The 71,865-nt window shown below is 43.2% G+C and overlaps 5 protein-coding genes across 5 annotated transcripts; 2 read left to right on the forward strand and 3 right to left on the reverse strand.

Moving 5' to 3' along the window:
* Positions 1-22,855: 22,855 nt before the first annotated feature.
* irf8 (interferon regulatory factor 8) lies at positions 22,856-27,629 on the reverse strand (the record flags this gene model as incomplete). Its single annotated transcript, XM_084436798.1, has 8 exons — positions 22,856-23,285; positions 23,661-23,773; positions 24,114-24,509; positions 24,802-24,849; positions 25,528-25,633; positions 25,938-26,029; positions 26,430-26,613; positions 27,456-27,629. The coding sequence occupies 8 exons, from the start codon at positions 27,627-27,629 to the stop codon at positions 23,139-23,141; spliced, it is 1,260 nt and encodes a 419-aa protein (XP_084292924.1). The 3' UTR covers positions 22,856-23,138.
* A 2,745-nt stretch (positions 27,630-30,374) lies between these two features.
* dusp22a (dual specificity phosphatase 22a) lies at positions 30,375-45,353 on the reverse strand. The gene is made up of 7 exons (XM_084436625.1): positions 45,076-45,353; positions 44,029-44,062; positions 43,111-43,193; positions 42,204-42,253; positions 38,875-38,949; positions 37,681-37,852; positions 30,375-31,346 (listed from the first exon to the last, which is right to left on the reverse strand). The coding sequence occupies exons 1-7, from the start codon at positions 45,094-45,096 to the stop codon at positions 31,149-31,151; spliced, it is 633 nt and encodes a 210-aa protein (XP_084292751.1). The 5' UTR covers positions 45,097-45,353; the 3' UTR covers positions 30,375-31,148.
* A 544-nt stretch (positions 45,354-45,897) lies between these two features.
* Positions 45,898-49,584, reverse strand: cox4i1 (cytochrome c oxidase subunit 4I1). The gene is made up of 5 exons (XM_084436532.1): positions 49,559-49,584; positions 48,626-48,702; positions 48,314-48,478; positions 47,958-48,089; positions 45,898-46,200 (listed from the first exon to the last, which is right to left on the reverse strand). Exons 2-5 carry the CDS (start codon positions 48,699-48,701, stop codon positions 46,064-46,066), a joined length of 510 nt encoding a protein of 169 aa, XP_084292658.1. The 5' UTR covers position 48,702; positions 49,559-49,584; the 3' UTR covers positions 45,898-46,063.
* A 547-nt stretch (positions 49,585-50,131) lies between these two features.
* emc8 (ER membrane protein complex subunit 8) lies at positions 50,132-52,665 on the forward strand. The gene is made up of 5 exons (XM_084437220.1): positions 50,132-50,484; positions 50,646-50,722; positions 50,838-50,907; positions 51,050-51,144; positions 51,331-52,665. The coding sequence occupies exons 1-5, from the start codon at positions 50,272-50,274 to the stop codon at positions 51,488-51,490; spliced, it is 615 nt and encodes a 204-aa protein (XP_084293346.1). The 5' UTR covers positions 50,132-50,271; the 3' UTR covers positions 51,491-52,665.
* Positions 52,666-53,088: 423 nt separating this feature from the next.
* On the forward strand, positions 53,089-57,197 carry gins2 (GINS complex subunit 2). Its single transcript, XM_084436626.1, has 5 exons — positions 53,089-53,215; positions 53,437-53,551; positions 53,718-53,817; positions 53,989-54,115; positions 57,033-57,197. The coding sequence occupies exons 1-5, from the start codon at positions 53,126-53,128 to the stop codon at positions 57,159-57,161; spliced, it is 561 nt and encodes a 186-aa protein (XP_084292752.1). The 5' UTR covers positions 53,089-53,125; the 3' UTR covers positions 57,162-57,197.
* Positions 57,198-71,865: the final 14,668 nt, after the last annotated feature.

Consider the following 71,865-nt stretch of genomic DNA (forward strand, 5'->3'; position numbering starts at 1 on the left):
CACTTTGGGGATTTTATTAAGTATAAATATATAAAAACTAGGATTTGAAAAAAAAAAAAAAACAAGTCCCGCTTGAATTAGCTAAATTAGCTTTTTTGGGGGGTGTGACTTCCCCCCAGTGATTTGACATTGATTGGGACAGCTACGTCCAACATGGAGAGGAGAGAGACCAGAACACCATGGGGTGGTAAGGCTGGGGAGGAAGAGTGGAGGGGGAGGAGGGAGGGGAGGAAGAGTGGAAGGGGAGGAGGGAAAGGGGGCCAAGGAAGGATAAGTTTATGAGGGAAAGGAAAGAGGAAAAACAGTAAAATCAGTGAACAGTGTGATGACCATATACATTTGAAAATAACAACAGGAAGTGTATCATCACATAAAGAATAACGCTCTGGTTTGTTAATGATAGTTTTCTGCAGAAAAAGGGTATTTGAAGTTACAATCCAGAGTTGAAGAAGGCCATACTTGGACTGAACATTGCAATCACCATCACAAGTTGGCAGCTTCACCCACTCTGGATTGTAGATTCAATGGAATGCGAGATACTATTTAAAAAAAGTCATTCCCAAAGTGGTGAAATTAACTCCATCTGCCAGAAATAAACCAGGGCAGTTAAACCGTATGCGAGGATGCCCAACACTGTTGCCACCCAAACGCCGAACAAATGTGGTCATCACATTGTTCACCCATTTTCTGGCTCTGTTAATGCCCCACGGATTTGCAGCCCTCCACTGGCGTCTCTCAGTGATGCACGAGAAGATGATCTTCATCATGGTAAAGCGGTGGTGGAGGTGCTGCAGGACCTGCTTCATCGCAGCGACAGGGTCCACTCCTGTGATTTTGCCGAGGTCATTGCCGCCACAGTTGATGAGCAGGACATCCGGGGCTGTTCTTCCTCTCAGGGACTGGTGGAAGAAAGGTTTCTCCATCTCAGGCCGCCCCAGCCAAACCACCAGACCCGCGCATCGAGGCCGGGGTTACCTCTCCGTTCGTGCCTGGCTCTCTCCTCGGCACGTCCGACGTAGCTGTCCCCAATGATCCACACTGTTTTGCCTAAGGATTAAAACAAATACAATACATTCTATGTAATACACAGTGTGAGTAGAACTTTATTTGTGTTGTTCTACAGACCTATTGACTTATACAGGTTCTTATCATTACTTAACCTCACTACAGTCACTATCCTAAAGACAAAAATCTAAAGAAGTGATATTGACATTAATTTCTGCTAGTTTTGATGGCAATCATTTGAAAACTATAGATACATATCACATTGCTACTTCATGAATAGTATGTGTAGGCCTATTCTCTCTGATATGAAGGGGCATATAAACAATACAATACAATTAGTTACTTTGGACATATGGTGATTAATTCAGTTCGACCATGTAGGTATTATATACTGTACACTACACTCACTCTGTCCAGGTTCTGCTGCCAGCCCGGCCATAGTCCTCGATGCCATCTCACTGTAAAATATGATTAAAAAGAAATGAAGACAATGGAGTGGACAATACTGTTTTCCTTTCTACCATATTGTAATCAACAATGCTAGCTACAGCAATAATTATTTGCAGTCTAGAATTAGTCAAATATTCTATTGACTATATGTATTGTTCTCAGATAATTATTCCACATAGGCAGCACGCCTATTCTCAATCTCTGCATACTGCACAGTTTATGGCTTTATAGGCCATAGGCCATTGCTACTTTGAGAATAACTTGTGTAACGTTAAGTTGATCTTATACAGTACAAGTTCGTGAAACTGTGCGGTAGCTAAATGTAATAAGTAAAAGAAAAAGTGTCCTTGAGACATTTTGACTAGCACTGTTATCTACAGTATAATCATAGGACATTAAAAAGTCAAAATCAAGTAAACTAGCTAGCTAACTAACATTAGGATGGTCAGCATCCACCGGCAGACATTAAATCAATAGTACCATCATTTATCACTCAATCAAAAGCTTTTACGTGTGCATGTCTATTAATAAAGAGGAAAATGTTATAGAGTGATTACTTTGAACTTTACCTTTTAAGCGCAAAAACTCTGATCATATAGATATATATATATTGGTCGAGCAGCAGGTGCTGGGGGATGGGCGAAACAGCTATATAAATTCAAGATTGAGCCCAGTCGCCCCTCTCCAGCAACAAGAACACCGATAGTTTTGCAAGTCGTGTGTGATAGAAAACATAGATGAGAAAATGCCTTCTTGTGTTGCCTACAACTGCGTGATCGATCAAGATCAGATGTACTGGTTTGTGAAAGATTATAGCCAAAGTTTAATAAAGTAATATGTCAATTTTAAATTACGTTACCTAGCTACAGTAGTAGTTAGCTAGTTACCTAGCTAGTTAGTTAGCTACCATTTTAACTTAAGGTTAGCTAACTGTAACACAATTATGCTGTTCTTAGGTAATTTACATTTAATGTATCTTAACCAATCTATCATTATAGTCTACAGTCCATATCTATCTAATGTGTGTACAAGTCATCCAAACAAATGAATAATTAACTGGTGTAATTCAAAAATGTCATAGGCCTAATTAACATCAGTCTGTGGTGAGCAAAATGTAGCTTGAGTTGATAAGGATTAATATGCAATGTGGCATTCCATCAAAAAGTTCTATGACGATTAAGTAAATACTTTATGTACTTACTTTGTGGTTTGGTAAGAGCAGATATTGGGGGGGGGGGGGTAGGTTTAAGAAAAGAAGGGAAACAGTACTTTTGGTTGGGAAAAAAGAGTAGCCTACACACACTGTTTGTTCTCTGCATGATAGTGTGTCATTATAACCAGGGTTGGGGAGTAACGGATTACATGTAACGCCGTGACGTAATCAGATTACAAAAAACAGTAACTGTAATCTGTTACAGTACAATTTAAAATATGTAATCTAGATTAGTTACATTTGCATAGTAACAGGGATTACAGGCGTGATTACAATCATCCCTCGCCTCCTCATCAGTTTTACAAAATAGCTTTAAAAAAAAAAGAAGAAGTAGGCTAGTAATACCAATTGCGCGCAGCGCGCCAACAAGATTCCCACTGATATGCTCCACAGCTGCCAGACAGCCAGCGAGCAGCACGGGCATCATGGCAGAAATACCGCAATGTGCATTAAAATCCTGGAAATACCAGCATTTTTTTTTATTTACCTGTCACAGAACCGCAACAATATTACAGCACAGTGTAAACTATGCCTCCCAGCCAACAAAACCCTCTCGACGGCCAAGGACTCAATGTCCAACCTGAAAAAGCATTTGCCGGTAAGTTAACGTTAGCTAATGTCAAACGTTAGGGTAGCTAACGTTAACCTTACTTCCACTGACAGCTAAATTAGCTAGTAGTAGGCTTCTACAGTATAGCACTAATGTTCAACCAGAAAACCAGACCTAAGCGCCCATCCAGATTATTTTCACTCAATAGTGTCTGTCGGTGTTATTCAAGAGCTATAACTAACTGCCTGGGAAAACTGGTCAGTGGGTGCTTTATCCATAATATATAAGGCTGTGTGTCCACTGGGCAGGCGCTGGGCAACTGCTGTTCTATGTTGTCAGCTCTAGAACACAGAAAAATAATAAATAATGTAGGATTTCTGGTGAAATACACAGTACATTTTATTTAAAGTAATCCAAAAGTAACTGAAAGTAATCCCTTACTTTACTTTTAAATTGTGGTAATCGGATTACGTTACTGACTACAATTTTTTCACAAGTAACTTGTAACTGTAAGGGATTACTTTTTAAAAGTAACCTTCCCAACCCTGATTATAACTCAACACAACTTCTCCACAGCTTTCCATCCACTGACCGGGCAAGGCTGCGTCAGTGGGTCCATAATGTAAGACGCAAGAATTGGATGGCAAACAGAAATTCCCGGATGTGCCCAACATTTTGCAGAGGAGTGCTTCGACAACAGCAGTGGGAGAAAAAAAATAATTTCAACAGCTGTCCCCACAATTTGCAACTACTCTGTAGACACCACTGCATCCCCGGAACCTATGGTAAGTGCAGAGGTAAGTGTCACTGTACAAAATGACCACAGTTACTGCACTGTGTTTGTTAGTGCTAACGAGGACGCAAATGTCACAGAAAAATTGGATTGTAGTGACATCCTTGTGATGGAAGAATGCATGATGACACAGATTTAGTGTCAATTGTAGTCCCACAGCACAATGATACAGCTCTGGAATTGAAAGTTGAGGAATTACAGGTACAAGACCGTGTGCGGTACATGATCACGTGTCAAAATCACAAAATCAAACAGTGATGACCACAACTATGCAGTGATGGAATCTCCCAGATCATTGAAGCGTCAGGCGGAGGACATACTGGAAACCTCTAGAAAAAAACTGAAATTGGAGCAGCAGAAGACTAGAAGACTGCAGAAAAGAGCGTCCAGTTTAACTGAGGTCATCAATGAGCTCAAGCAGAAAATGCTGATTTCTACAGGCTGTGCAGAGATGCTGGAGAACTCCTTCAGTGGCGTGTCAAAGGAGCTACTCACCAGAGTGGCGGAAGGAAAAAAGTCAAAAGTGTCAGAGGAATTGCGTTCATTTGCGATGACTCTGCACTTCTATTCCGCCAAGGCTTATGCTTTTGTGCGTGAAAGTTTTGACCTTTTTTTGCCCCATCCCGACAACATCCGGACCTGGTACAGCAACATCTCAGCAGACCCTGGATTCACAAAACATGCTATTTCTGCTATTGCTATTGTGGGAGGAAGACTACAGCACTCGTCCCTCGCTGACTCATTCAAGCGTCCAATCGTCATCCCCAAGGAGCACCATGTGACGAGACTCATAGCTCACAACCACGAAAAGACAAACCATCAGGGAAAAGGCTTCACCACGAACGAAATCAGATCCAGTGGCTATTGGATACCTGGTATGAGTAGAGCAGTTGCCTCATACATCCGTCAGTGTGTGACCTGTCGTAGGCACAGAAGACCTACAGAGAACCAAAGGATGAGTGACTTACCTGCAGACGCGTAGAGCCCTCTCCGCCGTTCACGTACTGTGGCATGTAGTCCAGGCATTTTATGAGACAAAAGGGGTTAATATGGAAAAAATTGCAACAGAAATTATTTCAACTGTTTTAGTCTCATACATATGTCCTTTATAACATATCAAAAGTCCCCCAAAATCCCAGTGGTGGAAAGTAATGAAAAATGCTGATAAAGGTATGTGACAAATATCACTATTTCCAATTTTCGCCTATGAAAAAAAAAAAAAGATTTTGATTGTTTTCTTGTCTTATGTCCACACAAAAGGGTCAACACTGTCCTCAATCAACCAGAAACTATATAGGATGCATCACAGTGCATATACAGAAATATATTATTATTAATGCTATTGGCATTTGGTGAAGAGAAAAGGGGTGAATCTCACACATATTGCAATCTGACAAACTGCTTAGAGCCCTGGAGAGTCTAGAACCCTGGAGAGATCAGAAGAACCCTGGATAGAACAGTCTACAGCCCTGTAGAGAACAGTAGAACCCTGGAGAAAACAGTCTACAACCCTGGAGAACAGTCTACGGCCCTGTAGAGAACAGTAGAACCCTGGAGAGGACAATCTACAACCCTGGAGAACAGTCTACAGCCCTGTAGAGAACAGTAGAACCCTGGAGAGGACAGTCTACAACCCTGGAGAACAGTCTACAGCCCTGTAGAGAACAGTAGAACCCTGATTACATATATAAACACATACATATATAAATATCAGGAAATGTGTGTTTAATTGTAGAAAAACTATTTCAGGGAAATCCCCTACCAAGGTTGAGTCTCCCATCCTCATAATTATCACCTGCTGCCACTGGAATAAAATCGGTGGAAAGTGGCGAAAAAGGGGTCAAACAGGTCTAAAACTGGGCACATAGAAAAGTAAGATTAAATTAGATATGAGATAATGTACTTTAATAATACATTACGTGGGAGGAAATTCTGATGTTTCAGCAGTGGGAGATAACAGCATAGGTTGGAATAAAGAGTAAACATAGTAGCGAATACACTGTACATAAAAGAGAACAAGGAATACATACATACATACTTACATCCAGTTGTGGCTGGTGACTCAAAAAACTGAGGAGGACAGGAGGAAGAGAGGCGAACCAACCATGGGCGCCGGGGTACGGAAGCCCTAAGCGGCCATGCATTCTTTCTTTTTTTCTCACCGTCTTCTCGTGATAACGAGATAATAATCTTCGTTTTCTCGTGATAACAAGATAATTTTCTCGAGATCTCGAGATAACCAAACTTAGTTTTCTCGTGATAACAAGATAATTAGGTGGGCTAGCTTGTAGAAGCTAGCCCAACTTGTGATATTCCCACTATTTCTTTCTTTATTATAGTTCTCCCCAGTCTTTTGCCGCTTAACTACTTCTTCATACTTTGTGCTAGAAACTTAATTCAAACTTTAAAATGTTCATGACGTTTAGCTCTTTAACGGATCCATTCCAATTTTTGATCTTTTTTATAGTTTTTTTGAAATTTAACTTTTCAAACAATTTTTTGTCCCATTGAAACTGCTTGAAACTGCTTTTGGAATGTTCAGAAACTTTGTTTTTAGAGTGGTGGCAGCAGTTGCTTTGAAAATATTCACACATTTTGTACTGCTGGCACCCCTACAGTTTTGACAGCTCACACACATATTATATATCAAAATGTTCACACAACTGTGCTGATTCATACAATGTAAGTATCTAAGCTGTGTGACTCACTGTTTTCACTGTATGACGATTTGTTCAGCAACTGCACTCCCCTTTGAAACGTATGGCACCGCACTCAAACTTTTGAGCTGTTCATTTTACATTTTTACCCTTTTTCTAACTTTTACCCTTTTTCTATGCCTACAGTTTTAACAGCTCATACACATATTACATATATAAATGTTCACACAACTGTGCTGATTCATACAATGTAAGTATCTAAGCTGTGTGACTTACCGTTTTTGAGGTATGACGATTTGTTCGGCGACTGCGCTCCCCATTGAAACATATAGTGCCGCACTAACTTTTGAGCTGCTAATTTTGCATTTTTACCCTTTTTCTAACTTGTCGCCATGGCTACAGTGGTTAAGCTATACAGACATATTATACATAGGAATGTTGCTGCAAGTTCTCAGGATTCCTATAGTGTCAATATATAAGCTGTAACATTTATAGTTTTCACGATAGAGCTGTCTGAAGCGGACCATGTCTAGATGCCTGATGACTAGATGCTGGATGAGTTCAGATGCCACTTTGATCATTTCCTAACTATTACAAGCAATGAGTAGGGAGAACAGGGGAGAGGGATACTACCTTCAGTGTCTGGAGGATGAGCGAAATCCAGACATTAATTTTCTGGAGCAGAGTCATTGCAGTTTCCAGTTTCATACAAATGGGAACACCAAATAGCTTGCGTATTAGTTTCACTTGAGAATCTCTGTTCAGGTTCTTGTCAAACAGTAAGCACTATTCCTAACAAGGAATCAAAAGCAAGTTGGAGAGTTCTTATTTTATTTTTTAATACCAGTATTACAATGGCCTAGTCACAACACTTTCCAACACAATAATGGTAAATACAGTAGACTATATAGCCTACTGTATAGGACATACAGTACAATAACACTCCCAGATGGACAAACTTCAAACAGCTACAAAAGGACATTCAAACCAGAGAGATAAAAGAACAGTGGCTTAAAGGAGAATGCTTGTTTTTGACAACCTGGACCTTATTTACGACATATTATAAGACGTTTGACTCACCGAGATAACTTTGGTGCATGTAGAAGAAATTTAAAATCCATGTAATGGCGGTGGACGGGGCACCGAGAATGCAGTTTCTAAAAATCTATTTTCGGCCGCTAAACGATTGTTTTCATCAATCTGATTTTATGAATCGACAGTTGTGACTCCCCAAAGCGAGGCCTTGTTGTGGTTTTCAAATACGTGGTCTTTAGCCTCCGTAATATGATCTTTAAAGGCCTTTCCCCACTTGCTCCAGCACGCCAAGCTGGCAAGAAGTCACAGTATCAACATATGGTCCCAAACAACCTTGAGATACAGAGCGACAGGGATGGTGATTTAGGCATGTGAGACAGGGAGAGATACAAGGTGAGAGAGGAGCTTCTTATATAGAGAAGGAGGATTGCACTTCATACACCAGATATCTAGTGACCCGCAATCCTGCTGATCTGCATCTCTCAGTCATCATCCGGTAGTGTACCCATGGAGTCGCCCATGTCCCCATAGCTGGTCAGCTAGTTTACGACGATATCAGGCTCACTTTGATTGCGCTGCCGATAAAGCTGAAGCCTTGTTAACAATCTTCTTAGATGACGCACACATTATCTGTAACGCAACGGCAAGGCACACAACTATTTCAGCCTGTGTCCGGCCTTGATTGAATAGAAATGTCACTGCAATTGGGCTATTTATAGGCCCGTGTTTTGTTATCTGGAGATCTCGAGAAAAGTATCCCGTTATCACGAGAAAACAACGATTGGTTATCTCGAGATCTCAAGAAAATTATCCCGTTATTTTGAGAAAACAAAGTTTGGTTATCTCGAGATCTCGAGAAAATTATCCCGTTATCACAAGAAAACAATGTTTGGTTATCTTGAGATCTCGAGTAAATTATCTCGTTATCACGAGAAAACCAAACTTTGTTATCTCGAGATCTCGAGAAAATTATCTCGTTATCACGAGAAAAAAATTATGAATGCATGGCCGCTTAGGGCTTCCGTAGCTTAGGGCTTCCGTTACAAATAGAGGAAGATTGATGTATAATATGTCCCATAATACTTTCGGATGTATTATATTATGGAGCTACGAACACACAAAAAGTCTCCAATGGCACAGGGAAGAGAAACACAGACATCAATGCCGACTCAATCGGCCTTCATTGTGGTAAATCTGGAATCTGGAATGTGATTGGACTAACAAAATGTCAATATCTCAATCCTGTTCAGACAGGGCCGGAGCTCCCTTGCGGTAATTTTTCAGCGTTTTGGCCAATCACAAATTAGCATGAAAAAATTGCATTACATTGATTTAATATAAAAGAACCTGCCCTAAGGGAGGCCAGCCTCCCTTCCATAGATATCTATGGAAGCTCCAGCTGCATGTTATAGATGTCACTGTTGGAGCTTTAGAATTTCAATAATGGGGTTTTATCCATAGGGAAAACCTCATGTATGAACAAAATTGAGATAATATTAAATATTAATTATACATAAATAAATGCATATATTTATATTTTAATCCCTCTCTTCTCTCCAAAAACTGAGGAGGACTGTCCTCCCCTGCCTCAATGGACGAGCCTCCTCTGATACATACATACATACATACATACATACATACATACATACATACATACATACATACATACATACATACATACATACATAGTACATACAAGAAATGCCTTTGTTTGGAATATGTAGTGTAGCTGGCCATGGAATGACCAGAGCAGAGGCCATCTGGCCACCCAGGGCTGTGTTCTGACCAGTGACCGGCCCCCCAGGGCTGTGTTCTGACCAGTGACTGCCCCCCCCCAGGGCTGTGTTCTGACCAGCGACTACTGTTGTGTCTCCTGCTCGGCTCCACCATCTGGTAGGTTCCTCTTTTTAGTCAGGAAGTAGCGCGTGCTGCTATCTCCCTGTCCAAGTGCTCTTCCTGTCCAAGGCCAGATGCAGCGGTCAGGGATCACGCTGGCCAGTGGCACCAACTGGCCTCAAGTCTGAGGCAACACTGAGCTAATACTGGCCAGCAGCCAAGATGACACTCATTTAAGTCTCAGTAAGATTTGACATGTGGAATCTTGAAAATTCCGGTTTCAGAGAATCAGATATTTTATGTTGTTAGGCAGTTACAGTACAATACAAACCAATTTAATCTAGTATTGCTTAAAAGTATCTTTAAGTTGAACACGACTTTAAGCTACTACTACAGAAACCTAGAGATAGGCCTACCTATTATCTATGCACATTACACACCAGCATTGGCATTTTGCTTTTTGACAAGGTGTAATGTAAATAATATTAGTAGTTAAGTTTATTTTCTTTCTTCATGTTTGATTTTCTGGTGTTGTATAGTGCTGTTACTATTATCCATTCTGTATTTCTTATTATGTTGTTTTTCGTATATATTGTATGTTGTAGCTACCTCTACTGTATGTTATCCTTATTGTACCATATCTATGATTTTGTTTATGGTTAAAGGAGTAGTAAAGGGAAAATGCATGTTTAGCCCTGTTTTAAGATTACTTATGATCATATCACTTTAGCACTTTTGAGAAAGTCTGATAATTGCTCTACCACCGTTTTGGTCATACAATGGATGTGGATGGGCACCTTGAAAAATCTTTCAAAAACATGTTAAACTCTCGATTTCAAAGACAAGAAGCTCACCGAGGGGGTAATTGGTGTCCGTTGGTGTTCTGACATCAAATTCGCTGCAAAGTATGAATCCTGTAGGGTTTTATTGATCATTTTATGAAATCCATTGACTTGTATTGACGCGACCGTTGTATATGTGTAGATCAATCCGCAGAGGGGATTCAGTTCAACTACTTACGGTAGCTATTGTTTATGTTGCTAGGCTACCTAGTTTGCGGAAGTTTACACACGTATGTGCTGCGACTAAATAGTTCTATGCTAAATATTTTAAAAAGCCTTTCCAGATGAATTAGAATCTTACTTTATGGCGAATTATATGTCAGAACGCCAACTAACACCTCGGTGAGTTTCTTGTCTTTGAAATCGAGAGTTTAACATGTTTTTGAAAGATTTTTCAAGATGCACACCCACATCCATTGTATGACCAAAACGGTGGTAGAGCAATTATCAGACTTTCTCAAAACGTTTTGATCTGAACCATTGTATATGATCATAAGTAGGCTAACCTTAAACAGAGCTAAACATGCATTTTCCCTTTACTACTCCTTTGAGATTATGGGCCTCATTCACCAACGAAGTAAAGACGTTCTTAAGAAGCATTTCTTCTTAAACTGTACTTACGCCGTTTCTAAGAAAATTCTGGCATTCACCAATGGTTTCTCATCTGGGATTTGTTCTCAGCTAAGAACAGAATATATGAACACTGAATAGCAGTCGCAAGTAGGCCATTTGAGTGCAGAAATGTAGACTAGGCCTATGCCAAATTGGTGATTGCGGTCACCTCAATTCTACAGTTGGATGATATATGATTGAAATACAATTATATTTGCATAATTCCCAATAACATGTCCTAATCATAACCATAATTCCCATTGTAAACGTGTGCGTCAGAATATCTGATATGTCATCGTTTAAATCGTTTCGCTCCGGATTGCTTGTTATTCGTGTTGATCAGTCTTGAAGATGTCGATAAAAGATTTCGATTGTGTGTTAGTAATTTGTGATTTTGGTGTAAATTAACAGCCTGGTCTCACCCGGCAGACGTCAGAATTCAACGTTTGTCCATCGCCTCCAAACGTCATTTCTTGACGGCATCATACAGTTAAACGTCGGCAGACGACATGGGATATGCCTAAGTTTTTGATTGGTTGTTGTCAGAGTTTTGTGGTTGGTTGTTCACATTGGAACACGTGATAGAAGAGGTGTGAGTGCTTTTGAGGTTGGGTTGGCTGGGTCAAATAACTTTGGTGAGACAACACCAAGGGCAAAACTAGCTGGCGAAACTAGCAAACAACAACAACAACGTTATACAAGCAACTAGCAAACAAGACTACTAGCTAGCCAACTAGCTCACATTCTTACTGTCATTATTATTAGCTAGCATTAGCTACTGTTCTTATACTGTAGCTCGTGTTCTAACCAAGGTTATTATAGTTAACGAAAACTAACAAAAAAACGAAGAAAAAACATTTTAGTTAACTGAAATAAAAATAAAATCTAGGCTTTACAAAAAAAACGATAACTAACTAAAACTGTATTGTGTGTTTACAAAACTAACTAAAATAAACAAAAGTTATTGAGAAAATGTCCTTAGTTTCAGTCTTTTTCATTTCATACATAAGCCTATTATTTTGGATGGATATGAAATCTATCCTCCATTTTTCTTTAGCTGTGCCCCTGCGCAGAAGTAACCTGACCCGCGCGCAAGATGGTTTGTTTCACACGGAGTGAAATAATGTGAGCTCACAAGATCAGGATGGTCTCACGAGGCTGGCGCAGAAGAAAATAAAATAAAACTAATACTGAAACTAATAAAAACGAAACTAAAACTAAGAATTTTCAAAAAATAAAAACTAAACTAAACTAGCAAACCTGCTTTAAAACTAATCAAAACTAAACTGAAATTGAAAACAAAAAGTTAAAACGATATAAAAATAAAAACTAATGAAGAAAGCTAAACTATTATAACCTTGGTTCTAACGTGGACACAGGGATCAGGCAAATTTACGAAACTGGACCCAGGAGTGGAGCTACTCGGACGGCGCTTAGTGGGCGCGCTCCGCGTATCGCAATACCCCTGCGCGGGCACGCACGCCTTTGGAATTGTTCAACGCTCGCTGTCCGAGTGCCTCCACGCATATACGTTATTTGCATCATTTGTATGATGCCGCCTGATGCTGTCTAAAAATGACGTTTGATGCATCTAAAAATGACGTTTGGAGGCGATGGACAAACGTAGAATTCTGACATCTGCTGGGTGAGACCAGGTTGAAATTAATGTGTTGTGTTTTGTTTTCATTCTTTGACCGTTCTACAAAAGCACCATGAGATTTCACTGTATAGGCCTACATAATACCAACAAATCCATGACCATTTCATCAATTGGTGATTGCGGTCACCTCAATTCTACAGTTAGTGCATTAGACGGAGAGTCTGCTGCGGAGAGGGGGTGGTAGTCCGAGTCCCTGGTGTCTGTATCCATATCGCCAACGGCGCGCACACCCAACAGTGCTGTTGTCCCTATAATGGCACCAACGTGCTGGTCGAACTCGGACAACGGTGGGCATGCCGGCCCCCCTCAAGTGACCTGCATATCTCTCCTCAAGATTAAACATTCACGATTACTCTATTTGTCACATGCAGCCCAATGTCCAGTCACAGTGAAATGTTGCTGCCGGCTCCAAGGTTATGGTCATTACAGATAAATTCCAATACTCAATTTACAAATGACACAATAAGGACCATTTCTATACAGTATGTAGATAAGATCAGATAAGTAGGGTACCTCTTTGGTCAACTGCTAGCGTTGACAGCTGTGTAGGCTATTTAATATTATAAATTGTAGACTGTAGGCTATTGTATATTGTATTCTATCACGTTGACATTTTGCACTGTTCTGCCTCGCTATGTAACTGGTTATGCACCAAGGCAAATTCCCCGTAGTAGGAAGTCTACTTGGCTGAATTAAAATCAGATTTTGATTGCCCACGCTGGATTCGACATACAGTCCTCTGACTTGTTAATGCACCTGACACAACCCCACCTAAAATGTTTACGAACACGTCGTGAATCAGACGGGAGCTTTCCTTAGAAACGTTCTAAGAAATTTAAGAACAGAACTTAAGAAGATATTGGTGAATGAGGCCCATTATGTTTTGAGGCGCCTTGTGCAATCCATGCTTGAAAAGCACAATATAAATAAAGTTATTATTATTATTATTATTTTCCCCAATGTCGTCTATACTTTACTTTAAAACACTTTAACACATTATACCTGGCAATCTAAACAAGTTCAGTAGATACAATCTGGATATGTTCAAAATGTTTTCCGATCCCAGACTTGTCACTTGCATCACATTCCACCTCCACATGTCTATTATCCCACCCAGCCGACCGTTAACCCTGAAGACCCCATGGGGCACTGTGGTGGCTTTGGGTTGGACGGACATGACTGAACTGATACTAATTAGAGGAAATGATCCATGACTTATTGTACTGTGTGTGCGTGTGTGTGTGTATGTGTGTGTGCGTGCGTGCGTTTGTGTGGCCAGCGGTCAGGTGTTGATCCTCCAGGTCCCAGGATGTGGGTTCTCTGTCCACCTGTCTCTCCACCCCTCTCTTCTCACTGCTCTCCCAGTTCCTCTCTGGGTGCCTATTCTCATCTCACACACACGCTGGTGTCAAACCTCACCTCCCCTGAGACACCACTCCAACCCTCCTGGCCACCAGATTGCATAACACAACCTCTCCTCTTGGTAAATCACAACTAACCCGCAAATCAGTCTGCTGTTTTGGTTGAGTTTTATTTCACAGCTTTGTCCTGGTTTTGGTGAGTGTTTACTCTTTCAGAGTCAACGTAATTCACACCTGGGCCAGGTTCAATGCCATTTCAGTTCAGTAAATTCAGGTGAAATTCAGTTTGTGAATTTAGAAACAGAAAACAGAAAACATAACCTTAAGTGTACCTTCATTACTATGTAACTACACAGCAGGACCAGTACTAACATTGTACTTACATAAAATGTGATATTAAGGTTTTAATAGCACATTTAAGATTTCACTTCCCAGGCCGCCATTGTAAATGCGAATTTGTTCTTAATGACTTCCCTGATGAATTAAAGGTAAATATAATAAAATGAAATACATTTAAAAAGGTTTTAGTGGAGCAAGATTTGGAGGAGGGTGGAGGACTCTACAGGTAAGTATGACAAACTTGCCTTGTTGCACTTAAACTGAACTGTACCACTACTTAACTGTATAGATAAACAAAATACAAAAGAAAAGCTATAGAGTTAAATAGTAATAATACCAAAACTATTGGATTTTTTTTTATTTTATTTCAATTTAAACTCTAAATGGACGGATTTGAGATAGAATGATTCACACAATCTCAGTCTATCTGTTCATATTTAATATAAACCATGACTCCTCAATTTATCATAAGCACATCTTCTTCTTTTAAATCTGAGTTGCATTGTCAAATGTGAAAATTATGCAATAACCTTTGGGGATTCACAGAAACAATACGACAGCGGAGCAGGGCGGGCTGGGCGCGGGGGTAGACACCGGGGGGGAGAGGGGGAAGGGGGCATCATTGCTGAGTCTGCAGACGATTCCAGAGACATCTTGACATTTTCAGTGAAACCAGCGCAGTCAGCAACACTAACGAATCCGGCCACCAAAACCAAACCGGAAAAAATGTTGAATTTGCAAGGAAATCGTCTTCTTGGAACTGTATTCTACTCTGGCATTAGGTTCTCATGGAAGGAATGTGTTTTGGGCTGTCGTCCTGGTGCGGTACCTGTCCTGGGAAGACCTGCGTGCCACTGAGAACCACATCTGGAGCTGAGCACCAGGGCTGTTTTTTTCTATGAGGGCTTATTGTGGGAAGCCTCAGATGCCACAGGGCTGTGTTGTAACCTGAGGTTGACCACACTGTAGACACTGCATGTGCTTGCAGAAAAGCAGAGCACATGTGCACACACCAGACCCCCCCCCCCCCCCAAGAACCCACCTGACTCTGCAGACGCCTCACTCGCCCTCAACACTATTTCAACCACTTTGCAATACAAGAAAACAATGACCGTTGCTTTAATTCCTATTTGGGACTCAAACATGTACTGTACCTTGTGAATACTTTACACTACACTATCTGTTTGAAATCATTATTATTATTATAGTTGTTGTTGTTATTGTTATTATTATTATTATTGTTGTTGTTGTTGTTGGTTGTTATTATTATTATTATGAGAGATGCTGTTGACGTTAGGTTGTGGTTCCCTTCCAGATCCACTCGGTTCGCCTGTGGGCCTGAAGAACAGGAGAGGGTTGCACTAAACTTGTCCCAGACAGATCTATTTGGTGGGTAGACTTGGTTTCCTGTGACAGTTTCTTATAGGTTGCAGTAAGTTCCTGTTCTCTGAGACCATTCTAGGGGGTCCTGAAGACACGCACACACGCAGACACACACACACACACAGATATTCAAGATTCAAGAGATTCCTTTTATTCGTCACATGTAATGTACGATGTACAGTCACAGTGAAATGTTGCTGCTGGCTCCAAGATTATGCTACAGATAACTCAAATATTCAGACACATAAATATTCAGACACAGTCACACATTGTGATACTTTTGATACAGAAATCATAATGCCTATTGGAAGTTCATTGTGTTTGTGAAGATCAGGCTTTGAACATGTGTCAGTCGTCTTGTGATTTCTTGTAGAGTAAGTGCTTTGATCATCACAGAATCCCCCAGATCCCAAGACAACTGAACCCCCTCAGGGTCATAGGGCATGACATTTCAAGAGAAAGGTGCTTCCAGTGATGTGTGTGTGGGTGTTTGTACTAGTAATGCTTTGTGTAAGTGTACTAGTAATGTTTTCATCTAAAAAATGACCTGGGAAGGGGAACTGAGAATGTTGCCATACGTGTCTGTGTGTGTGTGTGTGTGTGTGTGTGTGTGTGTGCGCGCGCGTGTGTTTGCATGCCTGTGTGTGGGCTTTTGTGCTTGCATGTGTGTGTCTGTGTGTGTGGGGGGGGGGGGTTCAAATTGATCAGAATAGAAATCTGTATCTCAACATTTACTATATAGACAAGGATAATTTGATTTGACGACTGTAGAGCCCTTGTACCCAAGCTATCTCATCTTTCTTATGAGCTTAATCATATGTCATACATTCTGAAACTGATTAATTGTGTGTGTGTGTGTGGGGGGGGGGGGGGGGGGGGGGGGGTCAGAATCAGAATTTGTTGCCATGCAGGGACAGGACAGGACAACAGGACAGTGCAAAGACATGACAGTGTAAGGAGTGAGTACAAAATGCTAGTGCAAAAAAGGATAAGCTAAGAAAAAGAACAATATACAAAAGGTCTATACACAGTATGCAGAGTGTAATGTGTGTGTGTGCGGCGTGATATGTGATTGCGGTGCATCCTATACATTTAGGTCATGTGCAAGTGTCTATCGACGGTGTCTTTCAATGGTGGCGGGGTCCGAGGTGGGCGGGGGGGGCGGGGGGACACAAGCCTTGTTGAAGAGGCTGATGGCCGTGGGGAAGAAACTGCCTCTGTGGCGTGCAGACGTGGTCCTGATGGACCGCAGCCTCCTGCCTGAGGGGAGCGGCACGAACAGATTATGGCCGAGGAGGTGGAGGAGTAGAAGAGTACCATCGTTTTCTTTGGTAGTCTGGATTTTTTCAGCTGACTCAGGAAGTACATCCTCTGCTGTGCCTTCTTTGTGAGGGACCTTGGGTTTAGTTCCCATTTGAGGTCCTGGGAGATGGGGGTGCCCAGGAAGCGGACAGAGTCAACAGTGGTCACTGGGGTGTCATTCAGTGTGTTGGGGGGGGAATGGGGACTGGTTTCTTTCTAAAATCTACAATCATCTCCACTGTCTTCAGAGCGTTGAGCTCCAGGGTCGCTATGCAGGCATCTGTATAAGAATGCCTGTGTGCTCTGAATCATTTGGTATCCTTGCTGTATCTCTGCCCAAGTTGGGCTTGCCGGCGTCTGCACATATCCTATTCAAGTCTTAGCTAAAGACAGACATTTTGTTGTGTATTCAAACTTTATTGACTAATCTCACTCTTGGGTACATGATTACGAAATTGAAATGCGTGCAGTGATAAATATCCACAACAAATATCTGTAATGTACAGTAAATGTGTACTCTGTGTAAATGTGTACTTGTGTACTCTGTGTAAATGTGTACTCTGTGTACTCTGTGTAAATGTGTACTCTGTGTACTTGTGTACTCTGTGTACAGTACAGTACAGTATGCACAGGGATATTCCCCAATCAGCAAGGGGTCATCTCCAGTGTTTGTACTAAGATGGGGGAATTGAAAGCCCATTCTCTGGGCTCGTCTGTGGTTTGAGACTCATCAATGAGGCTTCAGCTTGTTGGACGGAGCACCAGCGCATAGAAAGAAGAAGAGGGCCATCACCCGTCTGTGAGTCACCCACAGAGGAGGGCCTCAGTCAGGCAGGACAATACTACAGCCTTTATCCTCTACCTCTGCTCTCTTCCTCCTTTCTCTCCTTTCTCTGTCGGCCCACATTGCCCATGGGGAATGTGTGAGTTTCCCTCTTCGGTCCTGTCCCCTTCAGGGTCCTCCTTTTGCTTTCTGCGCATCACAAGACGTGGGCCCACATGTAGAGGAACTCTGTATGTCACCATGCCAAATAACACTTCATTGTTTCCCTTCTAACCGATTGCTTCTGAAGAGTTTTGAAGCCTTGTTAGTAAGAAAGCCACTGCTGACCAGCACTCCTGTCTACTTTGTCTCTCGTCTGCCCAAGTCTCTGAGCCTGAGACCTGGGACTTGAAAGGCTGCTCATAGTTCTGATGGGTGGGGCAGCGGCCCGTGAGGTCGAGCAGCCGTCTGGGAATAGGAAGGTTCCCGGTTAAATTCCAGCTCCTCCCAGCAGCGTGTCGATTCGAGGTATTCTTGGGCAAGACACTAAACCCCAAATGGCTCATAATGAGCAAGTAAGCATCTTGCATGCTAGCTGCCGTGAATGGGTGAATGAGAGGTTTAGATAAATGCACTCCATTTACTATTTTCTTCCTTTTCAAAAAGGGGGAGCTCACATTGATCTAAATAATTATCTCCAAGCTATCCTGCCGAGACAAGCTATTCAAATATTGACATTTTCAATGTCAGTAAATCACTCGCTGGGTACTTTTTGGGAAAGAGTCTCAAAAGATGTCCCTGTAAAGATAAAAAATAAAATAAAAAATCGTTGGCCATGCCATAGTAAGTAAGTAAGTAAGTAAGTAATAAAAACATGTATATACCCCCTGATATCCTACCCCCCCAATCTAGTTTTTCATTACTAGTATCTAGTGTTTCTCTCCTTTCCAACCTTTCTTTAATTTTCAACTGCTGAAAAGCCAAATTTCCCCCTGGGGGGATCAATAAAGTCTAATCTTATCTATTATCATACATTTTATTTGTATTGCTCTTCTCACAAAGAGGACTCACAGAGTGATTCACACAGGTTTAAGTGCATACAAAGAATCAATACAGTTAAACCACAGGAAACAGGACAACAGTCATAAACATAGTCAAATTGATTCGACAAACGTCTGTCTAAACAGGAGCATCTTTATCTGCTTCTTAAAATTGTCTACAGAGGCCACAGCTCTCGGGTCCTGAGGAAGAGCATTCCACAATCTAGGTGTCACAGACTCAAAGGCTCTGGGAGGCCAAGACAGGAGTAATAAGAGAAGTTCTACTGGACCATGGCCATTGTATTAGTTCAGTAAAAGAAAGAACTGCTGTCATAGTGATACTGCCATTGAAGAGTTCTCAGAAAAATGACTCTTTATGATAGATGACATTCAAGCTATACAAAAAAACAAATCTCCCCCAAATCTTTACCCTGGAATCCAAAATAAGTGTTTATTTAGTTTTTCAGCCAGCATTAGTATAACACATACAGTGCCATGGTTTTAGATTAGTTCATTTTAGTAAAAAGATGATCAGTAAGATGTCTGGGTAACTCCTTACCATACGTGTACATTAACTACAGTGCTATGGCGAAGGGACAGTTTTTGTGCATGGCTGTAAACCAGCACCTAGGATAGCGTTTGTCCGGTTGTCACTCCCTCCCTCCGGTCAATGTTGACCTGCATTTCTCTGTTGGCACAAAAGAGGCAGTAGTCCCAGCACACCAAAACAACCCACCGATCTCCACTGCACAAGTAGAGTAGCGGTGAAAATATTGGACTCCCACCCGGGAGATTGGGGACCCGATGATTTTATGGGACTATACCCCAAACCTCCACACGTTCATCCTTTTACTCCTCCATCGGAATCAGAGTGACAATCCGCTGGAGTGGTTCTACTGGAAGGTGTCTAGAGGGGCACCGTTGTTAAACAGCTGGAGATTTTCTGCTGGTTAGTTGCTAGCAGTCTCCGAGCGGAATTCCACTCGCATTCGCACGTGCTGACGCTCCGCCCTGTCGCTTTTCTGATGGTAAAACTCATGTGGAACTCGGTTGGGATACCGTCAAAATTCCGCTTGCAACCGTCAATGGAGGGTAGTCTTGAACAACCTATAGTCACTGACAACCAGCTCAACATGATGCCCCGGACAGGTCAGGTAAATTCTGGTTCAAAATGTAAAGCTGTATGCAAACATCACATAAAACATGTTTTTAAAAATGTCCAGTGTATTGAGGGAACACTTGCTACTCAAATGTTAATGCCACTTCCTGTTACGGCAGCTAACTTAGCTAGCTGACACATTTAGGTTAGCTAACTAGCGTTAATGTTAGCTAGCTAACGTAACGTTAGCCTAGCCGCCAGCTACTGTGGTTGCCATACCATTGTTCCGACATCTCATTAGTCCGACGTCTCACTAGTCCGAAACATCCCATTGTCGGTCGGACTCTTGAGCCGTTGGAACAATGGCATGTCTGACGATCGGTGAACAAGTTTCGGACTAGTGAGACGTCGGATCAACGGTATGTCGGAACAGTGGGCAGTCCCCCTACTGTGTTGTAGCTCTTTAGTTGTAAGTGTTTTATTAGTAAAGAGATGGATAACAGTGTGAGGGATAATTATATTTGAACAAGGTGATGAAAGTGTACTGGTTCAATCCCTTAATGGTGAGATTCTACCATGATGTTTTATCATTGCTTAGAAATGTCCGGTAGATTAGTGTTAGCCCTATGTTGCTAGATATGGCTTCGGTAGGGATTTTGATAGCTTCTTCATACTATTATCATGTAATCTCTGGTTAAAGGCTATATTGGTAGCTAAGTGTAACTGTACTTTGTTTGATTTTTATGTTCATTAAGTTCTGTTGTCCAAGTATACATCTTTCAATGTGTAGTTAATGGAGTAGACAGTGAAAAATTCACCAAGAGGTGGATCAGGATCTGCTTCAATTAGGTCCTCAGAATTTTAACAATCAGAAGTGAGCCTAACACTATGTCCTAACTGCTTGCGATGAAACAAAACTTACAAAAGGTTTAGAATCCTTGGTGTAATGTAATAGTCTGTTGTAAATAAATCATGTTTAGAATTTAAAGCATGCCCCGAGTTAATGGGTACCTCAGAGCATGAAGGTGTCAATCCCCTCCTCTCCCAACTTTCCTGTCCTTTTCTACTACCGCTGTGCCAATAAAGCATAAATGTGTTTCTGAGCTAATATCTTCATTATCCTTCTTAGGGGCTACGCGGAAAAACCCAGTCACAAGGGGAACCACTGAGGAGGCACTGCAGCAGGAGGCTACCAAGTACCTGAAGGGGGCGTCAGACAGGGAGAATGGCTGGAGGCAGCGCAAGAGGCTAGCAGAATCACTCCTAACCCCACAGCAACTCAAAATACTGAACTGCTTAGGGCCCATTCATAGTCAACGCAAGCTACGCTAGCGCGAGCTACGCAAACTACGCAAAGTGACGTTGATGCATCCTTGCGTAGAAACGTGTGTCATGACAAAAATTGTAACTTTACGCGAGCGCAAGTGCTATTTACACAGGAACCGATAGGGACACTGACGAAAGGCAGCGACCCCCGCAAGCTCCAAAATACTTGCGTAGATCCGCGTTCACAGACGCGTCAGTGTAGCTTGCGTTGACTATGAACCAGGCCTTAGGAGCACCTGGTTACATGGCCCCAGACACTGGGCTGACTGTGAGGTAAAACAAGTCTGCAAGGTTTTTTTTAGTTTTTTTAAAGGAAATTTACAGTCTGTTTTGCAGATGAATTAACTGTCAAACTGATTGCAGAAACTGGGTGACCAATTAAGTGACCAATTACAAGTCCCATTGATATACTGTACTAGACTTGTACTTACTGTTATGTTTCTCTGTGTATGCAACTCTGTGTTTTGTTTTCTGCTCCTCCTGTTCTCAGTCCCACTCCCAGATTCCTTAGTGGATCCAATGAATATAATTCAAAGCATTTTAATAAATATGAGCATTGTGATTTGTCATTTGTGTTTGTCACTGGATGTTATAGAAGTTATGTTAACATGTGGTTACCTGGTGGTGTCATTATTGAATTAATGTGCAGTAATTGAGCATTTTAAATACTCCTGTTTTGAAATAATACCTACAGTATAGGTGTCTCAGGTATTACCCATTATATATTAGGCTATACTTTGCATGTATTTACCAGGTAAATGTTTAGTAATTGGGGGACTATGAAAGGAAGGGTTACCCAAAAAATGTTCAGAGTAAGTTAATTTAGCAATAGAAATCCATAAGCCTAGGGCCAATGGGCCTAGGATATAGACAATAAACTACCAGTGGAATGGTGTTGGAGCAATAGCGGGAGCATTTTGGATTACTAGCGGACTGCTGTCCCTGACGCTAATAATCCACCAGAAGCCCGCTTGCCATTCGATGTGCAAATGTCCAGGAACCCGCCAGCGGATTCGGCCGGAGGTCGATTTACTATGTACCTTGGGAAGAGCTGTTTCCCAGAGCCTCCTTAGCCAAGGTATACCTTAGCCTAAGAAGGCTCTGGGAAACGATGCGCCACCTAGAGGGAAAGCTTATGACGTATCTTACGATGAACGTTGCGCTACGATGGCTCTGGGAAACGGGGCCCAGAACCGTCTCTCTCTATGACGCTGATTAAAACGTACTTAAGTGGCATTAAGTAGTATTAAAAGGCTGTTTCATTGTAATGCGGAGGTGTGAAACAAGCGCATTAATTTGTCAAAACTGTGACGAGGCTTTAGCTGTGCATTTGTCGAGAAATAATGCACACCCCTCCAGCCAATCATAATCGAGTATTCACCCAGGCCATGGTATAATGACAGAGAATGCACTGAATTGAGATTCACAAACACAGCTTGGAGGCAAAGACTTGAAAAGCAGGATATTTATTTTACCCATTAATAAAATTACAAAACGGCAGTGAGAACAATTTACAAAGAGTAAAAACTGATGCACAGATAGTAAAACCTATCTACTTACACCAGAGGAACTACCATCCAAACAGTCATGTTGCCATCATAATCTCTTGTACAAAAATAATTCAGCATTTACAGTACAAAATAGAAAAATATTAAAAGACTGTTCTATCAAAAAAATTGACATCTGATGCACTATAATGAATAATCCATTTATTTTGCTTTGAAGTAATACTAATTATAGTAGTAATACTATAATGGACATTTACATGACTCAAATATTCACAATTGTCTTTTCGTAACTCCCTTTACCATTCCTTACATCAACTAGAATGGTGGTCTTACAGTATACTACTGTATTAGAGCTTACATGCAACTACCTCATTCCTCTGCCCATCTGTCTGTCTGTCTGGGGGCTGCTGAAGCCGCACAGGTCCTGGTAGATGCGGTTCATCTGGTCGCTGGCCAGCTCGTCACATATATCCAGGCTTTGGCTGCTATATTGGCAGCTCAGAGCAGTGATCTGACCAGAGAAAGAGAGGGCTGATTAGCACAGTGTGAGTTTTTGCAGAGATGTGACGTGAGGGGGTTTTACGGTTGGAAAGTCATGACGCTGAAATACAATGTAACAATGTGGTTGTGACGTCATGATGTAGTTACTTAAAATGCAACAGTTTCTTAAATATCGGCGGACAATGTGTGAGACATCTTGCCATTCGTTTGTAGGCTAAAGGTGCAAATGTGCAGTGAATCACACACACCCCTCACACACACACACAAAATGTTCTTTCTGTGCACTGGATGTCTTTCCATTGAACACTGATTGTTTTTGTTTGTTTAGGATTACTGCTTATACTGTAAGTAGAAATGCTTACTGTGATGGAGAAGGCTGTCTCACCTGGACGATGATGAGCTTGTTCTTGGTGTTGAGGTCATGCAGCTCCTCCCCAAAGCAGAGGGTGACTGTGGGATCGGGGGCAGGGAAATGACCCTCCTGGTACATCTGGAGAGCTGGGGGAGCGACAGCAGAGGTGAAAGGTCAACCTCACTGTACCACACTACTGGGGAAATGCATGGTCACATCGCATTGTGTCAAGTTTAAAAGGACAGCTTAACACCAAACGGGCTCACAACACTGAAGGTGTTTCATTACCACAGTACAGTACAGTACATTACATTACAGTCATTTAGCAGACACTTTTATCCAGTACAGTATGTGCAGTGTGAATCATGCGTCAGTTTCCAATGACTTCAACACTTATGAAGCTTTAAGATAAATCAGAACATGATAATTCCCCCCTCAGAGGACACAGCCTCTCAAGGGCCACTGAGACACTGAGCCGTTTCTAACCTTCGTGGAAACTTTTGGTGTCGAAGATCTTCACCACCTCGTCCCTCTCCAGTTTGCAGGGCCCGGCGCCATACTGCTGACCCGGCGCCCCCAGCCCGCTCCAGAACACCCGGCTCTGGCACAGCCGCTTGATGAAGATGCCGTCGCGGTCAGCCCGGACCAGGACCCCCCTCTCCAGGTGGCCCAGGAGCTTGCGCGTCACGAGGCGCAGGCGCTCGTGGTCGATGAGCTCGGCGGAGGGGAAGCGCACGTTCTGCATGCCGGCCGGCCCGTAGAGGGCGCCATGGGCCTGGGGAGGCGGGCCGGGCGTGATGCGACAGCCCTCCGGGTGAGAGGTCACCACGGTGTGCATCAGCCTCCCGGAGTAGTAGAAACTGATCACCATCTGCGAGAAGGCTGGGGACGGGGTGAGAGTCAATTCAATTCAAATCAAACTTTATTTGTATAGCGCATCTCATACGCAGAGGCAACGCAGTGCACTTTACAGAGAGCAATGGGAGGGTGGGCATAGGTCCCACCCCTACATATTCCAGAGGGAAGCAAAAAAAACAGTTTCACCCGGGGGCCAGATAAGTGAGCTGTAAAAATTCTTCCATGACCTCTCTCAACGAGACGATCAAGGAAGAGAGAGGAGCTCTCTCGGGCCGAATGTACGGTTCTGTCGTTCGCTTGATGCGAGTTTAAGTACCTGCATTGAAGGAAGCCATTGGCGAAGGGTCTTGATGCGCAGGGAAAGCTGCGGAAGAGACAGGGGGAGTGGATGAGTGAACACAGCACGCGCCGACACACACACACACACACACACTAAATGCTGTGATCTTGAGTGACCACAGACAAACCTCTGACTCGTCAGGCATGTCAACATTTGTCATCTCATCAAAAAATTAGTCTTCTAACACAATAAGCCTGACCAAGAAGAAATCTACTCAGTCAGCAATGTGCAAGAGGATATTAGCCAATCCTTCCCCCTTCAGAAAAAAAGGTTTGTTTTAGCAGCCGTAGCTGCAGGGTCGTGCCACAGAATTTTGCATTGCTGTGTGCAATTTTAGATTTAAACTCTCGCGAAGCACAAACTTGTCTCATCAGATGATCGACATGCTAAATGAATGCCCACAGTCAGACAGCGTGCAGTAAATTAGGGAAAATAGACGAGGAACGTGTGACACATACTGTACACACACTGACACACACACACACACGCAGGCATACACACAAACATACACACACACACACACGCATGCATACATAAAAACACAAAAATGCACACTTTCTCTCTCACACACATACACACACTCTCTCTCTCTCTCTCACACACACACACACACACATAAACACGCATACATGCGCGCGCGCACACACACTCGGATGACACAAAGAGAGGGGAAATGAGTGTGAGTGGACTAAGCTGTCTTACCATTGAGGCTCCCCTGGGACCAGTACTCTGGACTTGGCTGCATCCTACAGCTCTCCTCCTGAGGAGAGTGGCTCCTCTTGATAATGGTCATGTAATCATCGGAGGACTGCATACACACACATATGGAGAACCAGAGAAGAACGAAATCAGTCTCATAGCATTCCAACAGCGGTGTCCACAAGAGACAACAGACGGAGTTGAAGACGATACACAGAGAGATGATATATGGTCCATATTGACCAGTGGACAAGGACAAAGACGGACGAGCAGAAATTGTGAGGAGAGATATAGAGATATTTAATGGAGGAGGGTTGGGAATGGAGAGAGCTAAAGAGAGAAAAAAAGAGATTCAGGAGAAAAAGAGATTCAGGAGAAAAAGAGATTCAGGAGAAAGAAGGTATAAGCCTCACCTCTTTGATGAGTTCCTCCAGGTCTGTTGGGCTGCAGTCCATGTCCGCAATATCGCCACAGCCAGCTGTCATGGCTGCCCCTGTAATTTTACCTGCTGGGCAAGACACGGCCATCAGAAAACAGCTGGAATACCGGAGCCATTCATAAAGAACAACACTAAGGATATTGATAGGACGTTGGTATGAGCCATCGGTGCTGCAAGACTGCATGGTGTCACCCTTTCTTATGCTTTAATGCCCGTCTGCATCTCACTAGCTTACAGTGGCATCATGTAGTATATTGAAACAGGAGAAAATAATATTATTGAACCATAACTAAATGGAAACACACTAGTCATCTGTTGCAAGAATATCTTCATTGTTGTCCTTCCAAAAACAAGACCAAGTTGCGCGTGAGTTCTCCGACGGTCGTACGTAAAGGATAATAAACAGTGAGTTGGGTGGTGATCTGAAAATAACACACAACTTGGACCCGTGGATGTGTACACTTACTCTTCTGCTCTTCCTCTGGGACGATGCGGTACACCTTGTAGGGCTCGGAGATGTCCAGCTGAGACCGGTCGGCCACCTCCTCAAAGTCTGGACTCTTGTTGAGGGCACAGCGCAGACGGGTCTTCCATGTGGCGGGCTCAGCCTTTTCACCCTCCTTAAACTTGCCTTTAAACACAGCCCAGGCCTAGGAAGAGACAACACACACTCACAATATAACACATACACACTGCCAGACAATGTTGATGACTTCTGAAATTGTGTAATGATATGTAATTGCACTAACATATATAGGAAATGTCACCTCTCAAGAAGTACTAACAGTATTCTCCCTCGCACCTATTGCATTTTTAGTTTGCTACTCTTGCACTTCGCCTTTAGCACAAGATTATGCTCTTAGTCACTTGTGTAGAAAGAACTCTATGTTTATTAACTCTATGTGAGTTTCTATGTTAAATGCAATTATTGTAAGTCGCTTTTGATAAAAGTGTCTGCTAAATGACTAGAATGGAGAATTGTTTACATATAAAATAATAATAAATCAAATCAGAGCTTTGAGCATCTGGAAAGGCACTATGTTACTGCAGTGTAACCTGTAATTAACATATAATTATTATTATTATTATTATTATTATTATAATGACAATAATCATCATTATCATCATCATAAGCATACTAATAATAATATTTGGTATTGTTGTTATTCATATTTTTATTGCTATTATTAGACTACTATTATTATTATTACTAGAATACTATTATTGTCTATTAAATAACACTCCCTAAATGAAATCCTAGGCTATACTATAAACTATAAAATATGTTGTTTTATATTGCATATTTGATATTGTTGTACAAAATATGTTTTTATGTGCTTTTAAAAAGGTTGTGTAAATCTGATGTACGTATATCCATCAACAAAAAATAATTCCCACTGGTTCTATTGGCCTCTTTGCGCTCGCGTACTAGCCGTGCGTAAAGGCCATTTGGCGATCCTATCCATTCATGGCACCGATTGATCTAACCTACCTTGAAAATAGATGCGTCTATCTCCTGGTTGTAATCCTGTTTTCCAGCGTGTTTCCAGGGGATTCGGAACATGATGTGACTCTCATCCTCCCACAAGAGACCGGGGTAATTACCACTGTGGAGCTGTTCAACCAGCCACTGCTTCAGCCTCCGGCCGCCCAGGCTCATCGACATCTGCACACATAAAAGTAATTCAGGCTCCACTGTATTATGTCTATCAAGTTAAAAACATGGCTGTAGATAAAGCAAAATGTTATTACAAAATGTAGGCATCAAATCTCTTTCTAGCAGTTTGTGCTAGTCTGCGCAAAAAACAAATAATCAAAATAAAGAGAGAGAGCACCCATGCTGTATACCTTTGATGATTGAATTTTTAGGTCCGTCAGGTCTTCACCTGTAGAAGCTTAATATCGACACCAAATATGATGCCTGCGTGTCTCGTCTGTAAAACAATCTCAACTCATGAACAGTCCATCATCCACCAGATAATGAATGGAGCGCTGGAATCTAACTGTAAGACGATTGGTTGACTCACATCCAATCGGTGTACATAGATTTTTTCCAACCCGGAAATTGTTTTCTTCTAAGCTTTGGCATTTACAAGAAATCGTCTGACAGTAGTAGTCTATAGGCGGGTCTAGTTTATGCAATTTACGTCGACTCGTGTTGAATAATCCCGGACAGCAAACGGGGACTTCTTACAACGTCATGGAATCACATTTCCACCTGAGGAGCCCAACAGCGGCTATCAAGAAAAGTGCCAGACCGAATGCACTCAATAAGATTAAAGGAGTAGTAAAGGGAAAATGCATGTTTAGCCCTGTTTTAAGGTTACTTATGATCATATACAATGGTTCAAATCAAAACGTTGACAAAACTAGCACTTTTGAGAAAGTCTGATAATTGCTCTACCACCGTTTTGGTCTAGACCTGGTCCAGGGCGATATCCTACGTATAACGCCCTGTTACTCTCAATGCAATTTGCCTATGAAAGCGCTTCATCTGCCCAGTCGTCCGACTCTACAGACAAAACCGTTTCGTTACTCACCAAAGTAAACACATCGTTGGAAAGATGAAAGCCTTTTCTCCTAAAGCGCTACAGTTTGTAGTCCCCCACCTTTCAAATAAAGGGCAAATTTGTACACTTAAATGTTTTATATCCACAGCGCATCGACTGTCTTCTTCTACCGGCGAATCGGCGCTCTCCGCTTTGTTTAGGCTACTCACTGCTGCCGCCCATGTCGGGGATGATGCATTACATCTTAAATGGTGTTGAGAGACTTTAAGATCCTACGTATCTTACGATGTGTTTACTTTGGTGAGTAACGAAACGGTTTTGTCTGTAGAGTCGGACGACCGGGCAGATGAAGCGCTTTCATAGGCAAATTGCATTGAGAGTAACAGGGCGTTATACGTAGGATATCGCCCTGGACCAGGTCTACGTTTTGGTCATACAATGGATGTGGGTGGGCACTGTGAAATATAATTAAAAAACATGGTCAACTCTCAATTTCAATTTAGTAGAGGAGGTAAGGGACAAAAAATGGGTGTTTACTGCAAGTCATGACACAAATGTGTGCTTTGCTGTGGAAGTACCTTAGGGTCATAGGAATAAATGTATCCAAAGAGACAAGTCAGATCACCCTTTGTATCTGAGATATACATGTTTTTTCAAAATGTCCGCCGACAATACACCAACGCCCATATCTTTCTTTCTAGCTATAATGACAAAGTTGGTGTGTAACTGTACATTATTAAGGTCAAGGAATCCAACTAAACAGGTATCAAGTCTAAAAATTCAACATTTCTCTACATGCCATGATGATAGGTAGTACATTTAGCAATTTTACATGATCATAAGTAACCTTAAAACAGGGCTAAACATGCATTTTCCCTTTACTACTCCTTTAACAGTTCATCAATTTCAAGTAGGATAGACTACAGCTCTTGACTGGAACACAATTAGTATATTGCTGTATTTTGGTATAGTGGGCTACTAGCCTACAGCCTTCCCTTATCATTCCCAAATATGTCTATTGTATGGTATCCTAGTCAGTTTCTGGTGAAAGTCATCGTTTTTACTACTTTCTCTGCTGCAGTTCCTGTTCGAGTACAGGGCAGGTCGCCTAGCCGTCCACTTCCTCTGTCTGACTGAAGCCATTCAGACTTTCATCTGGACACCCAGTCTGGTTTACTGACCTTTGCTCTCTGTTGTCATTTATCTTAGGGATACACACTTGGCTGTAATAGCCTACATCAGTCTGTCTCAGTCAGAATTATAGCCTACACAGCCTACTTGACTCGTAGACCGGTCAGAATGAATAACACCATCCTGTGAAGAAGGGCTGAGATTTATAGTTTGAAGGACATGTGAGATAGGCTACTATGGAGTGATGAATATGCATACTCTCCCATACATATACTGCATTTGAAATGGGGGTAATCGCTTCTTTGTTTTGATGACAGGGCAAGGTAGAGAGGGTTTTTCCACAGTTTGATGAGGGTGATTGTTTATGAAGAAGGGCAGATTACACATCATGGCTGCTCTTCTTCAGTGTTGTGCGATGAGATGGACCAAAATGGAACCTTTAGAAACTCTGAAAAGTGGATGTGGTGGACGTGAAGTCACATGTCCGGGTTGGCTTTGAGGATTTGAGCCAGTGTTGTGGTTTTGTGCTCACCTGGGAGTGTTAGGGTGAGCACGGCCACGGAAAGGAGTCTGTTTAGGCGAAACTGGTTTCTGTTACTCTATCTTCAGATCACAGAACTTACTGCAAACATGTCCGTGCCAGCCTGGAATCTCTCTCTTTCCCTCTCTCTGTCTCTCTCTCTCTCTCTCTCATAGCCTACATTGGGCCTATACACATACAGATCTTTAGCTTCATAAATAGTTTTTATTAGCAGATATATTTTGGGCGATGAAATTATAAATTTCTGTATTAAAAAGGTAGATCAATACACCATGATACAACATTGCTTTTCCAATGGCATAAAATTGAAGCTTATACAATTATTGGTTAAAGAATAAGGATTCAACTCAAAACATCACAGAATTTGCCGGTACATTAAGTAAGACCCTATTTGTCTTTGGACAGGTACAAATCATTCATTTGACTAAGCTGAAAACCTTTAAATTTAAAGCTTTTATGCCATGTAGATACATTTGGTTCAGCTTTGCTTAGAAAAACAGAGCTACATTTGCTCATGCCAATATGATATGATATAACTTGAATAAACAATGTTGTTAATAACAATCATCTTTCTGTTGTGTCTGTTGGATAAACAGGTTGAGTAGGGGGTACAGGTACATACACCGGTAGAGCCTCATCTTTGATCTTGTTGGGGTATGGCTGTGTTAAGATGGTCTGAGTAAGGCTTTGGTGAGTATCAGTGCTCAAGGTGCTGTGTTCAGGTGTGTTCAGTGGTGTTGTTGGACAACACGAGAGGTAGTGCAGTAGTGAGTCTTTTACCCAATTCCAAAACAGCCCCCTAACCCCTACACCTATGCACTTGACTAGAATCAAGGGAACAGGATTATTTTGACCCCCTGAGTCCAGTTTGTAACTCCTGACCAGAAAGCCCACAAATCTCTTCCTCTAAGATCTATGAAAGCGCCTCATTGGTGGGGGCTAGGGGGGTCACACTGTCCCCTGGCCCCTGAGCTGGAGAGTGGTTGGATCAGGGACCCCAGGCTCAGCTGTTGCCCCCGGAGCCGTATGCGTTGTAGGGCAGGGGGTAGACGCTGGTGGCCTGGTTCATCCACTCCGGGCCCTGGCCTCTCCGCTGGTGCTCCTGCTGCTGCTGCTCGGTGTACTGTCTCAGCAGGGCCGCCACCTGCTCCTGGTCCTGGAACGAGCTGCGGGGGAAACTGGACCGCAACCACACCCGGTACTGGGGCGGACACACAGAGAGAGAGAGAGGGTCACATACTTCAGTTCATCCTCTGTTGTGCACCATTGTCATAGAAGCCGTAAGGATGGACAGTGTGTGTGTGTGTGTGTGTGTGTATGAGAGAGAGAGAGTGTGTGAGTGAGTGATCAGCATACTCTTTCTATGTCTCTTAGTCTTTCTTATAGGGTTAGTTACGGGCTTCCTGTGAGACCATCCTGATCTTGCGAGCTCACATCCTGTTTCTCACACAGATCGGTCCAGCCAGGCTCAACATACATCTGTTTGTGCCAATCAGAGTCCTGTGAGGCAGCCACAGGCTTGGTTTAGGTGCAGCAAGAAGCGATATATAGTTTGTTGATCTGATTAGTTGAAGTTAGCCCATGGAAGATGATAGACAGATGGTTCATCCAAGCCACCTGCCAAGTTTCTTGGAAAGGGCCTGCCCTTTTCCAAACAGTTTCCAAAGGAGAGTTCCCAGACAGTTCTGTGTAACAAACCATCCGGTGCGTCAGGTTAGGGGCATAGGGGTACAATTATTACTGGAATTTGTCCTTGCTGGAGGGGGCTAGGAACTACCTGGCAGGGAGCCCAGTCTGGGGGCCCACACAGAGACAGGGGGGCGGGGCAGGAAGAGAGGAGGGAGGGGCCGGCCAGGAATGACGGCCCTACAAGGAAACTGCCCCCGGTCTGGTTACGCACCAGACATTCCTTCTCACACAGTGCAGTAGCTAGTAGTTCAGGGATTCCCCTAGCACATGATTGGCTACAGGACAAGCTAAAGCATGTGCGTGAAAAGAACCAATCGGGGGTCAGGTTGTCACCAGTCCTTATTATATATATAGACAAATATTATGATCCATATCCTACTCCTTATGACTCTGTTCATGGCCTTCCTCCAGAATAAAGCTTTCATACACCGATGGCAAATAGCAATATCTTCAACAGTAAAGTTTCCAGCAATACTCTTTTGGATTGGATTTGGAAATACAACATTGATATAATATTAAAAATATGAAAACAGTATTTACTTATTTTGAAGGTGTAATAATCACTAAAGTAATGTTTGTAAAATAGAAATTGGCATGGCATCACTGAAATTTCTAATGTTATTTGAGTTGCTTTCCACTCTATTCTAGTATTTTTTGCATTTCTTGGACAGTATTTTTTGTTTTCTTTTTTAATGGAACACATTTTAATCAAGCATATTCAACCCTACATGTATCAAATCTATTCATTCTTTCAGTCTTTTCCTTGACTATGTATCTCAGATCTGGTTATTGTGTAATTATAAGCATAGTTGTAACATGACCCTGCTGCCTCTTACTCCACCTCAACTTCTGTCTTCCAGTAAAGCTCCATCAAAAGAAAAGAAAACATTTAAAAAAAGAAATTCCTTTTTTTTTTTTTGCAATACTGCGAAATAGGATGAACTGAAAATATCTCAAAGTAAACCCAATGCATGTTCCTGAAAATTATCTCTAGCATTAGGTGTTTCAGTAATGGCACGTACACTAATACAAGGTCATTAACAGTAGGCTAATACAATCATTACCATACAAAACAACTGACTGGGTCCAGTATAAAACACCAATAAATCATTCATGTCTGTCAAATTAAAGATACGCATATTGCAAACATTAACAATAATGTTGAAACGGACGACAGTTTGTTACAAGCAACTGTTGTCCACCCAATGCATGTTTGCCTGACCAGTAGATTCCTGCCCAACACATGAAACATGAAGTCAGAATATACTAGTAGTCATAGAAGGAGAGTTTCAGTGCTTTTGCGTCAGATTCACACACCAGGCTGAGAGAGCGGTCTGTGTGTTTCTCATCAGATTCACACACCAGGCTGAGAGAGCGGTCTGTGTGTTTCTCATCAGATTCACACACCAGGCAGAGAGAGCGGTCTGTGTGTTTCTCATCAGATTCACACACCAGGCAGAGAGAGCGGTCTGTGTGTTTCTCATCAGATTCACACACCAGGCTGAGAGAGCGGTCTGTGTGTTTCTCATCAGATTCACACACCAGGCAAAGAGAGCGGTCTGTGTGTTTCTCATCAGATTCACACACCAGGCAGAGAGAGCGGTCTGTGTGTTTCTCATCAGATTCACACACCAGGCAGAGAGAACCGTCTGTGTGTTTCTCATCAGATTCACACACCAGGCAGAGAGAGCGGTCTGTGTGTTTCTCATCAGATTCACACACCAGGCAGAGAGAGCGGTCTGTGTGTTTCTCATCAGATTCACACACCAGGCAGAGAGAACCGTCTGTGTGTTTCTCATCAGATTCACACACACCAGGCAGAGAGAGCGGTCTGTGTGTTTTTCATCAGATTCACACACCAGGCAGAGAGAACCGTCTGTGTGTTTCTCATGCTGACAGCAGGTTGGCAAGTGACCTTGGCTGACCAGTACATACATGCAGCATTACAGCAGACCACATGCCTGGGGATGGGTGGTGGGCATTACCATGACTGGTGGGCTCATTCCACCTATTCAGTATTTGACCAAACATTCATACTTAGATGCTATAATACATTGTTGAATTTCCATAGACCGGGTGTTTCACAGAACATTCAGACATGGAACTGAGATGGAGTTGAAGTCAGGTAGAGCACTGACTAAGGACTTGGACCTGGAACCAGAAGGTCACTGGTTACAGTCCCAAGCTGGATAATTAATTGATGCTACTGGTGGGACTACTGGCTTCAGATGTCAGCTTCAGTCCTACCCGTGTGCCCTTGAGCAAGGCACCAAATTCCTAACCAACTCATCTGTCTAGGGGCACAGATGAACAGAAGAGCAGGATCCCACATAACAAATGACAAAGTTGCACGGTATTGGAGCAGGGAGGAAGGTAATTTGTGTTCGGTGATCTAACCCCAGGTGACAAACTCAAATCCTAGCATTTCATCTAAATGTTAAACTGTAGTTCTCCTCAACACAGCGGCTGCTGGGTAGACTGGCTCTCTCAGGGGATGCAGTTATCTAGTAATTCATGCCTGTTGCGGCTGTGAGAAAATCAAGACACAATAAATCACATTTCCTCTTTGGTCCTGGAAATCAGAGCCTAGCAGCCAAACAAAGAGAGTATAACAATCTTTATTCCTTCTTTGTTTCTGTGCCAAGACGTGTTGCAATGTAACTGCTGACAGTAATGATGAGCATGTGATGAGCAGTACCAGGCTAATGCAATGCAATTACAGCAACCCCCTCCAGTTCCCCTTCTGTGGACTGAGGAGTTACCCCCCCCCCCCCCCCCAACACCCCCCCCCCCATCCCCCCCACCCCACCCCCGCTCTGGATGCTGCCACCATACCACCACACACCTGACCGTCAAATGTACTGCACACTACACACCGCACTCACATATCACGCCACACACACTACATACCTGTTCACACATTCATATACACATTACACATTGCACTCACTGTGTATATACACTGACCGCGCTACATTTGTATATATATATTTTTTTTTTATTGTTATTTTTTAAATCTTATTAGCACTCAAATTTAGTACTGGTCTTTGTACTGTCCTGTCTTTGCACTGTCCCACACCCTGTCCAATGTTGTCTCCATGTTATGCACCATGCCTGGAACAAATTCCTAGTATGTTGAAAAACTACAATGGCAATAAAATGAAGTGTGATTCTGATCTCTGTAAAGGCTAACTTCTCCTCCTCCTTCTCAGCTACTCCTTCGATCCACAAAATGTGTGTGTGTGTGTGTGCGTGCATGTGTGTGTGCACGCGTGTGTGTGTATCACACGTCTTGAGAAATAGCCGGAGCCAATGACAGGCTTATCCTAAACCTCCATCCTGTGAGTCAGACTAGGTGGTATGTATATGAAGAACAACAGGAAAGCCATTTTCTCACTTTCTCTAACATCAAATGTGTGAATATGCAAAGGGATATTCACTATTATATGAATAGAGTGCAAATACACATTTCAATAAATGCTCGTTGACTCACACACACACACAAACACACACACACACACAATCAGCATGAAGCAAAAGTGGTACTGTAGGTATACAACAACACCACACACACAAACACAAACACACACATACAATCAGCATGAAGCAAAAGTGATAGGTACTGTACACACAGTGGCGATTTTACATTAGGGGCAGGTGGGGCAGTGCCCCACCAGGTGGCGCTGTTGTGCAAGATGCATCTTAGCCTACAACTGTGTTTCGGAAAAATCTATTTTATAATTAATACAAAATAGTGATTCAGTGGTGAAAATGAAAATAGCATGTATAAATATAATAAACCTGACTGACACTATGTATAGTGCTGTTTTGCAGTAATTCCCTTTGTATGAGTGTGTCACAGACTGCTCTGACTCGGCAGAGGGGCACCGAAGCGTTCTCCCCTACTGTTGCTATAGCGACAATGTGAGCGTGGTCGGGAGTAATGTGAAAAAATATCACGCAGATTTTATTGGGTGGAGGGGCAGAAAAGTCTCTTCCCCTACGAAATCTACCTGGCAACAGGTTTAGCCAGGGAATAATAAAACAACGTTGATCAAAGTTGAACTACTGGGTCATTGTCGATGTCGATCTACGTTAGCTAATGCTGCTAGCTAAAGTTTTGTAGAAATTAAAAGTGTTTTCAGGTGCAACAATGAATAGTGTAGATTATTTGTTGAATGTGCGGTTTAGTACATTGAAACTTGAAGAGAAACTGGAAATAAAATGTTTAGGGCCACACGACCAGAAGAATTGGTGCTGCTCCAGGCTGGAGATAAGGTAACCCGTACCTTCAAACAGGAATGGTTTGAGAAAAAGAAGTGGCTAACTGCTAGCACCTCGAAAAGTGCGCTGTTCTGTTTCCCTTTTATTCTTTTTGGTGGAGACTCTGTTTGGGCATCGTCTGGATTCAAAGACATTAAACATCTGTCAGAAAGAACAGCGAAGCATGAAAGCTCTGCGTCCCATCTGAACTGTGCCATGAAGCTGGGTTTACTGGGGCAGCTCAACGTCCAGGCACAACTAGATGATGCGTTTCGCCGTTTCATCGCGGAGCACAACAAACAGACCGAGGAGAATCGGTATGTTCTGGGGAGGCTGATCACTTGTATTAAACTCTGTGGGAAGTGCGAAATGGGTTTGCGTGGTCACGACGAGTCAGCGAACTCACTGAACCCAGGCATTTTTCAGTGCATTTTTGAGACGATGTGTGAGGGGGACTAATGTGGACAGTGCGCCTTCACTGTAGTAGACTATTTGGCTGTGATATAAGTGGAGTACTAATAGGTTATGCGTAGTGCCCAGGTCTGATGGGTGCACACTTGTCACTTGTTGCTTTCAGAACCCTGGACCGGGCATGCGCTCTCTTATGGGTCTGCTTAGCCTACTCTGCGTGTGTTAATGTGCCGTTAACTTTGTGTGTTGTAGCCTCTGCTCTGATGTAGGCTACCTACCGTAGACTAATTGGCTACCTTTAGTTCTTGTGATGGTGACATAATATAAAACTGCCCCTCCAGAAATGCCATGCTAAAATCGCCACTGTGTACACAACACAAATGTTCAAGACCACAGTATCTATGGTACTAGAACTTCTCCCATCAACAGCAGTGTGAAGGCTGATAACCAGCCAGTCAGGAAAAAGGCCTAGATCTCAGACAGCATGAATATGGCTGGGAAAGATGCCAAATATCAGATAACGTATCCAGGAAATACTAATTGTTTATTGTTGTTACTTCTACTTACAATAAATTATGACGACAGGTTAAAAACCTAACTGCTAAAGTGAAACTAACCAAATCAAAACATTTGTTTGGCAGGATACCAGGGTGTTACAGTAAATACATCTGGATCTGCAAGTCAATACACGAGTAGGCGTTCGCTCTCTAGAGGGCGCTAAGATCAGTGGGTGTTTTTCCTGTGAACGGACATTATACTTGGCAAGGCCAATTATTCTATTATATTGCGAAATAATCTTGTGTTGGAGAGAAATATCGTGTGTTTTTCAAACTCTCTCAATCATTTTAAACACAGACTGAGAATCTATCTAATGAACCAAACGTAATTTAATTAAACCAACCTGATGATTGTGTCCCTCTGCTAAACTTGCTCACACACAGCACACACACCTTTTAATCTCTTTTTCTTTATTCGGTTTTATTATTTATTATTTATTTTAGTCATTTAGTGTACAAATGACTATGTACCAATGATTTATTGAGGTTGATCAATTTTATAAGCCCTTTGGGGTTTTCTAGATGTTCACCTGCACAATCTATTTATTTTCTGTTGTCGTTGTACTCTGTTATACAAAAGTGCAAATAAATACACATGTGTGTGTGTGTGTGTACCTCTGAGACCTGGGTCATCTGGTATTCTTGCAGCTGATTCTGGAAGCCGTAGTTTGGGCCCACGAAGGAGCGGACCGCCTTGACGGCGGATAGACAGTCCTCCCAGCCGTGGTCAGTGACAGTCATCAGGTAGGCCACCACCATGGTGGTGCTGCGAGACACACCTGCCAGACTACAGCAGAGGACAGGGTCAACACCACCTCAACACCACCTAACCCCTAACCCTAACCCTTACATGCCTGCCAGACTACAGCAGAGGACAGGGTCAACACCACCTAACCCCTAACCCTAACCCTTACATGCCTGCCAGGCTACAGCAGAGGACAGGGTCAACACCACCTCAACACCACCTAACCCCTAACCCTAACCCTTACATGCCTGCCAGGCTACAGCAGAGGACAGGGTCAACACCACCTCAACCTTACACACCCAGAAGTGTTACTACTTTAGTTCGATTCACTGATGTCAGGGGCTGTGGATGTGTGTGTGTGTGAGAGAGAGAATGTGTGTGTGTGTGTGTGTGTGTGTGTGTGTGTGTGTGTGTCACAATGAGCTACCATGTGCGGTCAGCATAGTGGTCAGGTATGGTTTATTTATATACAGCATGTAAGGGATAATACACACTTATCCCGCTTATACCATGGCCACTTGCCAAAGACAAAAATAATGTGCCGTTTACTTACATTTTCTACATTAAAATATAAAGAAATGTGTTATTTATGCTCTGCTTACTGCTGACTTTCATTATAGTCCCTCAGTGCTAACTCACATTGCTATAGAATTACAAATTGAATATCATATTTCCAGGAGAAACAGTGATGACATCCAATAGTTAAAATGGGGTTTGAACCATAAGTGAAATGGAAAGGGTCCGTTACCTTTTCTTTCAGCAATGTCTTCCACCCCTGGATATGACCTAGCAACCCAAACAATGAGCCTAGCAACCCAAACTAGCTAATCCCATAGACTACAGTACCTTTACCAGTTACTTTTACCAGTACAGTACTACAGAGTCTGGTAATGATGAGTTTGTAATCCCGATTCATTTGTGATTTGTGAAAACTGTGATGAGGCTCTAGCCGTGCATTTGTCAAGAAATAATACACACCCCTCCAGCCAATCAGAATCGAGTATTCACCCACGCCACGGTATAAAACACGGTATATAAGGCGGAGTTACAGGTGCTGCACCCACCAGTGCACCAGACAAGCCCCTCCACTCAGGCGACACTCGTGGATGAAGCTGATGCACTCTTTGAAATGCTGTGACCTGCAGACACAAAACAGCCACAATGACACATAAACAACAGATAGATAGATGATAGATAGATAGATAGATAGATAGATAGATAGATAGATAGATAGATGGATAGATGGATAGATGGATAGATGGATAGATGGATAGATAGATAGATAGATAGATAGATAGATAGATAGATAAATAGAATTTAATGGTATAAAGAAATATGGTACAAAGAAATCCCCAGGTTAGGGTAAATGTACAGGAACTGCTGTTCTGCTGGGTGCAGATTTCCTTGTCATAGGTGAGCCGAGAGGTAAAAAATAGATTTGGAGCTCGACTAGACGGGATCTGAGAAAGAACGGTAGGAAGTGAAACTCCCAGCCTGAAGCCCTCTGGCTCCTGGTCACTTTCATCTGTAGCGTGTCTGGATTCTGGATGAGCGGTCTGTCTGCAACCTCAGACTCAGATACGGACTACGTAGGTGTCAGTGCCCAGACGCTGAGAAGTCCCAGGTCGGCAAGGGGAGGAGGAGAGGAGGAGAGAGGAGGAGTGACCAGCTTGTTCTTAGGAAGAGAGAGAGGGGGTGCTGGCTGGGGTGTCTACAGTAGCTTCTCTCTGCCATGACTGACTGACTGACAGACAGACAGAGAGACAGACAGATTGACAGACAGAGATACACACAGACACAGAAAGACGGACACGGATACACACACACAGACACAAACAGACAGCCAGATATATACATAGACATACACTCAGACAGACAGATACACACACACAGATACAGACAGACAGAGATACACACAGACAGACAGACAGCCAGAGATACAGACAGACAGAGACACACACAGACACAGGCAGACAGACAGACAGACAGACAGACAGACAGACAGACAGACAGACAGACATACACACAGACACACAGACAGACAGACAGACAGAGATACACACAGACAGACAGACAGACAGACAGACAGACAGACAGACAGACAGACACAGACAGACAGACAGACAGACAGACAGACAGACAGACAGACAGACAGACAGACAGACAGACAGACAGACCGGCAGGCATACCACTTTCTCCCGAGACAGAAACTGAAGCAGTCTACCAGGCTGTGACTCAGCCAGTCAGACAGTGTAAAGTCGACCTGCTGCACGTATCACTACCACCAATACACACAGGCAATCACTTTGATGTTACTGTACCATGGCAGAGGTACTGTATCTTGGCACAACACTGGATGCTGGTGTGTGACTCTATCAAGCCAATCCAAACAGCATTAGGAAACACTGCTGGTGGGTTGCTCAACACAGCGGCCATATGGTTGGTTATCTTTGAAAGCTGGTTACTCAATCAGCCCAACAGACTGTGGCAAAAATAGACGGATTTCTTTTCTTCCTGGGATCCAAACTCTGACAGAAAGATGCACTCAGCACTTCTGTCTGTCTCTCTGGCCCAGAGGTTTCCGGTTATCTTAAATGTGCAAAAAGTCATGTGGTTATTTGCAGATTGAACAGGCTGATGGTAAGAAAAAACAACATCGAAATAAAAAACACAATAGCTAAATAAATATAGTTTAATATAACATATATTCTTATCTATTAATTTTTCTCTGCAACGAACTAAAATAGTTTTGTTCCAGTTCCAGTAATGTCCAGTTAGATAAGGGTCAGGTGATTAACATAGGCCCCAGTCTTGGCCCCGAAGGGCCCTAGCCGTGACAATCTCTGGTCTGGTCTGGGGACGTGATGAAACCTACAACCTACAGCCTACCGACAGTTAGCCTGAACTCCTCAGCCCTGGGATTGTGACAGAGTAGAGTGGGTTCAGAACAGGACTGAGGAGGCTGAGGCCAACAGCCGGATGTCACAGCGCTGCTTCCTTCCTGCGCTGCCTGGAGGGAAGGCCGCTTGATTGCGACAGGGAGGCTGGAGCCCCGAGAACCAGCCTCATAGCAACGCCATCCTCCATCAGAGAGGGCGGTGCCCTCCTTAACCTCTGTGTGACACCCGCTCTCTACATCCCTAAGTTATTCCCGCATGGGTGCCTTCTCCTAATCTATCATCGACATTATGACTGACCTGTATGCAGAGAACGCTATAATGCGATTAATGAAAAAACATGTTATGACCATGGCTAGTGCGGTTTGTGAATGGTTTAAGTAAATGACCAAACGGTTTAAATAAATGACTCAAGGGTCAGGCTGCAAAGGGGCATGTGAAGGATAGGTGACTCATGGGTGTTTCCACAAACAGTATGTTTCCCAAATAACACTGACATACACACATGCACACACGCACGCACGCACACATACACACACACACATGCACACGCACGCACACACAAATACATACATACACACACACACACACACAGACACACGCACACATACACACACACACACACACACACACACACACATACATAGTAAATGGCCAAGGATATGCTAGACACCGAACACTGGGTCTGCTTAACTAATGATAGGCAGTAACATTTCACTGTGACTGTACACCGTACATTACATGTGACAAATAAAAGGACTCTTGGATCTTGAAACTTGATATCTATGATAATTAATGATACTATGATAACTAACCTTTTATGACCAGCAAAATTGTCTTCTGTTAGAGGCGGTATAGACAACAGGGAGCAACAAGCTTTCCAAAGTCACAGTCCAAGGACACATCAGGTATTGGTATCATGGCCTGCATAATAAACTATTTACAAGCCATGTGTCAATAGTTTTCCAATTGTGTTACTGATATGTTATAATTAACGTATTTTGTAGTATCAGAGAGTGATTTAAGAAAAGCATCATTGTGTGTCAGAGCTCAAATTCAAACTATCTATGTGTGACAGTCTCTCTGCACACTGTTGACCCAACAGAGCCAGGCCAGGCAAAACACGGTTGACCCAACAGAGCCAGGCCAGGCAAAACACTGTTGACCCAACAGAGCCAGGCCAGACAAAACACTGTAAATCTGCATCTCTCCAGTAACAAAACTGGACTAAAGAGACTTCAAAGTTTACCAACAATGTATGTGTGTGTGTCCAGGTTCTATGTTCACTGTGAAAGACTGTTTGAACGACACACACACACACACACACACACACACAATGACTAATATGCTTTTCCTGCTTTCATGTCACACCCTGGAACCTGAAGATTAACGTTTGGACACCAGTATGTGAGTCATGACCAGTCCCCAAGGAGAGCGCTGGTGTGTGTGTGTATGTGTGTGTGTGTGTGTGTGTGTGTGTGTGTGTTTGTACTCACAGGTTCTGGCTGGATGCGTCAGCTGCATGGATACACAGGTAGGTCATGTTCTGTGGGGGGTGAGCAGAGATAAGTGCATAACTAATAAAGTAGTGCAGAAATATACTGTACAAGTGTCTGACCTGGACTCACAGCACAAGCCCAAGTCACATTACCTGCATATGCACGTAGAATTTACCATCACAGCGAATTCACACAACTAAGTGCAGTACATCAAATGGTAAAAACAAATATAATAATAATAATTATTATTATTATTATTATTATTATTATTATCAATCATCATATATTTGGTAAACGTATTACTACATTGATGAATAAGGCAAGCTACTTTCTATACTTGCTTTAAAGATATACTGCTATAAAGATATACTGATTCATTAGATGTGTTAGTGCTATCATGGTGGATCTAGTGTTCAATTTACTTTGAGGAACACTTCTCAGCCAGTGTAAGTATGCCTCTTCAACTGTGGGACATCACTACCTCCTGGTGGCTCCAAGGCTACATTACACACTCAATTGTTACCCTGCAATGAGCACAATCAAGAACATGACTGACAAGTCTTTCTTTGGAATTTGGGAAATAAACACATCTTCACTTTCTTGGCCTGTGCATATTTAGTCTGGCTCTGTCATATGATGTCGCACACACCATATACAAACACTCACATACACTGACTGCACTACACTTTGTATAGTTTAAAAAAATAAAATAATAATCTTATCTTATTTTGCACTAGCGTTTTGTACTGTTGCACTTTGCACTGTCCTGTCTCGTCCCTGCAACCTGTCCAATGTTGTCTCCATGTTATGCACCATGCCCGAAAGCAAATACCTAGTATGTTGAAAAACTACAATGGCAATCAAACAAATTCTGATTCTCTATGGCTGCATGTCTGACACTCACCTCCAGGACGGGCTTAGCATTGTTGTAGACGGACAGGATGTGGGTGATGCCATTCTGGGACAGACTCTCTCTGTTTTCTGAGTCTGGGGAGAGAGGGGGATTGAGGTTCAATGACACCCACAGCAGTGACCAAATAATAGCCTACAGTAAACACGTAAAGCATGTCAAGGGACATGAATGATGACGTTGATAGAGAAGACAGATGTCATGTCATATCTGTGTGAATGTTTAGCCAAGGCATGCATCATTTAGCCCTGTGTGATACGTCTCCCTCTCAACCACGTGTTCCTCTGCTGGCTTGACGTCTGACACACTCTAATTTTAGCCACTCTGATGATGACCTCACAAGATGGTCCAAGCAGCGCTCGGAGACTGGAAATAGGTCAACATGACGGGGGGCATTGCTCGTAGACTAAACTGATGTTTCCAGGCATGGCCTGGACATCCTGCATCTTATAAGCCTTAATAATGTAGTTATTTTCTTTATGTGACAGTTCATTCAAAACATCAATTATTCTATCCTCATTTCCTCAGACAATGTATGGGTAAACTGTAGAATTGGATGTGTTATTTTAAGGAAGGAGAAACAAATAAACTGCCATTACAAGATATCGCTTCTACTGACAAAATAACTGAACATGACGAGAGGCAGTGCTGAGCCATATAGGTCATTGGTAATCAATATCAAAATATCTGCCTCAGACATGTAGAAAGCCTTGGTCCCCCTCCCACACCTTATGAACTGCTATGGTACTCCTTGGGAGGAAATCTTGGCTTTGCTGGAAATAATTAAAATGACTCAACACATTCACAAAAATGAAACTACTATACTTAATTAAGTACTTCCTGGAAGGAAGGCTCAGCTGCAAATAAAACAATTCAACACATTCACAAAGCGAAAGATGATGTTCCTCACACCTCGTATGTTCCCCAGGTAGAGCCCGTCAACCACCTGTGAGGAGACAGATAGAGACATGTCTCAGTCAGATACGTCCATCACAAACACCGCTCCTCCAACACTGGCTATAGGACCTCAGTGCTGTACATACTTAAGAAGCAAGGGATTAAAGTGGCCATTGGGTCCAGACAGAACAGGAACCCATCCAATTACTGCTAATTAAAGCCATATAAGGTCTGCCGTAGGCCTTTCAGGATCTGGGTGATAGGTACTGACCCAACTCTGATGTTGGCATAAGTCATAAACAAGAAAGATTGACAGTACAGGAATGACTGATTCATTATTCATCAACATTTATCTGTATGCATTTCAATTAGGAATTTTGGAATCATGACCTGTGGCAAAATAAATAAGTAAAATAATAAATACAGTCCAATCACCTCACAGTGTTGGACTCTGTGTCGGTGCTTCAGTAATGTACCGTGTTCAGTAAGATATAGGCTAAACAGTAGACTCCTACCTTAACAGGAAGTAAGGGGCCTGGCTACTTCATGTAGCCTAGTTCAAATGCATTTGGGGCCTGGGGTCGAGATCCTGCAATTTATTTATTTTTTGCTAATAAAAAATTTAAAATAACTATTGCAAAATCATGTTTATGAACCAGCTATAATCTAATCATTTGTTGTCCTTCAGTGTATCCAAGCCTCTTTGGATTGGCTATCATCATACCAGCTGGGCTGTCCCCCTTCTTTTTTTTTTTTTGATTCCCAACAAAACAGCACAAAACCGCTAAACATTACACTAAGTAAACATTGGACTAGATATACAAGTTGACACAGCAAAGACAGCTTCGATGGTCAGAACGTTGCATATAATATATTAAAACCATTAAAATTCCCATGAGCAGACGTTGTCCTCCATACGTCCAGGCTACAGTCACCTACCTCTTCCCGGTTTTGCCCGCCCCACTTCCATGGGGAGACGCTCCTTCGCTACAAGACAACACAAAAAACAATACATGGTCTAAACTAAAGAGATACACATTATATTATTGGCTGCACACTTACCTTGTTCATTCCATTTCCCATGACTTTAGAAGACAACGATTATTAATGTATCAGAATGCTAGATGTAGTTGTATTTCCCAATTCTAAAAACTAATCAGAGCAGGAACGAACGGAGTTAAAGAGGAACCAAACAATTGACCTTTCGCAAAAACCCCCAAACTCTGAAAAGTTAGGCTATACGAGCCACGACGGCACTAAACTTTGGACTGTTGTTATCCAGCCATAGCCTATCTTATGCTTTGTGTTGTCCTAGCTCCTGCTTCAGTCACCCCCTTCCGGATTCCATTTCTGAGAAGGATTGCAGACCACTCAACGCAGCTGGATTCGTGACATCAGAACTAGGATTAATTCGCGAGATGAATATTCCACACTGGAATATGCAGCATCGTAGCCTACCTACATAATCCCAGGATGGGCCACGTTTATTGTTTAATGCATACGTCTACGGCCTCTGAACTCTCCCAAATCAGGGTTTCCCATGCGATTATATTTCCTCTTTATGGACCATACATAATCCTCTCAAATTGAACTACGTGGACCAATTCCCAGGCAGTAAAAAATATAAAGTAGTTGGTTTGCTGCTCGAAAGTAATCTTACTTCGTATTAAATTCACTTTCATTATCAAGGTCATCTTTGGGTTCTGGAGTAGGCTACACTTACTTTCCTCTCCAATAAATGTATTCTCCGTTTATATTATTGGCAAATTAATTTTACATTCTCATTTACTCCCTCAAACGGATGGACGGACTGACAATTCAAACCAGATCCGTTTACACTGCTCTTTGCAGTAAGGTCAATAACAAGAACGAGTGACACATACCACAGGGAACATAGGAACTTTTATTCTTCTCTATAATACACGCTAACCTTAAGAGGAAGTGGCCTTCCAAAACGCAACGACTGAGGTAATGTGAACAGTTGATAAATACAGACTTAATGATTTTGTTTCGAGGTTTGTCGTCATGTGGTCCCTCTGGATGGGTGGGTTTACTTCTTCCACTGTTTTTTCTCGTAGTCCCAGTGGGCGGAGAAACCCTCCACTGGGTTGATCCTCATGTCCAGCATCCTCTGCAGCTCCTTGGCCTTGAACTCCTCGTCGAAGGTGGAGGGTACGGGGCCATACACTGCAGGAGAGGGGCACAGCTGGCTCAGAAATGACATCTGGGATGGCTTAGGTGACAATGCTCAATATTTAGAGACCAGTAGCTAATGCTATATTCATAAGCATATATATATATATTCAGTGTATATGGCCAGCGCCTAAGGCTTACGAATCTCCTATAAAACACACGTCACAGTGACTGTGTGCACAATGGACAAGTACAAATGGTGCTGTCGCTGTATGATGTCATTCAGCTTCTCACATCCTTCCTCCCGCAGAAGGGTGTCAAGCTCCGGAGACATGAGCAGCAATGCTAGCATAGTTCGCTAGGGAAGTCGTTTGCCACTTTTCAGTATGGCCCTTCGACATTGTAGCCACTTTTTCAGTCCTCGGGGACGGACAGCTTAGCGATCTGTTCTTCTGCATGTTTTTCATATTGGGTGATTTTATGGGGGAAACCCTCGCGAACACAGGAAGAACATGCAAACTCCACAGAGGAAGGCCCAGAGACCTTCTTGCTGTGAGTCGACATTACTAGGTACTGCACCACCATGCCGCACTCAAGCAATTTTGGGGTCCAGTGTCTTGCTCAAGGACACTTCGGCACACTCTGGATGGGATCGAACCGGGGATCTTGCCATCCCCAGATGGCCACTCTACCTCCTGAGCTACATGCCACCCCATATACACAATGCATTCTGGCTCAAGCACAGGTGTAGAGGACTCTGAGCAATTGAATTACATCATATAGTGCCATATTTATGCACCTTCGCCATTGTTCACACCAGGGTAGGAATTTTGTCATTTTAGGGGCAAGGCCATTTGGCCTTCGGTGGCACTCAATTTATTAGGGCACAAAGGCCACATGCAAAGGCACAAAGGCCATTGAGTGAAATAAGAGGATTTGAAATTTACAAATAAATGACTTTAAAGCAGTAATTCAGTGATCCCCTTCACTAGAAATGCTATGTAGCACTATAGTATAGCCAAGCCACCACCTGACAATCATCCATGCACTTAGCAGCACAATCTGTTTCAGTTGATGTAGTCTCTTTAGTCACAGCATTATTCTAGAAAGGTAGCTGGTAGCTAGCTAACTAGCAAGCTAGTGGGGCTGTCAACTTACATAGGTATTAAAAACAGATGGGTTGACTCAGTTAAGCACTCAATAAGTCAGCTATCTACTTAGCACTAACGATGCTGGCTATCAGTAATGTAAGATTAGCTAACGTTAGCTAGCCAACTGAAGCTGTGCCTGTGGTCTCAGTCAGCCAGGCACAAAGAGAGACTTTCTCTGCTCTGGAAATTATTTTGTTGAAAAAGAAGAATAGTTGTGCAATGGCTAGATATCTAAGGCATTTTGAACCATGTCATAATTTATTAGCTATCGATACAGTCAATTCAGACCTTGTTTGCTTGCTTGCGCTCAACGAACCACAGCGCAGCACCAGCCTTGCAGCTGGTTGTACGTGCCAGTTTCACGATGCATCAAAGCCACTAGTAGGCTACAGTTGTATACTACCAGTGTAATGTTTTATTGATATCAATGTAGCCTCAACTGAATCATTTCAGAATATCAAGAAAACGACAGGAGACAACTGATGCTTTTAAAGCAACCTCGAGATTTAGATGGTAGCAGGGGCACAAAAGCCACGGTGGCCACAGGAGGTAGAATTATTTTCGGGGCATCACGGCCAGAGAGAGGGGCATCGACGGCCATGGCCGTCGTGTAATTCCCACCCTGGTTCACACCATCAGTTTCCATATTGGAGAACCTACCATACTTCCTCTGCCATAACACAACGAAGCCTGTGACACCAATGAAGAAGAGTATGCCAGCGACGACAGATTTCCACTCCTGGGTTCCCTGGTTCATTTCAGCAAAGCTCTGTTTGAAGCTGATGCGGTACACTGCCAACATACAAACACAAACAACCTCATATCAGAGGATGCACTACACAACACAACTGAAGAGAGCAGTCTAAAACGTATAACACAAAACAATGCAAAAATTAAAACAAAGTTTGAATCTTTAATATACAATAATAAATAAATAAATAAGACATGCAGGCTAGGTTTGTGCAAACCTATGATGAAGACAGACTGAATGAAAAGAGTTATGACATGGTACTCACGTGCAATCTTCTCATCATTGGAGAGTGTTGCCCAGGACCCCTTCTCCTTCTCCTTCAGGAACTTCTGCTCGGAACTCAGGTCCTGAACAAACTGGATGTCTGGAAGGGGGTTCTCTGGTCTGTCAAAGTAGGCTGGAAGAGTATAGCCCTCCACCTTGGCAACTCCTTCAGGAAACAAAGCTCACGACATCAGACTCGCACATGTCCACATGTAATGCACTTGCATTCCCCACCGGCACAATTTAATGTGTTGTTGACATACATGTAACTGGTGATGTTCATATTTATTTACGTGTTAATGTTATTACTCACCATGTCCGCCACGTAAACATACAGATGTGGAAATGGCACGCTTGCCAACAAGGCGAAGGGCTCTGGTGGCCAGCATTCTGGAAGACAATTTAGTAAATAATGATAATTAAACATTAATTACAACAGATGCTCTCAATCTAGAAGGTCACCATATTATAGCTACATGTTGTCAGTGTCTGGTGAAAACTGCATAGAGATATGCCAATGTGTCCCTTTTTGGGTTATGTTAGACAAGAGGCCAAAACTGGCTAGCTTTTTTGTTTGTTTATAAGCTCACTAATGTGAGCCTTTATAAAATACCTATGTTTATTAGCTCATTTAAACCACACATTCCCATAATTCCAACACAACAGCGCATCAGTACTTACTGATGTTAACGTTAGTATCAAGCTAACGAACAATTCATCTGCATCTAGCAACTAACGTCAGATTAGCTAACGTTAGCTTAGCTGTCTACTAGCTACTAACGTTAGCTACTACAACATGGATGAGCTGGCGCGGTGGCTAGCATACAAGGTCATACCGGCCGGGACAGATAGAACTATGCTTTTACAGCTTCATTCGCATTGCCACCACCATTGCCAGCCAATGAAAGCTGGCTATACAACTAGATGGAAATATCGCTCGTTTGTGATATACTCAGCCTAAACACGACGGGTATGATCCTTGGTTATTTAGCATAGCCTCCCAACAGGCTGGCTAGCTAGCAACCAATCTGTAGCTAGCCTACCTGTACTGCTAAACTGTTGCTAGCCCCTTCAATGTCACATCTATTAAATTGGCTGTATCAAGTGCAGATATATTCCAGATTACTCTAGCTAACTATATCGAGCATATTCGCCCATATAAGATCGCAAATATATATCAACTGGGATACTTTCATGTGAAATGTATATAACGTTAGTTCGAGAAATGTAACTCCTCGTCACTTACATGTCCTCTTTTCGCCGAAGCTCAGAAAATCGTAAAGGAAGTGAGCGGAAACACCTCACCAGGGGGTTGACGGGAAACCACATAAAAGGTCAAAAGTAATGTCTTTAACATGTGAATATGTGTATTAATACATCCATGACTATTTCTTAGAACGAACGTTGAACCAGAAATGTAACTTGAACTGACTAACAATTAATATATTGCATATGCGGGTAAGAAAAAATAACGCGGAAAACAGAATTAACCTTTACGACAGCGGCATGTATCGAAACTGACCTTCTATTGCTGCCATTTTGGCGCAAATCTGTACGTCTTCAAAACCCCTGACGCATTCGGGAGAGAGCCCGAATGGTGTGCATTGTATACCACATGCTTGGGAACTCCGTCCCTTCAGTGCACTTTACGGTACCGGCGCAAATCATGATCAGATGAGAGATTCTTGCTTGGCAGCGTGAATTGCTCTTGAGCTAGACCAATTTAAGCAGCTACCCAGTGCTCACGAAAAGTGAGTTGTATTTTTTTCCTACTATTTAGTGTACATTCTAGACCTCATAGCACAGAGTCCACTGGGATCTGCAGTAGCTATCGGTAATGATATCATTGAGCTAGCACACAGAAAAATCTCCGAACCACGAACCACTGTAGGCTAGCTAGCTAGCTAACGTTAGCAGACACAACGAGCTAGCAGGATCTCTGCTAATTTGACCATCAGCATGCCTATTAAACTGACAAGCCAAGCTTACTGCAAGATGCTTCTGCACGCTGCCAAATATCCCCACTCTGCTGTAAATGGGTTGCTGGTTGCCGAGAAACAAAAAGAAAAGAAGAAGGACACCCACTCCATTCCAATATTCTGTGTGGATTGTGTACCACTCTTCCATGGCACACTGGCTTTGGCACCGATGCTGGAGGTCGCTCTTACACTGGTAAGTGGACGGATCACCTGCATTCTGAGTGTTGTGCGCGGTGCGCCAATTATTTTTCATCAACTGTTATCGTTTATGCATGCTGCTTCAGCTTGCATTTGCTGCCCTCTTTTACTCAGGTTCGTCACGTTACTCTGATTTTGTTTGCTTGTCCCCTCCAGATCGACACATGGTGTAAGGAAAACAAATATGTAATTGCTGGGTATTACCAAGCGAACGAGCGTACAAAGGATTTCAGGTAACATTGTTTTGACACTGAATTATCTCTCTCTCTCTCTCTCTCTCTCTCTCCCCCCGGCTCTGTGATGAGTTATGCCGTTGACTCCTCACATGGTCTCTCTTTGTGTCTCCAGACCCAACCAGGTCGCAGAAAAAGTTGCTGCCAGGATTTCAGAGAACTTTAGTGAAGCGGCAATTGTAATGGTAATGTTCATTTCTCAGTTGCTACGCTCAGATCACCCAAGAAAGAACGACGATTCTGCGTATTCACCTTTTCATCTGTGCATTCACCAAAGTTATTAACGTTTTGACCACTGGACCTCGTGTCATAATGCGTGTTCCTTAGGTGGACAGCAGCAGGCTAACCATGAGCTGCTTTGAACCCATCGTATCCATCTATGACCATCATGAAAACAAATGGAAAAGCAGGGAGGTGAATGAGTAAGTATCTCTGCCTAGCCCTCACCTCTCACATTGTGCATTGAAGCTGTCTTTACAGGGACCATACTGTGCACTATCGCCTGGGAGCCCCATTTGGATCCCAATATGCAGCCTAAACCTGTATTTCTATGGTTGTGATTGTGGAAGCCATGATCTCAGGTACTGACATGTGAATTCATGTTCCAGGGACTGTTTTGAGGATTGGAATGAAGCCCAGAAGATCACGTCCTCTCTGCTGGAGGGCAGGTCCTATGAGAGCCTGGTTGACTTTGACAATCACCTTGATGACCTCAGGAATGACTGGACCAATCCGGAGATCAACAAGTCTGTCCTGCACCTGTGCTAAGACCCCCCTCGTGAGCGAACTGCACTAAGACAAAGACATTGCTGCCAATACAGCATGCATAGTGCTACCACCACTGTAGCACAGGAGTGCTGAAATGCTTAGTCTTTGTTCCCTGTGAAATGCTCTCACGGCCGAGAGCTTGTGGAGCACTGACCATAAGCCTACATCCCCAAGGGCCAGCAGGATACAGGCACCTCCAGCGTCTTTGTACTCTCAATAGGGAGACTTGAGGCCATCAAGACCTTTGTTTTATGGAATGCAGCTTCTCGTGTTCTGTTTTTTTCTTCGGTTTGTGTGCTTGTAGTTGCTCAAAGTCTGTGTGATTTTTTTTTATTTTAGAGAAACTTGTATTTGATTTGAATGGAATACTACACATTTCAGGATGACTAGCCTTACAGAGATGATAGTCTTTATTAAATTATTCTTCAGAGATTAGATTTATTTAGATCATGGGTTCCCAAACTGTGAGGCGGGCCTCCCCTGGGGGGCCCCAAAGAAATTCAGGGGAGGCGCGGAGGGATGGTTAAAAAAAAGAAAGAAGGAAAAACATGTTTTTTGTTTTGTTTTGTTTTTTAAAAATTATGGTTTTTATGAATGAAATGTGATTTTAAAGATCAGAAGATCGAAATAAATAATGGGAGAGATATATACTAAATGTGTGGATAGTGCAGAGAGAGTCTCCCCCCGCAGGCATGAATATATTGTGCGAAAACGTCATAACGTTAACTAGCAACATGTGCCACCGAGCTAACTTAGCTGTGTAACGTTATGGGCTAGCTAATGCTGCCTTGCAAAATGGACAAATTTGGGGGGGCGCGGGTGTGTCAGTGTTTTCAGAAGGGAGGCCCACATTGATGGAGTTTGGGAACCCATGATTTAGATAATACGCTACTGAAATATAGCCTATTGAAGATACAGATAAGATTGTTCTCTTTATTTCATTTAGTCTTAATGTTTGTATTCTCAGAGAAAATGCTTTACTTTTTTTCTCGAATTATGTAGATTTAGTATTTATTTCTTAGATTTCATTATTCTTTTCTTTAATTGCTTAATTAAATCTTGCCATATGATGAGTAATAAACTAAGAAGCTTTGGATAAAGCATATCCTTGATTACCATATTATTATTCAGGAATCAAGTTTGTATTTGAGATTAGACAAACTAAAAGAGCTAAATAAAATAATTTTGAGGTCTTGATTTATTAAATGTTTTGTACAAACTTGTAAGAACTGAATGTACAAATATAACATAACTTTTGAGATAAAGATCAACATCTTTGATTTTGTCCATTTATTGTTGGCATAATAGTTCGTATATCAGCCCTATCTGGCGGGTGTGACAAGTCCTGGGGATGAGTTAGTTGATACTGTAATATTTCAGATGTTCTCTGCATCCTTACAAACCTGCACCCATCATCGGCATGAGCATAATCATCCTCAACCACCTAGATAAGAAAGTAGGCTCCATTATGCCCAAAATATTAGGAGACAGTGCCCCCAAGTGGCCTTCGAGTGTCTTGCAGTGTGGAGGGACTTCCGCTTGGCTTAGCTTCCGCTTTCACAGCTGTGGCGCGGGAACTTCATCTTCTGACTCCCACCGTCAAATTTGTCTGAACGTGTCCGAAATAAGGCGATCATGGACCCCTCTGAGGTTGAATTCCTTGCCGAGAAGGAAATTGTGAAGATAATCCCGAATTTTAGCCTTGACAAAATCTATTTGATTGGGGTGAGTTGTCTACGACAGATGTAACGTTAGCACTAGAAACGTAAGATAGTAGCACTAGTTACATTCCAAAGTCATTTTCAAGCTGTATTGTTAGCCGTCTGGCTGTGTATATCGTGGGCTACGTTATTAGGTTTGTCGACATGGGGATTTAACTAACGGTTCACTAGTTACAATCGAATACATGTTTATACATGTACAACTTAATCTCTGTCTGGCATCAGGGGGATCTTGGTCCCTTCAACCCCGGGCTGCCTGTCGACGTGCCGGTGTGGTTAGCCCTCAACCTGAAGCAGAGGCAGAAATGTAGAATCGTGCCTCCAGACTGGATGGATGTGGGTAAGGAGAAAGGCTTTCCTGTGGGAATTACTCTTGAGCCGAGAGGAAGGAAACGTAGGGTGTGCTATCGTACAACTATACCCTCGCACCGTACACGATCTGGCGCTCGATCCCAGGCAGTTTAGTAACGTGACCTGTTTGCTCGTGACGTTGACTGTGTGTGCAGAGAAGCTGGAGGAGGTCAGAGAGATGGAGAGAAGGGAGGACGCCTTCACCCCTGTCCCCAGCCCGTACTACATGGAGCTGACTAAGCTCCTGCTCAACCAGTGAGTATGAGCGCCCCGCAATCACGTCAGCCCGCCCACCTTGCCCCCACGGCGGTGCGGTGATCCTAACGTTCTCCTCGTAGCCGGTTCTGCGTTCTAAACAAATGTTCGTCCGGAGCGGCGGTCTGTCCCTGTCGGCTCACCGAGGTGAGAGATGTTTTCTGTCCGCAGCGCTTCTGACAACATCCCCAAAGCGGATGAGATCCGGACGCTGGTGAAAGACATCTGGGACACGCGCATCGCCAAGCTCCGCCTCTCCGCAGACAGCTTCATCAGCCAGCAGGAGGCCCACGCCAAGGTACCGGCCAATCACACGAGGACACACGTCACTTCACATTCCCATGAACACACACAAGGATGCACGTCACTCCACATTCCCATGAACACACACACTGCACATGCATGCATACATAAGACTAGGGTGATTGTGTGAGTGAAACAATTTATATTCAATACACAGAGGAAAAAATTAACTCTATTTATTAGCCAGTGGCTGGTAAAAAAATCTGTCGGGCTGCTAAGTTGGCTGGTAAGCCAAAAAGTTAGTTTTACTTTTTACATACTGAAACACTTTTTTTGTCTGGTTCCGTGTCCGAAATGGTGGAGCTCAAGCAGAGAGGGAGAGCCAATACTGGGTTTCCATACTTACAGATTTATTAGACTAACCCCTACATCAACCATATGAGAGTCTGGTCTCATAGCTTCTTTTCTACGTATACACACTCCAAAGAACAGTCCACACACTCCAAAGAACAGTCCACACACTCTTACATTACATTACATTACATTACATTACAGTCATTTAGCAGACGCTTTTATCCAAAGCGACTAACAATAATTGCATTTAACGTAGGAAGAGCCAATGTACTACTACTTGCCAGAACTCACAAGTGCATTTTCTTTCTAAAACAAACAAGTGACTAAGAGCATAATCTAGTGCTGAAGGCAAAGTGCAAGAATCACAATCTAAAGTACAGTGCAATATAATATAATAAGTCTTAAGAAGTCCACACACTCCAAAGAACAGTCCACACACTCCAAAGAACAGTCCACACACTCCAAAGCGTCACTGTATCGATAAAAGGAAAGAAGAAGGAGGCTCCAATATACTGTAGCTCAATGGCCCACATTTATCAAAGGAACGTTGAAACCAGCGCACATCCGCCACAGAAACGACGGTACGACAGCGTTCACCTGTGATCCATCAAACATTTGTCTGCCGCCATTCACGGCGTACGAATGATCAGCTGTAAATAAATGTGGTGACTGAAATCAGTCGTAATTTGAATATCACGCCCCTTCACGTTCTGGCCCCGCCCTTGCAGCTCATGACATCCAATAGCCACTCGTCACTCTCCATGGAAAGATCCCCGCGGTCCCGGAAAAACCTCATGTTTTACAACTTGATCCTCTCAGTGGTGAACTTACCTGGATGAGGAGCTTGCTCAGCCACAGACCCCCGTCCCCCGTCAGGACAAACAGGGATGAGGAGCACGCCCTCCCCTCCCCGTCAGACCACAAGGCTCTCTGGACAGTCCTTTGTGCCGGTAGCCGACAGGCTCTACAACCAGGCGGGGTGGGCAAACCCTGGCAGATCTGGTGAGCTGATTGGCCGAGTCCCAGGGACTCTATGGACTCACATGGACTCTGCACTAATAGATTGATTATTTATTCCTGTTTTTTGCTCTTAATTATTGCCTATCCTTTTCTATGCTTTTCTGTTGCTGTTCTGAATGCTGAATTTCCCCACGGGGACAAATAGGTTTTCAGTTAGTCAAATTCACCCAATCAGATATAGGACAGCGCACAGGCAGCCTTCATGTTTTTAATTGTGTAGCCTTTACAAAAACCATTGCACACAAATAGCAGTCAATTTCAGAATTTATTGTGACAATAAATTAGAGCTGAGACCTGTGTGGATTTCAACCCGTAATGCATCCTCTTTCAACCAGTAGGCCTATAAGCTGTTCAGGTTGTGTGGTTGCAGGGAGAGAGAAGTGCTGAGCAAGTCCCGTTAGGGTTCCAGGATGTAGCTCCTCTCTCCTCGGCCAGCTGAGCTGAGATAGGTCACGCATAGCCTGTTTGATTTGATTTGAATGTCAAAGCTCTTATTTTTTTAAGTAAGTGACTGAATAAGCCTACCTATTGCTATTCATTTGTTAATTTTGATTGATTGCAATTAGGCCACCAGTCACCATGGCATTGATTGATTGGTGTAAGATTAAAGGCCCTACGAGGAGTTTCGCGAAGCGGAAGTGTTTTCTGCCCAAAAAGACCACATTTCCCATGAGCCTCCCCGCGCACTTAAACCTTAGCTACCTGAGCCGGGTGTTTTGAAGACAGAACAATGGCCACCGACGAGGTAATTACATAGGTCTTACTAGTTACGTTACTTTTGACAATATATAACGGTCATATTTAACTTACCTGCTGCTCGCGCTGTCTCTTGTCGGCACCGTAGGCTACTGCAGTAAATCGTTTCGTTATTCCAAGGAAGTTCTGGACGACCCGACCTCTAAAAATAAACTACATAGAAGAAACAACATTTGTAGAAAATGGATAGATAAACAAGTGCGGGTAATGTTGATTCACCCACATTAAAATGAGACTGTTTCGTAACCCAAAATAAATTCCTCGGGGTACCTTTAATTTCTTTCATTTTAAGACTTATAAGGCGGCATAGTCTAAAAAATAGGCTATTTCAAAATGAAAGCGAAATTACTCTTACACCAAACAGCTGTTTACCCCGTTAATTGCAAAAAATTGTACAATACCCATTTATGTTGGGGATGTATGGCACAGTCAGCCATTACAAAATAGAATACTTTGCCACGGGGTAGCCTACATATTTTTAAGTGATGAATATGTGGCTGTGAGATACCAGTCAGAATTTGTCTCATAACAATTTTCAAACTTGCGTCCACGAGCTGACATGACATGAGATTTGGTCGCAGCCTCTGCTCACGTCCAAATTGATCAATGACGACCTTGGCTCACTTTTCTGTTGTACGATTGCTTAGTAAATGAGGTCTGTTGTCCTTGTAGGCAAATCGCTCAACCAACGTAGACGTTGGCGCGTGGCGTTGCTTGTCTGGCGTGGCGTCGCTTCCCACGTACAACCCCCACGCCAACTCTTAAAGGGACATGCCACGTTTCTTGATCGCTACAATATGCTTTAATCCTCTCTTTCTGTCTCTCTCTCACTCGTTCTCCAGCTGGACAACTTGACCCTGCTGGAGATCAACACCACGCGCTCCTTCCTGCTGGACTCTCTCAACTGCATGTTCAAGCTGCGTTCCAACCTCCATCCAGGCTCAACCACGGGCAAAGCCCAGGACTACTGACCACCGTGTGGCCGGAACCTTGGGCTACTGACCAGACTATGGCCAAAACCCTGGACTGCTAATCAGACTATGGTCAAAACCTCACCAGAATATGGTCAGGGCCCAGGACTACTGACCAGACTGTTGTCACTCACAGCTCGGAACTACTGACCAGACCGGGGTCGAGGGCCAAAAAAACTTCAAACCCAGACCCTGCCACATATATGGGTGGTCTTTTGTGTGAAACAGTGTGTGGGTTTATAACAAACACTTAAGTAGCACCCCAGTGACCTCTGACCTGGCCTGTCTTGTCTGCAGCTAGAACATGGAAGCACTCTAGAACCTTGACACATTCTATTCTGTCGGACAGGGAGGGTAGGGTGATTTGCTATCCATTGCATAGCAAAACAGGAACACACACTGAGGCACAGTGTCATTGTTCTGGTGACAGGATTCTGTCCTTTGTAGATGTGTTTTTGGTATGTTATAATTTTGTATTGAAAATTCACTGGAATTGCCCAAGTCCTACAGAATATCACGTTACATACTGCAGAGAGGCTGTGACGGCTCCAACACAATCTTTATCAATGACTGACAGTCTTATGGACTGTGGTTCTGTAGTACCCTCTGTCTTTTTGGATGACTGTCCTCTTGGTTCAAAAATAATAATAAATATCACTTGAGATCCTGCAAACTGATGCATTTTGTCCTGCATCTAGTGTGAGAGGGAGATTTACATTATTTGTGTGGCTAAAAGGATTACAATGTGGATCCTTGTAACAACTAATGTTTTCATGATGTGTATTAATAAACAATAATTGTGTACCTCGGAGGTGTCTTTCATCCTTATTAGAGTGTCAGTATTTGATGAAGGCTGTGTCAAAGCAACATTCCTTCATGTCATATCCTGTTTTGCTTCCTAAGAAGAAGGAGCCTTCTAGAAACTTCTAGAAACCACAGGCAGGTGGTGCCAAATAGCTATATTGTTATTCTGCTATTCAAAGCCCAGGACTACTGACCAGACTGTTCAAAGCCCAGGACTACTGACCAGACTGTGTTCAAAGCCCAGGACTACTGACCAGACTGTGTTCAAAGCCCAGAACTACTGACCAGATTGTGTTCAAAGCCCAGGACTACTGACCAGATTGTGTTCAAAGCTCAGGACTACTGACCAGACTGTTCAAAGCGCAGGACTACTGACCAGACTGTGTTCAAAGCCCAGGACTACTGACCAGACTGTGGTCAAGACCTTGGACCACTGATCTGACTGTTCAAAGCTCAGGACTACTGACCAGACTGTGTTCAAAGCGCAGGACTACTGACCAGACTGTGGTCAAAGCCCAGGACTACTGACCCGGCCTCTCCCCGATGGCCTTTTGTTTGAAACAGTGTAGGTTTGTGCTGTTTGCAGCTACTGTAGAACACGTAAGCACTCTGGTACTGTAGCTTGGCCATTTCCTTTGATGTTGGACAGGGATGGTAGTTTGATTCCAGCATAGCATAGCAAAACAGGAACAGACACTGGCACAGTGTGACTGTTTTGGTTTGACGTATTATCTGTCACTTGTAGATACAGTGTAATGTGTTTTTGGTGTTGTATTATAGTTTTGTATTGAAAATTCACAAAAGATGGAGTCCTACAGAATATCAGGTAAGACTATTGGAAGGGGTGTGCACAAGACTATGAAGCTGTCATGACACTGTAATAACAATAATAACAATGACATGACACATGAAACAATCTTCAGAAATTTGACTGTACAATGTGTGTCGGGGTGGCCGCACAGTCAAATTATTTTCTAATTCAATTTTTCCTTGTAAATACATAATATGTAAACATAACAGATGTTTATGTCCACGCAATAGATAGGCTATTTCCAGTGTTTGTTGTGTCAGCAAATATCAGCATATAGCCTACATGGAATGACTCACAACAATAGTCTACCATAAAATGCAACAAATCAGGGGCTTTCACGGATATCAAATATCTATTATCTAATAATAGGCTATTTAAATTGACAAGCAAACGTTTGCATAACACTATAAACAATTAATAATAAAGCCGAAGTAAAATGGAATGATAATTAGTTGTTTGTTTTTTTAACCTCTGGCAAGGGAAGTCTATTTCGAGCGTCTGTTTATGAAAACACAAATGTCTGTTGTGTTCAGAACCCCATAACTTCTAAAGTAGAAGGAGAATTCAACTTTTACAATGGGACATGGAAATAGGCCTGAAGGAAAGAACTGTGATCATAATTTAGTGAGCACAAACCTCTGTGACTCAGCAGCAAACTGTCAAAGTGTTGGAGAGACAGAAGTAGTGTAATAACTGTGGGTGTGAAGTGTATTGCAGAAATGACCACCAAGCGGAACAGTTTGTTCTCATACATTTAGAGACGTGTCTTAAAGTGCACAGATCATCAAAATGTAGCCTACATGCTTCAGAATATTCATTCTCTCTATTCCTTCAAATATTCTAGACTCTTACAATAGAAAACAAAGTGGCACATATTATAAAAAGACACAGTGTTACAGTCAATGTAGTTTTTCAGCATGAGGTAGGCTACTCAATGCTGCAGGTTGAAGGAATAAGCTATGTATAGGAATAGCCATTAAACAGTTTAATTCTCCTACTTAAGGACACATTATGGGGTTCTGAGTCAGAACAGACTATTTTGTTTTCATAAACAGAGGCTGGAATTAGACGTAAATACATTGTGCGTTATTTTAACTGGTAAACACTGTATCAACAAATGTGCCAAATCCTGCCACCTCATCCTTAACAGAATAAATTTTTTATGAGATGAGTTTTGCACCTGTACTTGTAACAATTTTTCTTGATAATAAGCTGTTTGTATACAGTATTTTGACCCTTTGTGATATTTTGATGTCTGTCAAATTTATTTTAAATTGTTTTGTGTCTCACAACTCCATGTAAGTTGTCCTCAACTCCTTTATGCTGTGGTTCCTGTGCGGCGGAGGCCAGCGGGCTGGATGCTAACAAGGATGGGAAGGTTGTCCACAGGGGTGGGACACAGGCATCCTGTCATGATGCACAAGGCTTTGTTGATAGGCGGATCGATGAGGAGAGTGTGAGCGCCCACACCGATGTGCAATATTCACTGGTGGAGTAGACCGGGGCTAGGGCTGCCGTACGCAGTGTTTTTGCGCCGGCGCCCCAGCCTGATCGGACCAGTCGCCTCATCAACGCCACATGAACTGTAAACTTCTTGAGCAGTCACTCGAGGTGTGGGCGGAACGTGAGCGATCTGTCCAGTGTCGCGCTGAGATAGGTTGGTTCGGCGCTGCATGGCAGGAGTGTTCCATCGATGTGCACTCGGAGCTCATGTTTGGTTTCCTTGTTGTTAAGGTGGAAGGCCGCCGACACCGTCTTTGCCTCGCTGAGCTTCAATGTCCATTTCCGGAGGTATGCTGCCACTGTAGTATCTGCATGTACTGGCTCAAGGTCTCCTCCACGGCCTGCCAGTCTCCAGCTGAGTACACCAGCGCAAGGTCGTCTGCGTAGGCATACTTCCTGGAGACTGTGTTCGGCAGGTCGTAGGTGTAGATGTTATAAAGGAGGGAGGCCAGGACAGATCCCTGGGGGACGCCGTTCTTAAGGCGTCACAACCTGCTTCGCTGTCCGCTACCGGTGGTGAAGGTAAAGCTGTGATTTCGGACAAGCTCCATGATCATGCTGACCATGTGCCTGTCCGGCAGCAGGCAGAGCAGTTTGCTTGTGAGGCCGCAGTGTCGTAGGCAGCCGTCCAGCCTTCTTTTTGGCTGAAAAGCTGTCCTCGATGTCTTGAGTCATCAGAGTGACTTGATCTACGGTCAATCTCCCACGTCGGAACCCGGCCTGCTCCTGTGGGAGCAGCGGGTCGATGATTGGTTTGACGCGGGTGTAGATGAGACGCTCGAGGATCCTGAAGGAGATACATAACACCCCTGCCTCTACCTGGACCCAGGCACATTCACACTCACACACACACAGACATACCCTACCTTACACAGACATACCTACATACACACACCCTACCCCAACCCCTGCCTCTATCTGGGCCCAGGCACACTCACGCACACACAGACACACACCAGTGTTTGCCATACCTCTCCCATGATCTTAGCCTTTCTTGCTCTGAAAATGTAATTTAATGTAATTTATTGCTCTATAAATGTTCTTAGCCGTTAGACAAATATATTCCAGGAGCCTGCTCCAGGTTGCCTGTTTTAATATCTGTGTTGCTTTTATGGCTCTATGTGCTACTAACCCTGTTCTTCCTTCCCTCTCCCTAGTGCCTCTCTCTCTCCCTCCTATCTTCTAACCAGGTCCAGTGGATGCCCCACAGTCACCAGCAGACCACCCTGAGTCCGATAGATACCCCGGTGTCTGCTGTGGATGTCGTAGCATTTAGTTAACACACACACACACGTACACACAGACATACACCAGTCCACTTCCGGCTTTAGGCCTGGACCTGGGCTCAGCCCCCCTCCACCTCACCCTAACCCGGGTCCGTATCCTTTTCCTACCCCCACCCTACACCTAACCCCTGCCTCTACCTGGACCCAGGCACACTCACACACACACAGACATACACCAGTCCTGGGCTCAGATCCCCCTCCCCCCACCCTAACCCGGGTCCGTTCCCCATTCCTACCCCCTCCCTACCCCGACCCCTGCCTCTATCTGGGCCCAGGCACATTCACGCACACACAGACATACACCAGTGTTTGCCATGTCTCTATGATGTTTTTAGCCTCTCTTACTCTGAAAATGTAATTTAATGTAATTCATTGCTTTATAAATGTTCTTAGCCGGTAGACAAACATGAGCTTCCTCGATCGCCTTGTTGAGAGGGGTCAGGGAAGAATTTTTACATCTCACTTATCTGGCTCCCGGGTGATACTGTTTTTTTTCTTCCCTCTGGAATATGTAGAGGTGTGTTTTGTGCCCACCTCCCTTGTTCTCTGTAAAGCACATTGTGTTGCCTCTGGGTATGAAATGCGCTATACAAATAAAGCTTGTTTGATGGGGGAGATGGGGTGGTAACTCTTGGGGTCCCCTTCAGGCTTGTTCAGTTTAGGGATCGCGACAACTAGGGCTCTTCTCCAGATTTCGGGGATCTTGAGTTGGCACCAGCAGGAGGAGAGGAACGCTCTTAACCAGGACTTCAAGGCAGGCGCAGCATGCAGTATAAGCTCCGGGCAGATGGAATCAGGCCCCGGAGCTTTCCCTGGCTTCACATGCTGGAGGGCAGCAGCGAGCTTCTCCGGTGTGAATTCACCAGAGATGTTATCGCCGCTAGGAGTTGTGTCCTTCCAGAGATCAGACACTTCTTTTGCCACGAGATGTGACGATTCGCGGTCTTTGCCCTCGTATGTCCCACTTTTCAATGTCATTTTGTGTGCAGAGATGGGGCTGTGATGGGGCAGTGACGGGGGGAGTGTCTAGTCCTACCAGTGAGGTTGTTAAGGTTGCTCCATGCCTTGCGGCTGGAGTGTGAGAAGTGGATGGAGTTAATGGCCTCTTCCCAGCGCTCTTGCCTCCTTCGGCTGAGTCTAGACAGCAGGGCTGAAGCAAACATGTCTGACTCAGCTCCTGGGGGGGCCCGGAGGAAGGCCCAGTAGAGACTCTCGCACTCCGCATCTCAGCATCCTGTTGAGAAAGTATATTGTTTACTATTGTTGTGCAAGTGCAATAAAGAAATCTATTGACTTGTTTGCTTTTGTTAAGGTATTTAAAAGCATTTGACAGTGTAATAACATTTAATGACATCTTAATGAAAAGTCCTAATTGTAGGCCTACAACTGTAGTTGAGGTCAAAATCATTTGACAGTTTAATACAACACAATGACACCATTCATGTCATGATAACAGACAATGTTAAACCCAACCACATATGAAAGTTTAATGTAGCTAGTAATGTTGAAGCAAAATAGTTTGATAATTAGGCAGACCCATTGCGAAGGCTCAGTCTTAAGGGGGGCATATGAACTGCATGAAGGGGCACAATTATTAGTAAATATTTTTAATTATAGCCTATGGCATGCTATTGTATTTGTGGGGCACTGATACATAAGTCTACTAATTAGCCTATACTGAGTTATTTTGTTCTCCATCTGACTCAGTAAAGTTGAAGACGACGAGTGTTGAATCTTCTCATCAAAATGTCAGAATGTTCCATTCTTCATGGAACTTGTGAACTTGTGAAAGCTAAATAAGCTGAGCCTTGTGTTTGTTCAACATAATACGCTAATGCTCAGAGAAAACATTTAGAAGTGTTGAAAAGGAGTTTTCACACATTGCGGTAGATTTCCTCACATGTGTGATTACAGTCAGCATGGCGTTGGGTGCACAGCTCAGCTCGACTCCAAACTGACATTGCCGGTGTGGTAATCGCTACATAGGTGTAACTTCCTTTTGTGTGTGACTGTAAGCCAGCGCACCATAGATAGCGTTTGTCGGGTCTCCCTCTGTTCCGTTGTTGACCTGCATTTCTATGTTGCCACCACAAGAGGCAGTGGCTCCAGCACACCAAAATAAATACTCTATGACATCCCGCACTTCCTTGGTAGTGTAGTGGGTAAAGCGTCCCACTCCTATGTGGGAGATCAGGGGTTCTAGAACCTGGTGGGGCCGATTTTGGGAAACCATACCCACACCCTCTGCTAGCCTGTGGGTTTATTCCTACGTTTGCTTTCGGCCTTTCCATCCCTCTCCCTCCCTCCTTTCACTCTCCTTTCCCCTTTTTTTGGAAGTACGGGAGAGATTCCATAGGAACAAACATACAATTGTTGGCTTTTGGCGTTCTTCTTCTTCTGTTGCTCTGCGTTGTGTAACTTTGTATAAGCCTTAATAAAAGTTGCAGCACCATCTAATTATGAACCACGATGTTGATAGCCTTCTTTGTTGTGATAGTATTGATAAAATCACCCCAACACGGGATTGGAAGCGGCAAACAATGATTTATTGGACAGAACTTAAAACTCACATGGAACAGTCCCTGTCTCTCCCTGTCTCTGCTGTTGGAGCTGTGGGTCGAAGATGAGGCCTCTTGTCTTCAAGCCTACTCCCCCGCTTGGTGGAATCCAACGGGCACAGCAGGTCTACCGCGTTCACAATCGAAGTCTCAAGGTTAACCCAAGACATTAAATAGGCATCCTTGCTCCACCCCTCCTCCTATCTTAAGGCCTAGTGAAGCAGATTGGCTCCTTGAAGGGGCACTTGTTCACAACTGGCCTGTCAGTCACAATCTGAAGTCTTAATTTTACCAGCATGTCGCATAACTTATATATCATCTCCTGGGGAGACGCCTTGGACGTCCCGGAGAGGGGCCCTGCTGTGGCACCCTGGCGCCCCGAGGTGACCTTCTGACCCACGGCCCCAACCCAGCTGTCTCCTATCCTTCCACTGCACATTCCAGACTGTTTACATGAGCTCAAAACACACAAACAAGCATTACATTGACTTTAAGACTCTGTGGACTTTTACCTATATTCTTCACTATGACATCAGACACTTTCAAGTCCTTTGGTAGTGTAGTGGTTAAAGCCTCTGACTCCCATGTGGGAGTCCCCCAGGTTGAGGACGAACCTGTTTGATTCCTAACTTTAGCCATGACCTTTATTCCTCTCCTCTCTGCCCCCCTTTTTTCAGACGGACGGGAGAGATTCCATCGGAACAAAAAGTTTTTTTTTGCTTTTTTAAGGAAATGTACAGTACAGTCTGTTTTGCAGATGAATGCCCCACTGTCAAAAGCAGACCACCCTGAGTCCGATAGATTACTTTACTTAATACTTAGATTATTACTTTAGGGCAGGGGTGCCCACACAGCTCAACAAGATCTACCACCACACCCTGCCCCCCCGGCGGGCCCCCACCTCACCTCCCCCACCCCCACCTTCTGTCACTTGTCACTTAACATTGGCTAGGTTTTAATTCAAGTGTCATTAAAGTCATATCTTGAAAAAAATCCCATTGCTGAAAACCCATAAAGAAAATAACAACATACAACTGAAATAACAACATACGACTACTGTTTCAAAAATCAATTATTATTGATTATTAATCAAGCTACTAATTACTTCACACTTTGTTGTATACTTGCCTTGCACAATCTTTACAGGTAACAGTCAGCTTAATGGTCAGAACAGCACAATACACTGATGACTTGCACTGATTGGATCAGCCAGGGCTGCATAATCCTGACTTTTTTGAGTTTCTGATTGATTTTGCTAGGCTACTATCAGCTATCAGCTACACATACAAGCCGAAACAATGACGAAATCAGCCCACACATGATTCAATCATTAAAACACTCAGCTAAACTGGAGGGCACACTTGTAATCTACAAAGTATCAGGAGGAAAAAGTTGCTCATTTGGACAACAAGAGCGGTGACATGCCTGCTTGCCTCGGCACACACAACTTCAACGTGCGTCATCAAGTCACCTTTGTATGTCTTTTCTTTTGAATGGCTCGAAATGTACCAGCATAGAGATCTACCAGCATAGCTTCTGTGACCTACTGGTTGATTGCGATGGACATATTGGGCAGCTGTAGGGAGATGACCACAACCCTTAACCCCAGTTCCCAATCCCCTTCCAGAGGCGCATTATCAGACATCCTCGATACACATACCTAGTAATTACCCATTATATATAGGGCTATACTTTGCATGTATTTAACAGGTAAATGTTTAGTAATTGGGGGACTATGAAAGGAAGGGCTACCCAAAAATGTTCAGAGTAAATTAATTTAGCAATAGAGATCCATAATCTTAGGGCCAATGGGCCTAGGATATAGACAATAAACTACCGGTGGAATGGTGGTGGAGCAATAGCGGGAGCATTTCGGATTACTAGCGGACCGCCCTAGCCCTAGCACCTGGGGCTAGGGCTAGGGCTAAGGTTAGGGTTAGGGCTAGGCTACAATGTCCAGCTGGTCTGAACATTCTTATATATGGTGCCTCCTAAATGTTGATGATGTTTTCTTGTTCCTTGTCTTTTTTAGTTAGCCTTTATTGTACTATCTGTGTGAATGCATGTATGTATGATGCCTTGTGTGATGTGTTCTCGCAACACACCAGTTTCCCTAAGGGGACAATAAAACCTCTAACTAACTAACTAACTAACTAACGCTAATAATCCGCCAGAGGTCCGCTTGCAATTCGATGTGCAAATGGCCAGGAACCCGCCAGCGGATTCGGCTGGAGGTCCGCCAGCTCGTCCATCGGGGACCCGCTGTAGGTCCGCTAGCCTTGTGTTATCTGGGTTTATCCCTTACCTTTGTCCAAAAACAGAAGTTGAACCAATTGCAGCAAAATATCTAACGTTACAGGAATCATCAGTGTTGCTGCTTTAGCCACTGACCGCTACCATTAATGTTATGGAAGCTGCTGCTAGTTGTTGTGAGCTCATGAGCTAACTGGCTATCTCGCTCTTATTGTGCAGGATTAGCATTGGAACTGATGTGTCCAGGCGACAAGACCTATCTTAATTTATCAGACATTATTTCATGTCATTTAAATTCACAGCTATTTCAGTGGCATGACTAGATTCCGTCCTACGAGTCCTGAACGGAAACAAGCCAGCCACGCACATAAGCCAGGTTGGACCTGGCCTGGTTACATCAACTGTCCATGTCTCATGTCACCATCAAGCAAATCACCATCAAGAATACACCAATTTTAAACCCTTTCCGCTCTCCTCACCGCGCAGATATTGGCAAACATGATTTAGGATAGATAGGCCTACAAAGGGTGTCTGTTTTTGCAAAAGAACCCCTCAAATATGTTACATTTTAATCAGAAATAATATTCTGAAATCTGATCTGTAATCATTAAACAATAGCCTAGGGTTTGTTCGTGTGTGAGTCAATGATCAAAAATCAAAATAGGAATTGGATATGGAGTTTGGATTACCGGAAAAAAAATAAAAAGAGGATCCCCGAGGAAAAATTGTTGCATAGGCTATGCATGACACTCCCAATCTTGTTCAACAACTCTCCCTCTCTGTAGGCTGCAGTTAGAGAAACGAACTAGAAACTATTTCATGAATGCAGAAGTGCAGTTGTTTTTGTTGACACTCCCTGTAGTAGAATCCAGTAGGAAGCGAATTACATGGAAACTAACTTCCAGAAACAGAGCCGTTCCAAATGCCATGCCACCAGGGGCGGACTGGCCATCGGGAGTTCTCCCGGTAACCTGGCGCGCTAACTGGCCTGGCGCGGTGAATGACTGAGCACCCCCCCCCCTCCCCGCCACCAAGGCACCCCCCCCCTCCCCTCCCCGCCACCAAACACGACAATCAGAACGAAACTGAAAGTGTTCCCACCGCGTCATTTCCCAGCCTGAATTATTTCCCCCAGTCCGCCCCTGCATGCCACCCACACGATAAACATAGTCACTTCCTCATGGGCTAGGCTACTGTATATAAGGAGCATCACTGTCTGGACTTCACTAGCCCACAAGCCCAGATTCACCTGGGAAAGAAGCAGCATCAAGCAAGTAGGTAAATATGTATAAGCAGGAGATTGTATATGGGACTAATAATAATAGTAATATTAATAACATTATTAACAACATTATCATACCTTTCACAATTCATTGTTTTAAATATAACATTGTTTTGCTATACATTACCATTATATATTGTCATTTATTTTAGTCATACTTTTTATAATTAATATAATGTAATAATATAATTAATTAATAAATGCTGTTTCTGCTTAAGCCATCTAGCAATGAGACCTCCTGAAAGTCTTTGAAGGAATAGGTATTTGTTTGGTATTTAGCATTAAAGCTCTGTCATATGATTATTTACAATCATATACAAAGGTCCATATCAATATTTTGATGAATTGTGCACTCTTGAGATATTAGTGCTCATTGCTCATGTTACAGCAAAGTCAAATTAATTTATATACAGTAGCACATGTTCATACAAGCAAATGTAGCACACAGTGTTTTACAGAATAAGAAAAGAGAAAGTCACAGCTAACCATATAATGGATCTCTATGGGCTTATACTGTATATACCCATAGAGATCCATTGTGTACTTAGCTGTGACATTAGGGCTAACAGAGCTTATAATGCTTAACACCAAACTACTCATTTAAGGCCTTATGGCCAGAGCTACTGTCACATTCAAGTTAGACCTTTTTTTTAACATTGCAAAATGCATCTCATACAGATCTGACATGGATAAAAGGAATATAACCAAAGCAAGAGGGAAAGACGACAGTGACATTTCTAGCTTGTCCAGTTCCTTGAGCTCCATCAGCTTAGATGATGGGGCGCCCCCTGGTGAGACAACAGCAGAACATGCTTTAAATATACAACACTAAATAGTGCAACCATATATTATTTAGGCTTATTTCTAACAATTCCAACCCAATATTGTCTGGCTAGTAACAGTTGCCTATTCTTCAGAGTCCATTTGGCCCAGCACATCATCACGTGTGGACCCCACACCCAGGTGAGAGACCGATAGGGCCAAGTGGGCATAACGTGAATCAGAATGCAATATTCATTATATTTTAGGAGTGAAAAGTACAATGTCCATGGTTGTCATACTTTAATTAACATGGAACGGAGAACATCTTTACTGGGCTGTGGCGATGCCAACATAACTTTTGTGGAAATGTACAATTCTACTTTATTTTAATCTATTTTGTGAGCTAACTACTTCTGCTAGGGATAAGACACAACAACAACAACAACAACAACAACAGATAGTGAGAACTAGATCTAACCAACCAATCCCCACATAAGTTCCCTCACAGGAAGTCCTAGATGTGCTCCTAATCCTTCTCACTCTGATAGGACGAGGGAGAGAGAACCTTCCCAGACCCCTCACTCAAACCTGCCCTCAAGATCAGGGCAGTCCGGTCCATCTAGAGGAAAAGATCCTGTCCAGGGGCCCAGTCAGGTCAGAAAACAATGCGTACGCCTAACTGGGTTCAAGACATCTGGTCAAGGTTTAGTTGGCTACAAAATGACAAAAATTTCCAGAGCTTGATCTTACTGTACCATATAGACACTGCACTGGCCCTCAAATAACAAATACCACATTCTTGTTTGTCTCCTCCTTCAAGACCCTGACCCAGAGGATCAAGTTTCTGATCAATGTGCCAATGTGGGTACCACTCCCTGATTCAAACCACCGAGAGGAAGATATCATGAACCAGTGTCAAAGGTTACTAACTCTGCTGGAGCAAACAGGTTTTAGTAAAAAAGACAAGCACCTGGTAGATGTGGCTATTATAATCGGCCTCAATGGCAAAGACTCTCCAGCTCTCAGAAAGCTTCTGGGAAAGCTGGTTAAATCAAAAGAGAAAACACCTCTGTTGTTTAAAAAGGTTTCCTATACCTGGGGACCTGAGGGTGACATAAAATACGATAAAGAATCCCCACCATATCAGTATATCAGAGAATATCTGAAAGATCACGATGAAACCAAAGTGCTTGTACGAGAATTAAGAGGAAAAGATTATGAGTGCCCTATGTATTTCAGTTTCATTGATGGTGACACTCAGGATTTTAACCAAGTCTACAGTTCTTATCTGGAGATAGTCCAAAAGCACTCAGAAAACTCTGATGTCCCACCAACTGTGATGTCAACAGGGTATGAGTTTCCTAAGGGCGAGTGTCCTAAGCGCGACTTCCAGCGCGCCAGCCAGATAGACAGAGACATCCGGATAGTGACGGCAGAACACTTCCCGCTGGGCACGTACTATCCAGAGCCCAACTTCTGTGTTTTACTGCCACTGGGGATGGACACGCTGCCGGAGAGTTTCATAAGTAAAGGTTCAAGGCAGAACATGGAGTCACCCACTTTGATTAGAAAGGTTAAAAACAGAGTCAACATCAACGTTATTCCACTTTTTGTTGACGGTAACCCCCTAATTACCGCTGCTCCGGCGAGGTGCACTCTGGTAAACAATGGGCTGGCAACCTCTCAGTCCCATTACATACCTATGGTTTGGGCAATTAGTGCATTGATGCATGGTGAAGTGACCCTTAAAAAAGAGGGTGAGAAAGGGAAAAGGGGAGACTCTGGTATAATGAGAGGGGTTGTAATGAGGATGCTCACGCGCAGAACCGATGAAGAGTTCGAGAAAGAGACGAAAGAGCTGCGCTCCTATGACGGCCCGGGAGTTGAGCAATTGATTAATGCGGCTCGTGCTGTCAGAGAATACAGACTGCAACTGCCGCAACACCGAAACGAAAGGAAAAGAGCAAAACAAGCAGAACTGTAGGGCAGAGCGACTCCTCAGGCTGTGTTGAACTGTATGCTTCAGGCTTACAGAACCATGACCAGAACAGAACTATTAAAGAGCTATTTGACCAAAGCATGTGGAAAAAAAACAAGTGTGAGAGCTTTGTGTGTGTGTGTGTGCGCCACGCCAACTTATTATGACCCATCTACCCTAAATCCACAACATAAAAAAACAACTTTATGCATTTAGGCCTACTGTTCTTAAAACCATAACATTACAATAGTCTGAGTCCTTGAACACAGTAGCCTACTACCAATCATGGCTGGGGACACGTGGTCATCACTGTGTGCTTTGCTCTGTGCTCGTCATGTGTGTGTGTGTGGTGTGACTGACCACAGAAGACTATCATCAGCTGATTGCCCAGATGATCCGTCTCATCACTGTTAAGAGGTGCAGCCGCTTCTACTGTTCATGTGACGTGTGTCCATTTGTTGCATGAGATTTCGACCAATTGGGAGTCGCCAATACTGTTGCAATCCAGCACTAGAGGGCCGTAGAGAGTGCTCATAAACATGCAGTGCTTAATTCACCACCAGGGAGTGATTCTTGTATATGTTGTTGTTGTTATATATATATAATGAATGCATGTTAGGCACAGGCTCTTAAACCCATGTTGGCCTACCTAAGAGCTTCTGATCCCAGCTCTACTGATATTAGTGCCTTTCTCTCCCGCATCTGTCTAACCTTTCTAGTTTCATGTAACCCTGTCTAAATAAAAGTGAGGAAATGGTGAATGATGGTGTTCAAGGCTGCTGGTTCAGGTTAGGGTATGAGGGGATCAGCTGATCCTAGATCTGCCTTCTCACTTCAGAAGTCTTCTGTCTCCTCCTGGAGGACCTGTCAGTTTTTTCAATAAATAAACAATATATGGATGATAGCCTACTACTGTACACATCTTCATTTGACTTTGAACACTGTCTTTATATGATGTCCGTGCCGTTATCATGGTCAGGTGAGGTCTACATGCGGTCAGGGGCAGGAGGTTGAGCATCTCTGACACAGGGAGACAGACAGGGACGGCGGTCGGCTCGAAGCTTCGCAGAGCTTCTCTCGCGGACGACCTCTGACCCTGTGACAGTAACATCCCACGTCTCCTGATGCCCCTCTTCCTCCTCCTCCTCCTCCCCATGAAGCTCTGTGGGATCAGAGAGCTCACAGCTGTCACAACACCGAGGTCCTCCTCATCAGAGCGTTGGTCCAGGTGATTGACCCCCTGGATTCAGAGCCCAGGATGGAGCTCAATAATGTGGGGGAATGGTAAAGAAGCCATCGCCGGCCACGCCCCTTTTAGAAACGAGGAAATTGAAAGGAGTACATTTTTGAAATATTTTATTTTCTTTTTTGTCTGAAATTACAGCAATATATTCATAAATACCTAATTACTACATTCAACAAAGAATATATTACATTACAATGAATTCAAACAAGTACATTTTTAAA

Source organism: Borostomias antarcticus (assembly GCF_949987555.1).
Source record: "Borostomias antarcticus genome assembly, chromosome: 4".
Classification (NCBI taxonomy): Eukaryota; Metazoa; Chordata; class Actinopteri; order Stomiiformes; family Stomiidae; genus Borostomias; species Borostomias antarcticus.

What these genes read in the sequence shown, in the direction of transcription:
- dusp22a (XM_084436625.1), bottom strand. Translation starts at nt 45,096, where the DNA reads ATGGGAAATGGAATGAACAAG. An exon ending in ATGCTAAGCCCGTCCTGGAG is followed by an intron (nt 42,254 to 43,110) that starts GTGAGTGTCAGA and finishes CACCCCCCACAG; the next exon opens with AACATGACCTACCTGTGTAT. An exon ending in AGATGACCCAGGTCTCAGAG is followed by an intron (nt 31,347 to 37,680) that starts GTACACACACAC and finishes TGTCCGCCCCAG; the next exon opens with TACCGGGTGTGGTTGCGGTC.
- cox4i1 (XM_084436532.1), bottom strand. Translation starts at nt 48,701, where the DNA reads ATGCTGGCCACCAGAGCCCTTCGCCTTGTTGGCAAGCGTGCCATTTCC. An exon ending in ATGTTTACGTGGCGGACATG is followed by an intron (nt 48,479 to 48,625) that starts GTGAGTAATAAC and finishes TGTTTCCTGAAG; the next exon opens with GAGTTGCCAAGGTGGAGGGC. An exon ending in CAATGATGAGAAGATTGCAC is followed by an intron (nt 48,090 to 48,313) that starts GTGAGTACCATG and finishes GTATGTTGGCAG; the next exon opens with TGTACCGCATCAGCTTCAAA.
- emc8 (XM_084437220.1), top strand. Translation starts at nt 50,272, where the DNA reads ATGCCTATTAAACTGACAAGCCAAGCTTACTGCAAGATGCTTCTGCAC. An exon ending in GAGCGTACAAAGGATTTCAG is followed by an intron (nt 50,723 to 50,837) that starts GTAACATTGTTT and finishes TTGTGTCTCCAG; the next exon opens with ACCCAACCAGGTCGCAGAAA. An exon ending in GTGAAGCGGCAATTGTAATG is followed by an intron (nt 50,908 to 51,049) that starts GTAATGTTCATT and finishes CGTGTTCCTTAG; the next exon opens with GTGGACAGCAGCAGGCTAAC.
- gins2 (XM_084436626.1), top strand. Translation starts at nt 53,126, where the DNA reads ATGGACCCCTCTGAGGTTGAATTCCTTGCCGAGAAGGAAATTGTGAAG. An exon ending in ACAAAATCTATTTGATTGGG is followed by an intron (nt 53,216 to 53,436) that starts GTGAGTTGTCTA and finishes GTCTGGCATCAG; the next exon opens with GGGGATCTTGGTCCCTTCAA. An exon ending in TCCAGACTGGATGGATGTGG is followed by an intron (nt 53,552 to 53,717) that starts GTAAGGAGAAAG and finishes CTGTGTGTGCAG; the next exon opens with AGAAGCTGGAGGAGGTCAGA.